The sequence below is a fragment of the Aulostomus chinensis genome, chromosome 1, assembly GCF_037954235.1.
Source record: "Aulostomus chinensis isolate RoL2024-O1b breed Wild chromosome 1, RoL_Achi_v1.0, whole genome shotgun sequence".
Taxonomy (NCBI): domain Eukaryota; kingdom Metazoa; phylum Chordata; class Actinopteri; order Syngnathiformes; family Aulostomidae; genus Aulostomus; species Aulostomus chinensis.
Window position 1 is genome coordinate 38,575,182 of NC_141320.1, and position 72,089 is coordinate 38,647,270.

General features: G+C 41.1%; 9 non-coding genes across 9 annotated transcripts; all 9 read left to right on the forward strand.

Moving 5' to 3' along the window:
* The first annotated feature begins 25,041 nt into the window (after positions 1-25,041).
* LOC147271572 (U1 spliceosomal RNA) lies at positions 25,042-25,205 on the forward strand. Its single transcript, XR_015116606.1, has one exon. It is a non-coding gene; the product is annotated as a U1 spliceosomal RNA (small nuclear RNA).
* Positions 25,206-25,791: 586 nt separating this feature from the next.
* LOC147271573 (U2 spliceosomal RNA) lies at positions 25,792-25,982 on the forward strand. Its single transcript, XR_015117164.1, has one exon. It is a non-coding gene; the product is annotated as a U2 spliceosomal RNA (small nuclear RNA).
* Positions 25,983-26,524: 542 nt separating this feature from the next.
* Positions 26,525-26,688, forward strand: LOC147271574 (U1 spliceosomal RNA). Its single transcript, XR_015116742.1, has one exon. It is a non-coding gene; the product is annotated as a U1 spliceosomal RNA (small nuclear RNA).
* Positions 26,689-27,274: 586 nt separating this feature from the next.
* Positions 27,275-27,465, forward strand: LOC147271575 (U2 spliceosomal RNA). Its single transcript, XR_015117472.1, has one exon. It is a non-coding gene; the product is annotated as a U2 spliceosomal RNA (small nuclear RNA).
* Positions 27,466-28,007: 542 nt separating this feature from the next.
* Positions 28,008-28,171, forward strand: LOC147271576 (U1 spliceosomal RNA). The gene has a single exon (XR_015116607.1). It is a non-coding gene; the product is annotated as a U1 spliceosomal RNA (small nuclear RNA).
* Positions 28,172-28,757: 586 nt separating this feature from the next.
* LOC147271577 (U2 spliceosomal RNA) lies at positions 28,758-28,948 on the forward strand. The gene has a single exon (XR_015117305.1). It is a non-coding gene; the product is annotated as a U2 spliceosomal RNA (small nuclear RNA).
* Positions 28,949-29,490: 542 nt separating this feature from the next.
* LOC147271578 (U1 spliceosomal RNA) lies at positions 29,491-29,654 on the forward strand. The gene has a single exon (XR_015116608.1). It is a non-coding gene; the product is annotated as a U1 spliceosomal RNA (small nuclear RNA).
* A 9,687-nt stretch (positions 29,655-39,341) lies between these two features.
* Positions 39,342-39,505, forward strand: LOC147271579 (U1 spliceosomal RNA). Its single transcript, XR_015116609.1, has one exon. It is a non-coding gene; the product is annotated as a U1 spliceosomal RNA (small nuclear RNA).
* Positions 39,506-51,199: 11,694 nt separating this feature from the next.
* Positions 51,200-51,273, forward strand: trnan-guu (transfer RNA asparagine (anticodon GUU)). Its single transcript has one exon. It is a non-coding gene; the product is annotated as a tRNA-Asn (tRNA).
* The last annotated feature ends 20,816 nt before the right edge of the window (positions 51,274-72,089 follow it).

The window sequence follows — 72,089 nt, forward strand, 5'->3', positions numbered from 1 at the left end:
TTAAGTAAGTAGCAACTCTCATTACATCACTTTGGCATGATTTTGAAATTACTATCAACTCTCACCACATCACTGTAGCATCATTTTGAGGTTCTTAAAAACTCTCACTACATGACTGTCAGCATCATTTTGAGGTTTTAAGCAACTCTTACTGCATCACTGGAGCATCATTTTGAGGTCCGTAGCAACTCTCACGACATCACTGTAGCATCATTTGAGATTTTAAGCAACTCTCACTACATCACTGTAGCATCATTTGGAGGATAGTAGAAACTCTCACCATATCAGTGTCGCATCATTTTAAGATTTTAAGAAACTCTCACCACATCACTGTAGCATCATTTTGAGATATGAAGCAACTCTCACTACATCACTTTAGCATCATTTCTTCAATGAGTAGCAACTCTCACTGTATCACTGTAGCATCATTTTGAGGTTTTTAGCAACTCTCACTACATCACTGTAGCATCATTTTGAGGGTCGTAGCAACTCTCACTACATTACTGACAGCATCATTTTGATTTTTTTTTTCAACTCTCACCACATCACTTTAGCATCATTTTGAGATTTTTAGCAACTCTTTCCACATGACTGTCGCATCATTTTGAGGTTTGGAGCAACTCTCACTACATTACTGGTGCATCATTTTGAGGATCGTGGCAACTCTCACTACATCACTGTAGCATCATTTTGAGGATTTTAGCAACTCTCACCACATCACTTTAGCATCATTTTGAGATTTTTAGCAACACTTACAACATTACTGTAGCATTATTGAGGTTCGTAGCAAGTCTCACTTCATTACTTACAGCATCATTTTGAGATTTTTAGCAACTCTCATCACATCACTTTAGCATCATTTTGAGGATAGTAGCAACTCTCACTACATGACTGTCAGCATCATTTTAAGGTTTTAAGCAACTCTTACTACATCACTGGAGCATCATTTTGACGATCGTAGCAACTCTCACTACATCACTGTAGCATCATTTTGAGGTTTTAGCAACCTAATACATTACTGTAGCATCATTTTGAGGATCGTAGCAACTCTCACTACATCACTGTTGCATCATTTGAGATTTTAAGCATCTCTCACTACATCACTGTAGCATCATTTGGAGGATAGTAGCAACTCTCACCACATCACTGGAGCATCATTTTGAGGTTCGTAGCAACTCTCACTATATCACTTTAGCATCATTTTGAGATTTTTAGCAACTCTCACCACATTACTGTCAGCATCATTTTGAGGTCTTTCGCAACTCTTACCACATCACTGTCGCATCATTTTGAGATTTTAAGAAACTCTCACCACATCACTGTAGCATCATTTTGAGGTTTTAAGCAACTCTTACTGCATCACTGGAGCATCATTTTCAGGTCCGTAGCAACTCTCACTACATCACTGTCGCATCATTTTGAGGTTTTAAGCAACTCTCACCACATTACTGTAGCATCATTTTGAGGTTCCTAGCAACTCTCACTACATGACTGTCACCATCATTTTGAGGTTTGTACCAACTCTCACTTCATCACTTTCAGCATCATTTTGAGGATAGTAGCAACTCTCACGACATCACTGTAAGCATCATTTTTAGGTTAGGAGCAACTCTCACGACATCACTCTTGCATCATTTTGAGGTCGGTAACAATTCTCACCACATCACAGTAGCATCATTTCTTAGGTACATAGCAACTCTCACAACATCACTTTAGCATCATTTTGAGATTAGTAGCAAGTATCACTACATCACAGTGGCATCATTTCTTAGGTTTGTAGCAACTCTCACCACATCACTGTAGCATCATTTTGAGATTAGTAGCAACTCTCACCATATAACTTTAGCATCATTTTGAGGATAGTAGCAACTCTCACGACATTACTGGAGCCTCATTTTTAGGTTTTTAGCAACTATCACTACATCACTGTGGCATCAGTTCTTAGGTTTGTAGCAACTCTCACCACATCACTGTAGCATCATTTCTTAGGTTAGTAGAAACTCTCATTACATCACTTTAGCATCATTTTGAGATTAGTAGCAACTCTCACCCCATCACTGTGGCATCATTTCTTAGGTTAGTAGCAACTCTCATTACATCACTGTCAGCATCATTTTGAGGTTTTTAGCAACTCTCACTACATGACTGTAGCATCATTTTTTAGGTTAATAGCAACTCTCACCACATCACTGTGGCATCATTTTAAGGTTTTAAGCAACTCTTACTGCATCACTGGAGGATCATTTTGAGATTTGAAGCAACTCTCAACACATCACTTTAGCATCATTTCTTAGATTAGTAGCAACTCTCACGACATCACTGCAGCATCATTTTGAGGTTTTTAGCAACTCTTCCTACATCACTGTAGCATCATTTTGAGGATAGTAGCAAATCTCACTTCATGACTGTCAGCATCATTTTGAGGTTCGTAGCAACTCTTACTACATCACTGGAGCATCATTTTGAGTTTTTTGAAACTATTACCACATCACTGTCACATAATTTTGAGATTTTTAGCAACTGTCACGACATCACTGTAGCATCATTTGGAGGATAGTAGCAACTGTCACTACATGACTGTCAGCATCATTTTTAAAGGTTTTAAGCAACTCTTACTGCATCACTGGAGCATCATTTTGAGGTTTTTAGTCAACCGAATACATTACTGTAGCATCATTTTGAGGATCGTAGCAACTCTCACTACATCACTGTAGCATCATTTTGAGGTTTTTAGCAACCTAATACATTACTGGAGCCTCATTTTTAGGTTTTTAGCAACTATCACTACATCACTGTGGCATCAGTTCTTAGGTTTGTAGCAACTCTCACCACATCACTGTAGCATCATTTCTTAGGTTAGTAGCAACTCTCATTACATCACTTTAGCATCATTTTGAGATTAGTAGCAACTCTCACCCCATCACTGTGGCATCATTTCTTAGGTTAGTAGCAACTCTCATTACATCACTGTCAGCATCATTTTGAGGTTTTTAGCAACTCTCACTACATGACTGTAGCATCATTTTTTAGGTTAGTAGCAACTCTCACCACATCACTGTGGCATCATTTTAAGGTTTTAAGCAAATCTTACTGCATCACTGGAGGATCATTTTGAGATTTGAAGCAACTCTCAACACATCACTTTAGCATCATTTCTTAGATTAGTAGCAACTCTCACTACATCACTGCAGCATCATTTTGAGGTTTTTAGCAACTCTTCCTACATCACTGTAGCATCATTTTGAGGATAGTAGCAAATCTCACTTCATGACTGTCAGCATCATTTTGAGGTTCGTAGCAACTCTTACTACATCACTGGAGCATCATTTTGAGTTTTTTGAAACTATTACCACATCACTGTCACATCATTTTGAGATTTTTAGCAACTGTCACGACATCACTGTAGCATCATTTGGAGGATAGTAGCAACTGTCACTACATGACTGTCAGCATCATTTTTAAAGGTTTTAAGTAACTCTTACTGCATCACTGGAGCATCATTTTGAGGTTTTTAGTCAACCGAATACATTACTGTAGCATCATTTTGAGGATCATAGCAACTCTCACTACATCACTGTAGCATCATTTTGAGGTTTTTAGCAACCTAATACATCACTGTAGCATCATTTTGAGGTTTTTAGCAACCTAATACATTACTGTAGCATCATTTTGAGGATCATAGCAACTCTCTCTACATCACTGTAGAATCATTTTGAGGTTCGTAGCAACTCTCACCACATCACTGTAGCATCATTTTGAGGTTCTTAACAACTCTCACTACATTACTATCAGCATCATTTTGAGGTTTTAAGCAACTCTTACTGCATCACTGGAGCATCATTTTGAGGTCCGTAGCAACTCTCACTACATCACTGTAGCATCATTTGAGATTTTAAGCAACTCTCACTACATCACTGTAGCATCATTTGGAGGATAGAAGCAACACTCACCACATCACTGGAGCATCATTTTGAGGTTCGTAGCAACTCTCACAACATCACTGTAGCATCATTTGGAGGATAGTAGCAACTCTCACCATATCACTGTCGCATCATTTTAAGATTTTAAGAAACTCTCACCACATCACTGTAGCATCATTTTGAGATTTGAAGCAACTCTCACTACATCACTTTAGCATCATTTCTTCGATGAGTAGCAACTCTCACTGTATCACTGTAGCATCATTTTGAGGTTTTTAGCAACTCTCACTACATCACTGTAGCATCATTTTGAGGGTCGTAGCAACTCTCACTACATTACTGACAGCATCATTTAGATTTTTTTTTTCAACTCTCACCACATCACTTTAGCATCATTTTGAGATTTTTAGCAACTCTTACCACATTACTGTCAGCATCATTTTTAGTTTCGGAGCAACTCTCACTACATTACTGGTGCATCATTTTGAGGTTCGTGGCAACTCTCACTACATCACTGTAGCATCATTTTGAGGATTTTAGCAACTCTCACCACATCACTTTAGCATCATTTTGAGATTTTTAGCAACTCTTACCACATCACTAGAGCATCATTTTGACGTTCGTAGCAACTCTCACTACATCACTGTAGCATCATTTTGAGGTTTTAGCAACCTAATACATTACTGTAGCATCATTTTGAGGATCGTAGCAACTCTCTCTGCATCACTGTTGCATCATTTGAGATTTTAAGCAACTCTCACTACATCACTGTCGCATCATTTGGAGGATAGTAGCAACTCTCACCACATCACTGGAGCATCATTTTGAGGTTCGTAGCAACTCTCACTATATCACTTTAGCATCATTTTGAGATTTTTAGCAACTCTCACCACATTACTGTCAGCATCATTTTGAGGTCTTTCGCAACTCTTACCACATCACTGTCGCATCATTTTGAGATTTAAAGAAACTCTCACCACATCACTGTAGAATCATTTTGAGGTTTTAAGCAACTCTTACTGCATCACTGGAGCATCATTTTCAGGTCCGTAGCAACTCTCACTACATCACTGTAGCATCATTTTGAGGTTTTAAGCAACTCTCACCACATTACTGTTGCATCATTTTGAGCTTCGTAGCAACTCTCACTACATTACTGTAGCATCATTTTGAGGTTCGTGGCAACTCTCACTACATCCTGTAGCATCATTTTGAGGATTTTAGCAACTCTCCCCCCATCACTTCAGCATCATTTTTAGATTTTTAGTAACTCCTACTACATTACTGTAGCATCATTTTGAGGTTCGTAGCAACTCTCACTACATCACTGGAGCATCATTTTGAGGTTCGTAGCAACTCTCACTACATTACTGACAGCATCATTTGAGGTTTTGAGAAACTCTCATCACATCACTTTCGCATCATTATGAGATTTTTAGCAATTCTCACCACATCACTGTAGCATCATTTTGAGGATAGTAGCAAATCTCACTTCATGACTGTCAGCATCATTTTGAGGTTCGTAGCAACTCTGACTACATCACTGGAGCATCATTTTGAGTTTTTTGAAACTATTACCACATCACTGTCACATCATTTTGAGATTTTAAGCAACTCTCACTACATCAGTGTAGCATCATTTGAAGGATAGTAGCAACTCTCACCACATCACTGTCGCATCATTTTGAGATTTTAAGCAACTCTCACAACATCACTGTAGCATCATTTGGAGGATAGTAGCAACTCTCACCATATCACTGTCGCATCATTTTAAGATTTTAAGAAACTCTCACCACATCACTGTAGCATCATTTTGAGATTTGAAGCAACTCTCACTACATCACTGTAGCATCATTTTGAGGGTCGTAGCAACTCTCACTACATTACTGACAGCATCATTTTGATTTTTTTTTTCAACTCTCGCCACATCACTTTAGCTTCATTTTGAGATTTTTAGCAACTCTTACCACATCACTGTCGCATCATTTTTAGGTTCGGAGCAACTCTCACTACATTACTGGTGCATCATTTTGAGGTTCGTGGCAACTCTCACTACATCACTGTAGCATCATTTTGAGATTTTTAGCAACTCTTACCACATCACTGGAGCATCATTTTGACGTTCGTAGCAACTCTCACTACATCACTGTAGCATCATTTTGAGGTTTTAGCAACCTAATACATTACTGTAGCATCATTTTGAGGATCGTAGCAACTCTCTCTACATCACTGTTGCATCATTTGAGATTTTAAGCAACTCTCACTACATCACTGTAGCATCATTTGGAGGATAGTAGCAACTCTCACCACATCACTGGAGCATCATTTTGAGGTTCGTAGCAACTCTCACTATATCACTTTAGCATCATTTTGAGATTTTTAGCAACTCTCACCACATTACTGTCAGCATCATTTTGAGGTCTTTCGCAACTCTTACCACATCACTGTCGCATCATTTTGAGATTTTAAGAAACTCTCACCACATCACTGTAGAATCATTTTGAGGTTTTAAGCAACTCTTACTGCATCACTGGAGCATCATTTTCAGGTCCGTAGCAACTCTCACTACATCACTGTAGCATCATTTTGAGGTTTTAAGCAACTCTCACCACATTACTGTAGCATCATTTTGAGGTTTTAAGCAACTCTCACCACATTACTGTTGCATCATTTTGAGCTTCGTAGCAACTCTCACTACATCCTGTAGCATCATTTTGAGGATTTTAGCAACTCTCCCCCCATCACTTCAGCATCATCTTTAGATTTTTTGTAACTCCTACTACATTACTGTAGCATCATTTTGAGGTTCGTAGCAACTCTCACTACATCACTGGAGCATCATTTTGAGGTTCGTAGCAACTCTCACTACATTACTGACAGCATCATTTGAGGTTTTGAGCAACTCTCATCACATCACTTTCGCATCATTATGAGATTTTTAGCAATTCTCACCACATCACTGTAGCATCATTTTGAGGATAGTAGAAAATCTCACTTCATGACTGTCAGCATCATTTTGAGGTTCGTAGCAACTCTGACTACATCACTGGAGCATCATTTTGAGTTTTTTGAAACTATTACCACATCACTGTCACATCATTTTGAGATTTTAAGCAACTCTAACTACATCATTGTAGCATCATTTGAAGGATAGTAGCAACTCTCACCACATCACTGTAGAATCATTTTGAGGTTCGTAGCAACTCTCACCACATGACTGTCAGCATCATTTTAAGGTTTTAAGCAACTCTTACTGCATCACTTTAGCATCATTTTGAGATTAGTCGCAACTCTCACCCCATCACTGTGGCATCATTTCTTAGGTTAGTAGCAACTCTCATTACATCACTGTCAGCATCATTTTGAGGTTTTTAGCAACTCTCACTACATGACTGTAGCATCATTTTTTAGGTTCGTAGCAACTCTCACCACATCACTGTAGCATCATTTCTTTAGTAAGTAGCCACTCTCATTACATCACTTTGGCATGATTTTGAAATTACTATCAACTCTCACCACATCACTGTAGCATCATTTTGATGTCATGAGCAACTCTTACTACATCACTGTAGCATCATTTTGAGGTTATTAGCAACTCTCATTACATCACTTTAGCATCATTTTGACATTAGTTGCAACTCTCACTACAACACTGTAGCATCATTTCTTAGGTTCGTAGCATCTCTCATTACATCACTTGATTATCATTTCTTATGTGAGAAGAAACTCTCACTACATCACTGTAGCTTTATTTTCAGTTAAGAAGAAACTCTCACTACATCACTGTAGCTTTATTTTCAGTTAAGAAGAAACTCTCATTACATTACTGTAGCTTTATTTTCAGTTAAGAAGAAACTCTCACTACATTACTGTAAGCATCAATTTGAGGATAGTGTCAACTCTTACTTCATCACTGCATCATTTTGAGGTTCGTAGCAACTCTCACTCCATGACTTTAGCATCAATTTTTAGGTTTTAATCAACTCTCACTACATTACTGTCAGCATCAATTTGAGCTTCCTAGTAACTCTCACTACATCACTGTCGCATCATTTCTTAGGTTCGGAGCAACTCTCATTACATCACTTTAGCATCATTTTTAAATTAGTAGCAACTGTCATTACATCACTTGAGCATCATTTTGAGGTTCGTAGAACTCTCACCACATCAGTGTAACATCATTTTGAGGTTAGTAGCAACTCTCACTACATCACTGAAGAATCATTTTGAGAATAGTTGAAACTCTCACTACATCACTGTAGCCTTATTTTGAGTTTAGCAGAAACTCTCACTACATTACTGTCAGCATCATTTTGAGGTTTTTAGCAACTCTCACCACATCACTGTAGCATCATTTCTTAAGTAAGTAGCAACTCTCATTACATCACTTTGGCATGATTTTGAAATTACTATCAACTCTCACCACATCACTGTAGCATCATTTTGAGGTTCTTAACAACTCTCACTACATGACTGTCAGCATCATTTTGAGGTTTTAAGCAACTCTTACTGCATCACTGGAGCATCATTTTGAGGTCCGTAGCAACTCTAACTACATCACTGTAGCATCATTTGAGATTTTAAGCAACTCTCACTACATCACTGTAGCATCATTTGGAGGATAGTAGAAACTCTCACCATATCAGTGTCGCATCATTTTAAGATTTTAAGAAACTCTCACCACATCACTGTAGCATCATTTTGAGATATGAAGCAACTCTCACTACATCACTTTAGCATCATTTCTTCGATGAGTAGCAACTCTCACTGTATCACTGTAGCATCATTTTGAGGTTTTTAGCAACTCTCACTACATCACTGTAGCATCATTTTGAGGGTCGTAGCAACTCTCACTACATTACTGACAGCATCATTTTGATTTTTTTTTTCAACTCTCACCACATCACTTTAGCATCATTTTGAGATTTTTAGCAACTCTTTCCACATGACTGTCGCATCATTTTGAGGTTTGGAGCAACTCTCACTACATTACTGGTGCATCATTTTGAGGTTCGTGGCAACTCTCACTACATCACTGTAGCATCATTTTGAGGATTTTAGCAACTCTCACCACATCACTTTAGCATCATTTTGAGATTTTTAGCAACACTTACAACATTACTGTAGCATTATTGAGGTTCGTAGCAAGTCTCACTTCATTACTTACAGTATCATTTTGAGATTTTTAGCAACTCTCATCACATCACTTTAGCATCATTTTGAGGATAGTAGCAACTCTCACTACATGACTGTCAACATCATTTTAAGGTTTTAAGCAACTCTTACTACATCACTGGAGCATCATTTTGACGTTCGTAGCAACTCTCACTACATCACTGTAGCATCATTTTGAGGTTTTAGCAACCTAATACATTACTGTAGCATCATTTTGAGGATCGTAGCAACTCTCACTACATCACTGTTGCATCATTTGAGATTTTAAGCAACTCTCACTACATCACTGTAGCATCATTTGGAGGATAGTAGCAACTCTCACCACATCACTGGAGCATCATTTTGAGGTTCGTAGCAACTCTCACTATATCACTTTAGCATCATTTTGAGATTTTTAGCAACTCTCACCACATTACTGTCAGCATCATTTTGAGGTCTTTCGCAACTCTTACCACATCACTGTCGCATCATTTTGAGATTTTAAGAAACTCTCACCACATCACTGTAGCATCATTTTGAGGTTTTAAGCAACTCTTACTGCATCACTGGAGCATCATTTTCAGGTCCGTAGCAACTCTCACTACATCACTGTCGCATCATTTTGAGGTTTTAAGCAACTCTCACCACATTACTGTAGCATCATTTTGAGGTTCTTAACAACTCTCACTACATGACTGTCAGCATCATTTTGAGGTTTTAAGCAACTCTTACTGCATCACTGGAGCATCATTTTGAGGTCCGTAGCAACTCTCACTACATCACTGTAGCATCATTTGAGATTTTAAGCAACTCTCACTACATCACTGTAGCATCATTTGGAGGATAGTAGAAACTCTCACCATATCAGTGTCGCATCATTTTAAGATTTTAAGAAACTCTCACCACATCACTGTAGCATCATTTTGAGATATGAAGCAACTCTCACTACATCACTTTAGCATCATTTCTTCGATGAGTAGCAACTCTCACTGGATCACTGTAGCATCATTTTGAGGTTTTTAGCAACTCTCACTACATCACTGTAGCATCATTTTGAGGGTCGTAGCAACTCTCACTACATTACTGACAGCATCATTTTGATTTTTTTTTTCAACTCTCACCACATCACTTTAGCATCATTTTGAGATTTTTAGCAACTCTTTCCACATGACTGTCGCATCATTTTGAGGTTTGGAGCAACTCTCACTACATTACTGGTGCATCATTTTGAGGTTCGTGGCAACTCTCACTACATCACTGTAGCATCATTTTGAGGATTTTAGCAACTCTCACCACATCACTTTAGCATCATTTTGAGATTTTTAGCAACACTTACAACATTACTGTAGCATTATTGAGGTTCGTAGCAAGTCTCACTTCATTACTTACAGCATCATTTTGAGATTTTTAGCAACTCTCATCACATCACTTTAGCATCATTTTGAGGATAGTAGCAACTCTCACTACATGACTGTCAGCATCATTTTAAGGTTTTAAGCAACTCTTACTACATCACTGGAGCATCATTTTGACGTTCGTAGCAACTCTCACTACATCACTGTAGCATCATTTTGAGGTTTTAGCAACCTAATACATTACTGTAGCATCATTTTGAGGATCGTAGCAACTCTCACTACATCACTGTAGAATCATTTTGAGGTTCGTCGCAACTCTCACCACATTACTTTAGCATCATTTTGAGGTTCGTAGCAACTCTCACCACATCACTGTAGCATCATTTCTTAAGTAAGTAGCAACTCTCATTACATCACTTTGGCATGATTTTGAAATTACTATCAACTCTCACCACATCACTGTAGCATCATTTTGAGGTTCTTAAAAACTCTCACTACATGACTGTCAGCATCATTTTGAGGTTTTAAGCAACTCTTACTGCATCACTGGAGCATCATTTTGAGGTCCGTAGCAACTCTCACTACATCACTGTAGCATCATTTGAGATTTTAAGCAACTCTCACTACATCACTGTAGCATCATTTGGAGGATAGTAGAAACTCTCACCATATCAGTGTCGCATCATTTTAAGATTTTAAGAAACTCTCACCACATCACTGTAGCATCATTTTGAGATATGAAGCAACTCTCACTACATCACTTTCGCATCATTTCTTCGATGAGTAGCAACTCTCACTGTATCACTGTAGCATCATTTTGAGGTTTTTAGCAACTCTCACTACATCACTGTAGCATCATTTTGAGGGTCGTAGCAACTCTCACTACATTACTGACAGCATCATTTTGATTTTTTTTTTCAACTCTCACCACATCACTTTAGCATCATTTTGAGATTTTTAGCAACTCTTTCCACATGACTGTCGCATCATTTTGAGGTTTGGAGCAACTCTCACTACATTACTGGTGCATCATTTTGAGGTTCGTGGCAACTCTCACTACATCACTGTAGCATCATTTTGAGGATTTTAGCAACTCTCACCACATCACTTTAGCATCATTTTGAGATTTTTAGCAACACTTACAACATTACTGTAGCATTATTGAGGTTCGTAGCAAGTCTCACTTCATTACTTACAGCATCATTTTGAGATTTTTAGCAACTCTCATCACATCACTTTAGCATCATTTTGAGGATAGTAGCAACTCTCACTACATGACTGTCAGCATCATTTTAAGGTTTTAAGCAACTCTTACTACATCACTGGAGCATCATTTTGACGTTCGTAGCAACTCTCACTACATCACTGTAGCATCATTTTGAGGTTTTAGCAACCTAATACATTACTGTAGCATCATTTTGAGGATCGTAGCAACTCTCACTACATCACTGTTGCATCATTTGAGATTTTAAGCAACTCTCACTACATCACTGTAGCATCATTTGGAGGATAGTAGCAACTCTCACCACATCACTGGAGCATCATTTTGAGGTTCGTAGCAACTCTCACTATATCACTTTAGCATCATTTTGAGATTTTTAGCAACTCTCACCACATCACTGTCGCATCATTTTGAGATTTTAAGAAACTCTCACCACATCACTGTAGCATCATTTTGAGGTTTTAAGTAACTCTTACTGCATCACTGGAGCATCATTTTCAGGTCCGTAGCAACTCTCACTACATCACTGTCGCATCATTTTGAGGTTTTAAGCAACTCTCACCACATTACTGTAGCATCATTTTGAGGTTCTTAACAACTCTCACTACATGACTGTCAGCATCATTTTGAGGTTTTAAGCAACTCTTACTGCATCACTGGAGCATCATTTTGAGGTCCGTAGCAACTCTCACTACATCACTGTAGCATCATTTGAGATTTTAAGCAACTCTCACTACATCACTGTAGCATCATTTGGAGGATAGTAGAAACTCTCACCATATCAGTGTCGCATCATTTTAAGATTTTAAGAAACTCTCACCACATCACTGTAGCATCATTTTGAGATATGAAGCAACTCTCACTACATCACTTTAGCATCATTTCTTCGATGAGTAGCAACTCTCACTGGATCACTGTAGCATCATTTTGAGGTTTTTAGCAACTCTCACTACATCACTGTAGCATCATTTTGAGGGTCGTAGCAACTCTCACTACATTACTGACAGCATCATTTTGATTTTTTTTTTCAACTCTCACCACATCACTTTAGCATCATTTTGAGATTTTTAGCAACTCTTTCCACATGACTGTCGCATCATTTTGAGGTTTGGAGCAACTCTCACTACATTACTGGTGCATCATTTTGAGGTTCGTGGCAACTCTCACTACATCACTGTAGCATCATTTTGAGGATTTTAGCAACTCTCACCACATCACTTTAGCATCATTTTGAGATTTTTAGCAACACTTACAACATTACTGTAGCATTATTGAGGTTCGTAGCAAGTCTCACTTCATTACTTACAGCATCATTTTGAGGTTTTAGCAACCTAATACATTACTGTAGCATCATTTTGAGGATCGTAGCAACTCTCACTACATCACTGTTGCATCATTTGAGATTTTAAGCAACTCTCACTACATCACTGTAGCATCATTTGGAGGATAGTAGCAACTCTCACCACATCACTGGAGCATCATTTTGAGGTTCGTAGCAACTCTCACTATATCACTTTAGCATCATTTTGAGATTTTTAGCAACTCTCACCACATTACTGTCAGCATCATTTTGAGGTCTTTCGCAACTCTTACCACATCACTGTCGCATCATTTTGAGATTTTAAGAAACTCTCACCACATCACTGTAGCATCATTTTGAGGTTTTAAGCAACTCTTACTGCATCACTGGAGCATCATTTTCAGGTCCGTAGCAACTCTCACTACATCACTGTCGCATCATTTTGAGGTTTTAAGCAACTCTCACCACATTACTGTAGCATCATTTTGAGGTTCCTAGCAACTCTCACTACATGACTGTCACCATCATTTTGAGGTTTGTACCAACTCTCACTTCATCACTTTCAGCATCATTTTGAGGATAGTAGCAACTCTCACGACATCACTGTAAGCATCATTTTTAGGTTAGGAGCAACTCTCACGACATCACTCTTGCATCATTTTGAGGTCGGTAACAATTCTCACCACATCACAGTAGCATCATTTCTTAGGTACATAGCAACTCTCACAACATCACTTTAGCATCATTTTGAGATTAGTAGCAAGTATCACTACATCACAGTGGCATCATTTCTTAGGTTTGTAGCAACTCTCACCACATCACTGTAGCATCATTTTGAGATTAGTAGCAACTCTCACCATATAACTTTAGCATCATTTTGAGGATAGTAGCAACTCTCACGACATTACTGGAGCCTCATTTTTAGGTTTTTAGCAACTATCACTACATCACTGTGGCATCAGTTCTTAGGTTTGTAGCAACTCTCACCACATCACTGTAGCATCATTTCTTAGGTTAGTAGAAACTCTCATTACATCACTTTAGCATCATTTTGAGATTAGTAGCAACTCTCACCCCATCACTGTGGCATCATTTCTTAGGTTAGTAGCAACTCTCATTACATCACTGTCAGCATCATTTTGAGGTTTTTAGCAACTCTCACTACATGACTGTAGCATCATTTTTTAGGTTAGTAGCAACTCTCACCACATCACTGGAGCATCATTTTGAGTTTTGAAGCAACTCTCAACACATCACTTTAGCATCATTTCTTAGATTAGTAGCAACTCTCACTACATCACTGCAGCATCATTTTGAGGTTTTTAGCAACTCTTCCTACATCACTGTAGCATCATTTTGAGGATAGTAGCAAATCTCACTTCATGACTGTCAGCATCATTTTGAGGTTCGTAGCAACTCTTACTACATCACTGGAGCATCATTTTGAGTTTTTTGAAACTCTTCCCACATCACTGTCACATAATTTTGAGATTTTTAGCAACTGTCACGACATCACTGTAGCATCATTTGGAGGATAGTAGCAACTGTCACTACATGACTGTCAGCATCATTTTTAAAGGTTTTAAGCAACTCTTACTGCATCACTGGAGCATCATTTTGAGGTTTTTAGTCAACCGAATACATTACTGTAGCATCATTTTGAGGACCGTAGCAACTCTCACTACATCACTGTAGCATCATTTTGAGGTTTTTAGCAACCTAATACATTACTGGAGCCTCATTTTTAGGTTTTTAGCAACTATCACTACATCACTGTGGCATCAGTTCTTAGGTTTGTAGCAACTCTCACCACATCACTGTAGCATCATTTCTTAGGTTAGTAGCAACTCTCATTACATCACTTTAGCATCATTTTGAGATTAGTAGCAACTCTCACCCCATCACTGTGGCATCATTTCTTAGGTTAGTAGCAACTCTCATTACATCACTGTCAGCATCATTTTGAGGTTTTTAGCAACTCTCACTACATGACTGTAGCATCATTTTTTAGGTTAGTAGCAACTCTCACCACATCACTGTGGCATCATTTTAAGGTTTTAAGCAACTCTTACTGCATCACTGGAGGATCATTTTGAGATTTGAAGCAACTCTCAACACATCACTTTAGCATCATTTCTTAGATTAGTAGCAACTCTCACTACATCACTGCAGCATCATTTTGAGGTTTTTAGCAACTCTTCCTACATCACTGTAGCATCATTTTGAGGATAGTAGCAAATCTCACTTCATGACTGTCAGCATCATTTTGAGGTTCGTAGCAACTCTTACTACATCACTGGAGCATCATTTTGAGTTTTTTGAAACTATTACCACATCACTGTCACATCATTTTGAGATTTTTAGCAACTGTCACGACATCACTGTAGCATCATTTGGAGGATAGTAGCAACTGTCACTACATGACTGTCAGCATCATTTTTAAAGGTTTTAAGTAACTCTTACTGCATCACTGGAGCATCATTTTGAGGTTTTTAGTCAACCGAATACATTACTGTAGCATCATTTTGAGGATCGTAGCAACTCTCACTACATCACTGTAGCATCATTTTGAGGTTTTTAGCAACCTAATACATCACTGTAGCATAATTTTGAGGTTTTTAGCAACCTAATACATTACTGTAGCATCATTTTGAGGATCATAGCAACTCTCTCTACATCACTGTAGAATCATTTTGAGGTTCGTAGCAACTCTCACCACATCACTGTAGCATCATTTTGAGGTTCTTAACAACTCTCACTACATTACTATCAGCATCATTTTGAGGTTTTAAGCAACTCTTACTGCATCACTGGAGCATCATTTTGAGGTCCGTAGCAACTCTCACTACATCACTGTAGCATCATTTGAGATTTTAAGCAACTCTCACTACATCACTGTAGCATCATTTGGAGGATAGAAGCAACACTCACCACATCACTGGAGCATCATTTTGAGGTTCGTAGCAACTCTCACAACATCACTGTAGCATCATTTGGAGGATAGTAGCAACTCTCACCATATCACTGTCGCATCATTTTAAGATTTTAAGAAACTCTCACCACATCACTGTAGCATCATTTTGAGATTTGAAGCAACTCTCACTACATCACTTTAGCATCATTTCTTCGATGAGTAGCAACTCTCACTGTATCACTGTAGCATCATTTTGAGGTTTTTAGCAACTCTCACTACATCACTGTAGCATCATTTTGAGGGTCGTAGCAACTCTCACTACATTACTGACAGCATCATTTAGATTTTTTTTTTCAACTCTCACCACATCACTTTAGCATCATTTTGAGATTTTTAGCAACTCTTACCACATTACTGTCGCATCATTTTTAGTTTCGGAGCAACTCTCACTACATTACTGTAGCATCATTTTGAGGATTTTAGCAACTCTCACCACATCACTTTAGCATCATTTTGAGATTTTTAGCAACTCTTACCACATCACTAGAGCATCATTTTGACGTTCGTGGCAACTCTCACTACATCACTGTAGCATCATTTTGAGGTTTTAGCAACCTAATACATTACTGTAGCATCATTTTGAGGATCGTAGCAACTCTCTCTGCATCACTGTTGCATCATTTGAGATTTTAAGCAACTCTCACTACATCACTGTCGCATCATTTGGAGGATAGTAGCAACTCTCACCACATCACTGGAGCATCATTTTGAGGTTCGTAGCAACTCTCACTACATCACTGTCAGCATCATTTTGAGGTCTTTCGCAACTCTTACCACATCACTGTCGCATCATTTTGAGATTTAAAGAAACTCTCACCACATCACTGTAGAATCATTTTGAGGTTTTAAGCAACTCTTACTGCATCACTGGAGCATCATTTTCAGGTCCGTAGCAACTCTCACTACATCACTGTAGCATCATTTTGAGGTTTTAAGCAACTCTCACCACATTACTGTTGCATCATTTTGAGCTTCGTAGCAACTCTCACTACATTACTGTAGCATCATTTTGAGGTTCGCTGCAACTCTCACTACATCCTGTAGCATCATTTTGAGGATTTTAGCAACTCTCCCCCCATCACTTCAGCATCATTTTTAGATTTTTAGTAACTCCTACTACATTACTGTAGCATCATTTTGAGGTTCGTAGCAACTCTCACTACATCACTGGAGCATCATTTTGAGGTTCGTAGCAACTCTCACTACATTACTGACAGCATCATTTGAGGTTTTGAGAAACTCTCATCACATCACTTTCGCATCATTATGAGATTTTTAGCAATTCTCACCACATCACTGTAGCATCATTTTGAGGATAGTAGCAAATCTCACTTCATGACTGTCAGCATCATTTTGAGGTTCGTAGCAACTCTGACTACATCACTGGAGCATCATTTTGAGTTTTTTGAAATTATTACCACATCACTGTCACATCATTTTGAGATTTTAAGCAACTCTCACTACATCATTGTAGCATCATTTGAAGGATAGTAGCAACTCTCACCACATCACTGTCGCATCATTTTGAGATTTTAAGCAACTCTCACAACATCACTGTAGCATCATTTGGAGGATAGTAGCAACTCTCACCATATCACTGTCGCATCATTTTAAGATTTTAAGAAACTCTCACCACATCACTGTAGCATCATTTTGAGATTTGAAGCAACTCTCACTACATCACTGTAGCATCATTTTGAGGGTCGTAGCAACTCTCACTACATTACTGACAGCATCATTTTGATTTTTTTTTTCAACTCTCGCCACATCACTTTAGCTTCATTTTGAGATTTTTAGCAACTCTTACCACATCACTGTCGCATCATTTTTAGGTTCGGAGCAACTCTCACTACATTACTGGTGCATCATTTTGAGGTTCGTGGCAACTCTCACTACATCACTGTAGCATCATTTTGAGATTTTTAGCAACTCTTACCACATCACTGGAGCATCATTTTGACGTTCGTAGCAACTCTCACTACATCACTGTAGCATCATTTTGAGGTTTTAGCAACCTAATACATTACTGTAGCATCATTTTGAGGATCGTAGCAACTCTCTCTACATCACTGTTGCATCATTTGAGATTTTAAGCAACTCTCACTACATCACTGTAGCATCATTTGGAGGATAGTAGCAACTCTCACCACATCACTGGAGCATCATTTTGAGGTTCGTAGCAACTCTCACTATATCACTTTAGCATCATTTTGAGATTTTTAGCAACTCTCACCACATTACTGTCAGCATCATTTTGAGGTCTTTCGCAACTCTTACCACATCACTGTCGCATCATTTTGAGATTTTAAGAAACTCTCACCACATCACTGTAGAATCATTTTGAGGTTTTAAGCAACTCTTACTGCATCACTGGAGCATCATTTTCAGGTCCGTAGGACTCTCACTACATCACTGTAGCATCATTTTGAGGTTTTAAGCAACTCTCACCACATTACTGTAGCATCATTTTGAGGTTTTAAGCAACTCTCACCACATTACTGTTGCATCATTTTGAGCTTCGTAGCAACTCTCACTACATCCTGTAACATCATTTTGAGGATTTTAGCAACTCTCCCCCCATCACTTCAGCATCATCTTTAGATTTTTTGTAACTCCTACTACATTACTGTAGCATCATTTTGAGGTTCGTAGCAACTCTCACTACATCACTGGAGCATCATTTTGAGGTTCGTAGCAACTCTCACTACATTACTGACAGCATCATTTGAGGTTTTGAGCAACTCTCATCACATCACTTTCGCATCATTATGAGATTTTTAGCAATTCTCACCACATCACTGTAGCATCATTTTGAGGATAGTAGAAAATCTCACTTCATGACTGTCAGCATCATTTTGAGGTTCGTAGCAACTCTGACTACATCACTGGAGCATCATTTTGAGTTTTTTGAAACTATTACCACATCACTGTCACATCATTTTGAGATTTTAAGCAACTCTAACTACATCATTGTAGCATCATTTGAAGGATAGTAGCAACTCTCACCACATCACTGTAGAATCATTTTGAGGTTCGTAGCAACTCTCACCACATGACTGTCAGCATCATTTTAAGGTTTTAAGCAACTCTTACTGCATCACTTTAGCATCATTTTGAGATTAGTCGCAACTCTCACCCCATCACTGTGGCATCATTTCTTAGGTTAGTAGCAACTCTCATTACATCACTGTCAGCATCATTTTGAGGTTTTTAGCAACTCTCACTACATGACTGTAGCATCATTTTTTAGGTTCGTAGCAACTCTCACCACATCACTGTAGCATCATTTCTTTAGTAAGTAGCCACTCTCATTACATCACTTTGGCATGATTTTGAAATTACTATCAACTCTCACCACATCACTGTAGCATCATTTTGATGTCATGAGCAACTCTTACTACATCACTGTAGCATCATTTTGAGGTTATTAGCAACTCTCATTACATCACTTTAGCATCATTTTGACATTAGTTGCAACTCTCACTACAACACTGTAGCATCATTTCTTAGGTTCGTAGCATCTCTCATTACATCACTTGATTATCATTTCTTATGTGAGAAGAAACTCTCACTACATCACTGTAGCTTTATTTTCAGTTAAGAAGAAACTCTCACTACATCACTGTAGCTTTATTTTCAGTTAAGAAGAAACTCTCACTACATTACTGTAGCTTTATTTTCAGTTAAGAAGAAACTCTCACTACATTACTGTAAGCATCAATTTGAGGATAGTGTCAACTCTTACTTCATCACTGCATCATTTTGAGGTTCGTAGCAACTCTCACTCCATGACTTTAGCATCAATTTTTAGGTTTTAATCAACTCTCACTACATTACTGTCAGCATCAATTTGAGCTTCCTAGTAACTCTCACTACATCACTGTCGCATCATTTCTTAGGTTCGGAGCAACTCTCATTACATCACTTTAGCATCATTTTTAAATTAGTAGCAACTGTCATTACATCACTTGAGCATCATTTTGAGGTTCGTAGAACTCTCACCACATCAGTGTAACATCATTTTGAGGTTAGTAGCAACTCTCACTACATCACTGAAGAATCATTTTGAGAATAGTTGAAACTCTCACTACATCACTGTAGCCTTATTTTGAGTTTAGCAGAAACTCTCACTACATTACTGTCAGCATCATTTTGAGGTTTTTAGCAACTCTCACCACATCACTGGAGCATCATTTCTTAGGGTAGTAGCAACTCTTACTACATCACTGAAGCATCATTTTGAGGATAGTAGTAACTCTTACTACACCACTGTCGAATCATTTAAAGGTTCGTAGCAATTCTCACTACATTACTGTCAGCATCATTTTGAGGTTCGTAGAACTCTCACCACATCACTGTAGCATCCTTTCTTAGGTTAGTAGCAAGTCTCATTACATCACTTCAGCATCATTTTGAGGTTCGTAGCAACTCTCATGACATCACTATCAGCATCATTTTGAGGTTAGTCGCAACTCTCACTACATTATTGTGGCATCATTTTGAGGTTTTTCGCAACTCTCACTACATCACTGTAGCATCATTTGTTTGGTTAGTGGCAATTCTTATTACATCACTGTAGCATCATTTGAGCATCGTAGCAACTCTCACTACATCACTGTAGCATCATTTTGAGGATTTTTGAAACTCCCACTTCATGAGTGTCAGCATCATTTTGAGATTAGTAGCAACTCTCACTACATCACTGTAGCATCAGTTTGAGGTTTTTAGCAACTGTCACAACATTACTGATAGCATCATTTTGAGATTTTTAGCAACTCTCACTACATCACTATCAGCATCATTTTGAGGTTGGTAGCAACTCTCACTACATCACTGTAGCATTATTTTGAGTTAACAGAAACTCACACTACATTACTGTCAGTATCATTTTTAGGTTTTTAGCAACTCTCACTAAATGACTTTAGCATCATTTTGAGGTTCGTAGCAGCTCTCATGACATCACTTTGGCATCATTTTGAGGTTTGTAGCAACTCTCACTACATTACTGTAGCTTTATTTTGAGTTAAGCAGAAACTGTCACTACACTACTGTCAGTATCATTTTTAGGGTTTTAGCAACTCTCACTACATCACTGTAGCATTATTTTGAGATAAGTAGCAACTCTCACTACATCACTGAAGCATCATTTTGAGATTTTTAGCAACTCTCACTACATAACTGTAGCATCATTTTGAGGATAGTAGCAACTCTCACTACATCACTGTAGCATCATTTGGAGGATAGTAGCAACTCTCACTAAATGACTGTCAGCATCATTTTAAGGTTTCAAGCAACTCTCACCACATCACTGTAGCATCATTCATTGATTTTAAGCAACTCTCACTACATAACTGTAGCATCATTTTGAGGTTAGTAGCAACTCTCACCACATCACTGTAGCATCATTTTGAGGTTCGTAGCAACTCTCACTACATTACTGTTAGCATCATTTTGAGGTTCGTAGCAACTCTCACTACATTACTGTAGCATCATTTTGAGGTTTTTCGCAACTCTCACCACATCACTGTAGCATCATTTTGAGGTTCGTTGCAACTCTCACTACATTACTGACAGCATCATTTTGAGGTTTTAAGCAACTCTCACTACATTACTGTAGCATCATTTTGAGGTTTTTCGCAACTCTCACCACATCACTGAAGAATCATTTTGAGATTTTTAGCAACTCTTACTACATCACTGTAGCATCATTTTGAGGAAAGTAGCAACTCTCACTTCATGACTGTCAGCATCATTTTAAGGTTTGAAGCAACTCTCACTACATCACTGGAGCATCATTTTGAGGTTTTTAGCAACTCTCACAACATCACTGAAGCATCATTTTGAGATTTTTAGCAACTCTTACGACATCACTGTAGCATCATTTTGAGCTTCGTAGCAACTCTCACTACATCACTGTAGCATCATTTTGAGGTTTTAAGCAACTCTCACTAAATCACTGTTGCATCATTTCTTAGGTTTGTAGCAATTCTTTTTACATCACTGGAGCATCATTTCTTAGATTAGTAGCAACTCTCACTACATTACTGGAGCATCATATTGAGGTTCGTAGTGTCACGTCCCCATGGTCACGGGCATGGGGGCGTTGCATTATTTTTGACTTCCTTCCCTTCTCAGGTTCGAGCTTCATGGGGCGGAGCTGCTGACTAATTGGGAGCACCTGGGCCCGGCATCTCCCAGCTATAAAGCAGGCGATCAACCTGGCCGGTTGTCTCTCGCTCACTCCTCCTGGCCCACGTCGGAGCGATGGTTGTGTTTCTTGAGTTATGTCTTGTTTAGTTCTCTGCATCCATCACACCGCACACATACACCCCCTGTACACTCATGCACACACTCGCACTCACCACTGACACTACTGATAACCACACGCCACTGTACGTTATGGTTTGCCTTGTGTTGATTTTGCGTTACTAATAATAAATTATTAGTTGTGTTTCACGTTTAGTCTGCGTCTCCCTCCTTCGATGTCACGATTTCTGAGCCGGGTCGTGACAGAAGCAACTCTCACCACATCACTGTCGCATTATTTTGAGATTTTAAGCAACTCTCAGTACATCACTGGAGCATCATTTTGAGGTTCATCGAAACTCTCACTACATCACTGTAGCATCATTTGGAGGATAGTAGCAACTCTCACTACATGACTGTCAGCATCATTTTAAGGTTTTCAGCAACTCTCAGTACATCACTGGAGCATCATTTTGAGGATAGTAGCAACTCTCACCACATCACTTTCGCATCATTTATTAGGTTAGAAGCAACTCTCATGACATCACTTTCGCATCTTTTTGAAATTAGTAGATACCCTCATTACATCACTGTCAGCATCATTTTGAGTTCATTATTATCATTGAGGTTATTCGAATCTTTCACTGCATTACTGTTAGCATTATTTTGATTTCATTAGCAATTCTTACGACATCTCTGTCGCATTATTTTGAGGTTATTAGCAACTCTTCCTACATCCCTGTAGCATTGTTTTTGAGGTCGTTAGCAACTCTTCCTACATCACTGTAGCATTTTTTGAGGTTATTCGCAAATCTTACGACATCACTCTCAGCATCATTTTGAGATCATTAGTAACTTTAATTACATCACTGTAGCATCGTTTTGAGGTTCGTAGCAAATATTACTACAAGACTGTCAGCATCACTTTGAGGTTATTCGAAACTTTCACTACATTACTGTCAGCATCACTTTCAGTTTGTTAGCAATCCTTAGAACATCACGGTAGCATCATTTTGAGGTTCGTAGCAACTATTACTACAGTAATGTCAGTATTATTTTGAGTTTATTAGCAATTCTTACGACATCACTTTCGCATTATTTTGAGTTTTTTAGCAACTCTTACTAGATTACCGTCAGCATCATTTTGAGTTCATTAGCAATTCTTACAACATCACTGTCGCATCATTTTGAGTTCATTAGCAATTCTTACGACATCACTGTCGCATCATTTTGAGGTTATTAGCAACTATTACTACATTACTGTCAGCATCACTGAGTTTATTAGCATCCATCACCACGTGACTGTTAGCATCGTTTTGAGTTCAATAGCAATTCTTACGACATCACTGTCATCATCATTTTTAGGTTACTCGCAGCTCTAACCACATGACTGTCAGCATCACTTTGAGGTTATTCGAAACTTTCACTACATTACTGTTAGTATCATTTTGAGTTTATTAGCAATTCTTACGACATCACAGTAGCATTATTTTGAGTTTCGTAGCAACTCTTACTACATGACTGTCAGCATCACTTTGAGGTTATTCGAAACACTTACTACATTGCTGGAAGCATCACTGAGTTGATTAGCAACTATCACTACATTACAGTTAGCATCATTTTAAGTTCATTAGCAATTCTTCCGACATCACTTTCAGCATCATTTTGAGGTTATTACCAATTCTTCTGACATCACTGTCGCATTATTTTGAGGTTGTTAGCAACTCTTACTACATTACTGTTGCATTATTTTAAGCAACTCTTTCTAACTGACTTTCAGCATCACTTTGAGGTTGTTCAAAACACTGACTAATTACTTTAAGCATCACTGAGTTAATTAGCAACTATCACTACATTACTGTTAACATCATTTTGAGTTCATTAGCAATTCTTCCGACATCACTGTCGCAATATTTTGAGGTTCGTAGCAACTTTTACTACATTACTGTCAGCATCACTTTTAGGTTATTCAAAACTTTCACTCCATTACTGTTAGCATCATTTTGAGTTCATTAGCAATTCTTACTACATCACTGTCGCATCATTTTGAGATCATTAGCAATTCTTCCGACATCACTATCGCATTATTTTGAGGTTCGTAGCAACTCTTTCTACTTTACTGTTGCATTATTTTGACGTTATTAGCAGCTCTCACTACATTACTGTCAGAATCATTTTGAGGTTATTAGCAATTCTTACTACATTACTGTTGCATTATTTTGAGGTTAGTAGCAACTCTTACTACATGACTGTCAGCATCACTTTGAGGTTGTTTGAAACACTTACTACATTACTGTAAGCATCACTGAGTTTATTAGCAACTATCACTACATTACTGTTAGCATCATTTTGAGTTTATTAGCAATTCTTACGACATCACTGTATTATCAATTTGAGGTTAGTTTCAACTTTTCCAAAATTACCGTCAGCATCATTTTGAAATCATTAGCATTTCTTCCGACATCACTGTCGCATTATTTTGAGATTATTAGCAATTCTTCCGACATCATTGTCGCATTATTTTGAAGTTCATAGAAACTCTTACTACATGACTGTCAGCATTACTTTGAGGTTATTCGAAACTTTCACAACATTACTTTTAGCATCATTTTGAGTTCATTAGCAATTCTAATGCGGCTCGAGGCCACGCTGGTTCACCGAGCGACAAGGTGAGCCTTGAAAACGGCATCGGTCGAGCTTCCCGGGCTTGGGATATCCGACATCCGGCATCGTTGTGAGAAACAAAGGGGGCTGCGCACGCGGCAGATTGGCACAAGGTAGGAAAGATCAGGCGCTGTGTCGGCCTCCCTGCCTGTCAGTCAGAAGGCTGTGTCCCTGGAGCTCATGTCTGTACCTAAGCTCAGCGAGTCATACTTACCTGGCAGGGGAGATACCATGATCAGCAAGGTGGTTCTCCCCGGGTGAGGCTCAGCCATTGCACTGGGGCTGTGCTGACCCTGGTGAATTCCCCAAATGTGGGAATCTCAACTGCATAATTTCTGACAGTGGGGGACTGCGTCCGCGCTCTCCCCTGTGATCGTGTGAAAAAAGGAAAGAAAGAAAGAAAGGCCGACCACGGCGGCAACAACAACAACAGTGACCGCCTGTCCCGGCCAGTTGGCGGTCTCCTCTTGTGCTGGCAAGCCTGAGGAGACCGCGGAGGACGTAGCCTCGATGAGCTCCCAGTATCTCTCACACCTTCCAGCCCTAAATGAAGAGGGCAGGGTTTCTGCCACATTTAGTTGAGGGTCATGGTATCTGACAAGCCCTGGGCTCAGGACAATACATCCACGGCTCGTCTTCGCAGTAAGTGGAATGATACCAGAGAATTCATGCGTGGGAGGAGATCAACTTGGAAAACCCCGACTCCAGGATGAGTCGCTGGCTTGTGGCTTTGAACACCGCTTTGTTTTACTTTGAGTCGCCCCACTAGCATAGCAGGGTGAAGGCACCGATTGCCTTTGCTTTGGATAGCAGTGGGGACAACCAGTGTGCCAGATGTAGTGTTTATGGCACTGCATTTTGTGTCGCCACCCAAAATGTTGCAGTTCCTGCCCACAGTCGCGGCCGGGATTGGCTGTACCGGGGGTGCTGGCTCTCACGTCGGGTGGCTGACAGGCATCGCTTCTCGGCCTTTTGGCTAAGATCAAGTGTAGTATCTGTTCTTATCAGTTTAATATCTGGTACGTTCCCTATCCGGGAACCATATATTAAATTGCTTTTTGGAACAGGGAGATGGAACGGGAGCTTGCTCCGTCCTTTCCACGCATCAACCTGGTATTGCAGTGTTTCCAGGAGTGGTGCAATGCCCCGCATTTCTCGTCGGAAATAAAACAAGCCTCCGCCAGGCACTCGCTCACCTGCTCCACCCAAAGCCGGACCAGGGTTCTCCTCCTGCACTGCAGCTTTTCCTCAGCCTGCCGCCGCAATGGCCTTCCAGGAACAGTGCGGGCCCCTCCCCTTTTGTCAGGAGCAAATCCCGTGCTCTTCAGGCCAACTCTCGAGTGCTGCACATGAGGCCGGGGCTGGATTTCCGCCCGCGCTGCCGCTGGGCGTCAAGTTGTGGCTCCGTTTGCACTCCAGATAAGGATGGAGGTCCGCTGACGGCACTGCTCTCGGAGCCTTTCCCAAAAGGCTTTGGAATGCACTCTGAAAGACCTGAACCTTCAATGTGCCTGAGCTTCCCGGGCTTGGGATATCCGACATCCGGCATCGTTGTGAGAAACAAAGGGGGCTGCGCACGCGGCAGATTGGCACAAGGTAGGAAAGATCAGGCGCTGTGTCGGCCTCCCTGCCTGTCAGTCAGAAGGCTGTGTCCCTGGAGCTCATGTCTGTTCCTAAGCTCAGCGAGTCATACTTACCTGGCAGGGGAGATACCATGATCAGCAAGGTGGTTCTCCCCGGGTGAGGCTCAGCCATTGCACTGGGGCTGTGCTGACCCTGATGAATTCCCCAAATGTGGGAATCTCAACTGCATAATTTCTGACAGTGGGGGACTGCGTCCGCGCTCTCCCCTGTGATCGTGTGAAAAAAGGAAAGAAAGAAAGAAAGGCCGACCACGGCGGCAACAACAACAACGGTGACCGCCTGTCCCGGCCAGTTGGCGTTCTCCTCTTGTGCTGGCAAGCCTGAGGAGACCGCGGAGGACGTAGCCTCGATGAGCTCCCAGTATCTCTCACACCTTCCAGCCCTAAATGAAGAGGGCAGGGTTTCTGCCACATTTAGTTGAGGGTCATGGTATCTGACAAGCCCTGGGCTCAGGACAATACATCCACGGCTCGTCTTCGCAGTAAGTGGAATGATACCAGAGAATTCATGCGTGGGAGGAGATCAACTTGGAAAACCCCGACTCCAGGATGAGTCGCTGGCTTGTGGCTTTGAACACCGCTTTGTTTTACTTTGAGTCGCCCCACTAGCATAGCAGGGTGAAGGCACCGATTGCCTTTGCTTTGGATAGCAGTGGGGACAACCAGTGTGCCAGATGTAGTGTTTATGGCACTGCATTTTGTGTCGCCACCCAAAATGTTGCAGTTCCTGCCCACAGTCGCGGCCGGGATTGGCTGTACCGGGGGTGCTGGCTCTCACGTCGGGTGGCTGACAGGCATCGCTCCTCGGCCTTTTGGCTAAGATCAAGTGTAGTATCTGTTCTTATCAGTTTAATATCTGGTACGTTCCCTATCCGGGAACCATATATTAAATTGCTTTTTGGAACAGGGAGATGGAACGGGAGCTTGCTCCGTCCTTTCCACGCATCAACCTGGTATTGCAGTGTTTCCAGGAGTGGTGCAATGCCCCGCATTTCTCGTCGGAAATAAAACAAGCCTCCGCCAGGCACTCGCTCACCTGCTCCACCCAAAGCCGGACCAGGGTTCTCCTCCTGCACTGCAGCTTTTCCTCAGCCTGCCGCCGCAATGGCCTTCCAGGAACAGTGCGGGCCCCTCCCCTTTTGTCAGGAGCAAATCCCGTGCTCTTCAGGCCAACTCTCGAGTGCTGCACATGAGGCCGGGGCTGGATTTCCGCCCGCGCTGCCGCTGGGCGTCAAGTTGTGGCTCCGTTTGCACTCCAGATAAGGATGGAGGTCCGCTGACGGCACTGCTCTCGGAGCCTTTCCCAAAAGGCTTTGGAATGCACTCTGAAAGACCTGAACCTTCAATGTGCCTGAGCTTCCCGGGCTTGGGATATCCGACATCCGGCATCGTTGTGAGAAACAAAGGGGGCTGCGCACGCGGCAGATTGGCACAAGGTAGGAAAGATCAGGCGCTGTGTCGGCCTCCCTGCCTGTCAGTCAGAAGGCTGTGTCCCTGGAGCTCATGTCTGTTCCTAAGCTCAGCGAGTCATACTTACCTGGCAGGGGAGATACCATGATCAGCAAGGTGGTTCTCCCCGGGTGAGGCTCAGCCATTGCACTGGGGCTGTGCTGACCCTGGTGAATTCCCCAAATGTGGGAATCTCAACTGCATAATTTCTGACAGTGGGGGACTGCGTCCGCGCTCTCCCCTGTGATCGTGTGAAAAAAGGAAAGAAAGAAAGAAAGGCCGACCACGGCGGCAACAACAACAACGGTGACCGCCTGTCCCGGCCAGTTGGCGGTCTCCTCTTGTGCTGGCCAGCCTGAGGAGACCGCGGAGGACGTAGCCTCGATGAGCTCCCAGTGTCTCTCACACCTTCCAGCCCTAAATGAAGAGGGCAGGGTTTCTGCCACATTTAGTTGAGGGTCATGGTATCTGACAAGCCCTGGGCTCAGGACAATACATCCACGGCTCGTCTTCGCAGTAAGTGGAATGATACCAGAGAATTCATGCGTGGGAGGAGATCAACTTGGAAAACCCCGACTCCAGGATGAGTCGCTGGCTTGTGGCTTTGAACACCGCTTTGTTTTACTTTGAGTCGCCCCACTAGCATAGCAGGGTGAAGGCACCGATTGCCTTTGCTTTGGATAGCAGTGGGGACAACCAGTGTGCCAGATGTAGTGTTTATGGCACTGCATTTTGTGTCGCCACCCAAAATGTTGCAGTTCCTGCCCACAGCCGCGGCCGGGATTGGCTGTACCGGGGGTGCTGGCTCTCACGTCGGGTGGCTGACAGGCATCGCTTCTCGGCCTTTTGGCTAAGATCAAGTGTAGTATCTGTTCTTATCAGTTTAATATCTGGTACGTTCCCTATCCGGGAACCATATGTTAAGTTGCTTTTTGGAACAGGGAGATGGAACGGGAGCTTGCTCCGTCCTTTCCACGCATCAACCTGGTATTGCAGTGTTTCCAGGAGTGGTGCAATGCCCCGCATTTCTCGTCGGAAATAAAACAAGCCTCCGCCAGGCACTCGCTCACCTGCTCCACCCAAAGCCGGACCAGGGTTCTCCTCCTGCACTGCAGCTTTTCCTCAGCCTGCGGCCGCAATGGCCTTCCAGGAACAGTGCGGGCCCCTCCCCTTTTGTCAGGAGCAAATCCCGTGCTCTTCAGGCCAACTCTCGAGTGCTGCACATGAGGCCGGGGCTGGATTTCCGCCCGCGCTGCCGCTGGGCGTCAAGTTGTGGCTCCGTTTGCACTCCAGATAAGGATGGAGGTCCGCTGACGGCACTGCTCTCGGAGCCTTTCCCAAAAGGCTTTGGAATGCACTCTGAAAGACCTGAACCTTCAATGTGCCTGAGCTTCCCGGGCTTGGGATATCCGACATCCGGCATCGTTGTGAGAAACAAAGGGGGCTGCGCACGCGGCAGATTGGCACAAGGTAGGAAAGATCAGGCGCTGTGTCGGCCTCCCTGCCTGTCAGTCAGAAGGCTGTGTCCCTGGAGCTCATGTCTGTTCCTAAGCTCAGCGAGTCATACTTACCTGGCAGGGGAGATACCATGATCAGCAAGGTGGTTCTCCCCGGGTGAGGCTCAGCCATTGCACTGGGGCTGTGCTGACCCTGGTGAATTCCCCAAATGTGGGAATCTCAACTGCATAATTTCTGACAGTGGGGGACTGCGTCCGCGCTCTCCCCTGTGATCGTGTGAAAAAAGGAAAGAAAGAAAGAAAGGCCGACCACGGCGGCAACAACAACAACGGTGACCGCCTGTCCCGGCCAGTTGGCGGTCTCCTCTTGTGCTGGCCAGCCTGAGGAGACCGCGGAGGACGTAGCCTCGATGAGCTCCCAGTATCTCTCACACCTTCCAGCCCTAAATGAAGAGGGCAGGGTTTCTGCCACATTTAGTTGAGGGTCATGGTATCTGACAAGCCCTGGGCTCAGGACAATACATCCACGGCTCGTCTTCGCAGTAAGTGGAATGATACCAGAGAATTCATGCGTGGGAGGAGATCAACTTGGAAAACCCCGACTCCAGGATGAGTCGCTGGCTTGTGGCTTTGAACACCGCTTTGTTTTACTTTGAGTCGCCCCACTAGCATAGCAGGGTGAAGGCACCGAATGCCTTTGCTTTGGATAGCAGTGGGGACAACCAGTGTGCCAGATGTAGTGTTTATGGCACTGCATTTTGTGTCGCCACCCAAAATGTTGCAGTTCCTGCCCACAGCCACTGTCGCATCATTTGGAGGATAGTAGCAACTCTCACCACATCACTGGAGCATCATTTTGAGGTTCGTAGCAACTCTCACTATATCACTTTAGCATCATTTTGAGATTTTTAGCAACTCTCACCACATTACTGTCAGCATCATTTTGAGGTCTTTCGCAACTCTTACCACATCACTGTCGCATCATTTTTAGATTTAAAGAAACTCTCACCACATCACTGTAGAATCATTTTGAGGTTTTAAGCAACTCTTACTGCATCACTGGAGCATCATTTTCAGGTCCGTAGCAACTCTCACTACATCACTGTAGCATCATTTTGAGGTTTTAAGCAACTCTCACCACATTACTGTTGCATCATTTTGAGCTTCGTAGCAACTCTCACTACATTACTGTAGCATCATTTTGAGGTTCGTGGCAACTCTCACTACATCCTGTAGCATCATTTTGAGGATTTTAGCAACTCTCCCCCCATCACTTCAGCATCATTTTTAGATTTTTAGTAACTCCTACTACATTACTGTAGCATCATTTTGAGGTTCGTAGCAACTCTCACTACATCACTGGAGCATCATTTTGAGGTTCGTAGCAACTCTCACTACATTACTGACAGCATCATTTGAGGTTTTGAGAAACTCTCATCACATCACTTTCGCATCATTATGAGATTTTTAGCAATTCTCACCACATCACTGTAGCATCATTTTGAGGATAGTAGCAAATCTCACTTCATGACTGTCAGCATCATTTTGAGGTTCGTAGCAACTCTGACTACATCACTGGAGCATCATTTTGAGTTTTTTGAAACTATTACCACATCACTGTCACATCATTTTGAGATTTTAAGCAACTCTCACTACATCATTGTAGCATCATTTGAAGGATAGTAGCAACTCTCACCACATCACTGTCGCATCATTTTGAGATTTTAAGCAACTCTCACAACATCACTGTAGCATCATTTGGAGGATAGTAGCAACTCTCACCATATCACTGTCGCATCATTTTAAGATTTTAAGAAACTCTCACCACATCACTGTAGCATCATTTTGAGATTTGAAGCAACTCTCACTACATCACTGTAGCATCATTTTGAGGGTCGTAGCAACTCTCACTACATTACTGACAGCATCATTTTGATTTTTTTTTTCAACTCTCGCCACATCACTTTAGCTTCATTTTGAGATTTTTAGCAACTCTTACCACATCACTGTCGCATCATTTTTAGGTTCGGAGCAACTCTCACTACATTACTGGTGCATCATTTTGAGGTTCGTGGCAACTCTCACTACATCACTGTAGCATCATTTTGAGATTTTTAGCAACTCTTACCACATCACTGGAGCATCATTTTGACGTTCGTAGCAACTCTCACTACATCACTGTAGCATCATTTTGAGGTTTTAGCAACCTAATACATTACTGTAGCATCATTTTGAGGATCGTAGCAACTCTCTCTACATCACTGTTGCATCATTTGAGATTTTAAGCAACTCTCACTACATCACTGTAGCATCATTTGGAGGATAGTAGCAACTCTCACCACATCACTGGAGCATCATTTTGAGGTTCGTAGCAACTCTCACTATATCACTTTAGCATCATTTTGAGATTTTTAGCAACTCTCACCACATTACTGTCAGCATCATTTTGAGGTCTTTCGCAACTCTTACCACATCACTGTCGCATCATTTTGAGATTTTAAGAAACTCTCACCACATCACTGTAGAATCATTTTGAGGTTTTAAGCAACTCTTACTGCATCACTGGAGCATCATTTTCAGGTCCGTAGCAACTCTCACTACATCACTGTAGCATCATTTTGAGGTTTTAAGCAACTCTCACCACATTACTGTAGCATCATTTTGAGGTTTTAAGCAACTCTCACCACATTACTGTTGCATCATTTTGAGCTTCGTAGCAACTCTCACTACATCCTGTAGCATCATTTTGAGGATTTTAGCAACTCTCCCCCCATCACTTCAGCATCATCTTTAGATTTTTTGTAACTCCTACTACATTACTGTAGCATCATTTTGAGGTTCGTAGCAACTCTCACTACATCACTGGAGCATCATTTTGAGGTTCGTAGCAACTCTCACTACATTACTGACAGCATCATTTGAGGTTTTGAGCAACTCTCATCACATCACTTTCGCATCATTATGAGATTTTTAGCAATTCTCACCACATCACTGTAGCATCATTTTGAGGATAGTAGAAAATCTCACTTCATGACTGTCAGCATCATTTTGAGGTTCGTAGCAACTCTGACTACATCACTGGAGCATCATTTTGAGTTTTTTGAAACTATTACCACATCACTGTCACATCATTTTGAGATTTTAAGCAACTCTAACTACATCATTGTAGCATCATTTGAAGGATAGTAGCAACTCTCACCACATCACTGTAGAATCATTTTGAGGTTCGTAGCAACTCTCACCACATGACTGTCAGCATCATTTTAAGGTTTTAAGCAACTCTTACTGCATCACTTTAGCATCATTTTGAGATTAGTCGCAACTCTCACCCCATCACTGTGGCATCATTTCTTAGGTTAGTAGCAACTCTCATTACATCACTGTCAGCATCATTTTGAGGTTTTTAGCAACTCTCACTACATGACTGTAGCATCATTTTTTAGGTTCGTAGCAACTCTCACCACATCACTGTAGCATCATTTCTTTAGTAAGTAGCCACTCTCATTACATCACTTTGGCATGATTTTGAAATTACTATCAACTCTCACCACATCACTGTCTCATCATTTCTTTAGTAAGTAGCCACTCTCATTACATCACTTTGGCATGATTTTGAAATTACTATCAACTCTCACCACATCACTGTAGCATCATTTTGATGTCATGAGCAACTCTTACTACATCACTGTAGCATCATTTTGAGGTTATTAGCAACTCTCATTACATCACTTTAGCATCATTTTGACATTAGTTGCAACTCTCACTACAACACTGTAGCATCATTTCTTAGGTTCGTAGCATCTCTCATTACATCACTTGATTATCATTTCTTATGTGAGAAGAAACTCTCACTACATCACTGTAGCTTTATTTTCAGTTAAGAAGAAACTCTCACTACATCACTGTAGCTTTATTTTCAGTTAAGAAGAAACTCTCACTACATTACTGTAGCTTTATTTTCAGTTAAGAAGAAACTCTCACTACATTACTGTAAGCATCAATTTGAGGATAGTGTCAACTCTTACTTCATCACTGCATCATTTTGAGGTTCGTAGCAACTCTCACTCCATGACTTTAGCATCAATTTTTAGGTTTTAATCAACTCTCACTACATTACTGTCAGCATCAATTTGAGCTTCCTAGTAACTCTCACTACATCACTGTCGCATCATTTCTTAGGTTCGGAGCAACTCTCATTACATCACTTTAGCATCATTTTTAAATTAGTAGCAACTGTCATTACATCACTTGAGCATCATTTTGAGGTTCGTAGAACTCTCACCACATCAGTGTAACATCATTTTGAGGTTAGTAGCAACTCTCACTACATCACTGAAGAATCATTTTGAGAATAGTTGAAACTCTCACTACATCACTGTAGCCTTATTTTGAGTTTAGCAGAAACTCTCACTACATTACTGTCAGCATCATTTTGAGGTTTTTAGCAACTCTCACCACATCACTGGAGCATCATTTCTTAGGGTAGTAGCAACTCTTACTACATCACTGAAGCATCATTTTGAGGATAGTAGTAACTCTTACTACACCACTGTCGAATCATTTAAAGGTTCGTAGCAATTCTCACTACATTACTGTCAGCATCATTTTGAGGTTCGTAGAACTCTCACCACATCACTGTAGCATCCTTTCTTAGGTTAGTAGCAAGTCTCATTACATCACTTCAGCATCATTTTGAGGTTCGTAGCAACTCTCATGACATCACTTTAGCATCATTTTTAAATTAGTAGCAACTGTCATTACATCACTTGAGCATCATTTTGAGGTTCGTAGAACTCTCACCACATCAGTGTAACATCATTTTGAGGTTAGTAGCAACTCTCACTACATCACTGAAGAATCATTTTGAGAATAATTGAAACTCTCACTACATCACTGTAGCCTTATTTTGAGTTTAGCAGAAACTCTCACTACATTACTGTCAGCATCATTTTGAGGTTTTTAGCAACTCTCACCACATCACTGGAGCATCATTTCTTAGGGTAGTAGCAACTCTTACTACATCACTGAAGCATCATTTTGAGGATAGTAGTAACTCTTACTACACCACTGTCGAATCATTTAAAGGTTCGTAGCAATTCTCACTACATTACTGTCAGCATCATTTTGAGGTTCGTAGAACTCTCACCACATCACTGTAGCATCCTTTCTTAGGTTAGTAGCAAGTCTCATTACATCACTTCAGCATCATTTTGAGGTTCGTAGCAACTCTCATGACATCACTATCAGCATCATTTTGAGGTTAGTCGCAACTCTCACTACATTATTGTGGCATCATTTTGAGGTTTTTCGCAACTCTCACTACATCACTGTAGCATCATTTGTTTGGTTAGTGGCAATTCTTATTACATCACTGTAGCATCATTTGAGCATCGTAGCAACTCTCACTACATCACTGTAGCATCATTTTGAGGATTTTTGAAACTCCCACTTCATGAGTGTCAGCATCATTTTGAGATTAGTAGCAACTCTCACTACATCACTGTAGCATCAGTTTGAGGTTTTTAGCAACTGTCACAACATTACTGATAGCATCATTTTGAGATTTTTAGCAACTCTCACTACATCACTATCAGCATCATTTTGAGGTTGGTAGCAACTCTCACTACATCACTGTAGCATTATTTTGAGTTAACAGAAACTCACACTACATTACTGTCAGTATCATTTTTAGGTTTTTAGCAACTCTCACTAAATGACTTTAGCATCATTTTGAGGTTCGTAGCAGCTCTCATGACATCACTTTGGCATCATTTTGAGGTTTGTAGCAACTCTCACTACATTACTGTAGCTTTATTTTGAGTTAAGCAGAAACTGTCACTACACTACTGTCAGTATCATTTTTAGGGTTTTAGCAACTCTCACTACATCACTGTAGCATTATTTTGAGATAAGTAGCAACTCTCACTACATCACTGAAGCATCATTTTGAGATTTTTAGCAACTCTCACTACATAACTGTAGCATCATTTTGAGGATAGTAGCAACTCTCACTACATCACTGTAGCATCATTTGGAGGATAGTAGCAACTCTCACTAAATGACTGTCAGCATCATTTTAAGGTTTCAAGCAACTCTCACCACATCACTGTAGCATCATTCATAGATTTTAAGCAACTCTCACTACATAACTGTAGCATCATTTTGAGGTTAGTAGCAACTCTCACTACATCACTGTAGCATCATTTTGAGGTTTTTCGCAACTCTCACCACATCACTGTAGCATCATTTTGAGGTTCGTAGCAACTCTCACTACATTACTGTTAGCATCATTTTGAGGTTCGTAGCAACTCTCACTACATTACTGTAGCATCATTTTGAGGTTTTTCGCAACTCTCACCACATCACTGTAGCATCATTTTGAGGTTCGTTGCAACTCTCACTACATTACTGACAGCATCATTTTGAGGTTTTAAGCAACTCTCACTACATTACTGTAGCATCATTTTGAGGTTTTTCGCAACTCTCACCACATCACTGAAGAATCATTTTGAGATTTTTAGCAACTCTTACTACATCACTGTAGCATCATTTTGAGGAAAGTAGCAACTCTCACTTCATGACTGTCAGCATCATTTTAAGGTTTGAAGCAACTCTCACTACATCACTGGAGCATCATTTTGAGGTTTTTAGCAACTCTCACAACATCACTGAAGCATCATTTTGAGATTTTTAGCAACTCTTACGACATCACTGTAGCATCATTTTGAGCTTCGTAGCAACTCTCACTACATCACTGTAGCATCATTTTGAGGTTTTAAGCAACTCTCACTAAATCACTGTTGCATCATTTCTTAGGTTTGTAGCAATTCTTTTTACATCACTGGAGCATCATTTCTTAGATTAGTAGCAACTCTCACTACATTACTGGAGCATCATATTGAGGTTCGTAGTGTCACGTCCCCATGGTCACGGGCATGGGGGCGTTGCATTATTTTTGACTTCCTTCCCTTCTCAGGTTCGAGCTTCATGGGGCGGAGCTGCTGACTAATTGGGAGCACCTGGGCCCGGCATCTCCCAGCTATAAAGCAGGCGATCAACCTGGCCGGTTGTCTCTCGCTCACTCCTCCTGGCCCACGTCGGAGCGATGGTTGTGTTTCTTGAGTTATGTCTTGTTTAGTTCTCTGCATCCATCACACCGCACACATACACCCCCTGTACACTCATGCACACACTCGCACTCACCACTGACACTACTGATAACCACACGCCACTGTACGTTATGGTTTGCCTTGTGTTGATTTTGCGTTACTAATAATAAATTATTAGTTGTGTTTCACGTTTAGTCTGCGTCTCCCTCCTTCGATGTCACGATTTCTGAGCCGGGTCGTGACAGAAGCAACTCTCACCACATCACTGTCGCATTATTTTGAGATTTTAAGCAACTCTCAGTACATCACTGGAGCATCATTTTGAGGTTCATCGAAACTCTCACTACATCACTGTAGCATCATTTGGAGGATAGTAGCAACTCTCACTACATGACTGTCAGCATCATTTTAAGGTTTTCAGCAACTCTCAGTACATCACTGGAGCATCATTTTGAGGATAGTAGCAACTCTCACCACATCACTTTCGCATCATTTATTAGGTTAGAAGCAACTCTCATGACATCACTTTCGCATCTTTTTGAAATTAGTAGATACCCTCATTACATCACTGTCAGCATCATTTTGAGTTCATTATTATCATTGAGGTTATTCGAATCTTTCACTGCATTACTGTTAGCATTATTTTGATTTCATTAGCAATTCTTACGACATCTCTGTCGCATTATTTTGAGGTTATTAGCAACTCTTCCTACATCCCTGTAGCATTGTTTTTGAGGTCGTTAGCAACTCTTCCTACATCACTGTAGCATTTTTTGAGGTTATTCGCAAATCTTACGACATCACTCTCAGCATCATTTTGAGATCATTAGTAACTTTAATTACATCACTGTAGCATCGTTTTGAGGTTCGTAGCAAATATTACTACAAGACTGTCAGCATCACTTTGAGGTTATTCGAAACTTTCACTACATTACTGTCAGCATCACTTTCAGTTTGTTAGCAATCCTTAGAACATCACGGTAGCATCATTTTGAGGTTCGTAGCAACTATTACTACAGTAATGTCAGTATTATTTTGAGTTTATTAGCAATTCTTACGACATCACTTTCGCATTATTTTGAGTTTTTTAGCAACTCTTACTAGATTACCGTCAGCATCATTTTGAGTTCATTAGCAATTCTTACAACATCACTGTCGCATCATTTTGAGTTCATTAGCAATTCTTACGACATCACTGTCGCATCATTTTGAGGTTATTAGCAACTATTACTACATTACTGTCAGCATCACTGAGTTTATTAGCATCCATCACCACGTGACTGTTAGCATCGTTTTGAGTTCAATAGCAATTCTTACGACATCACTGTCATCATCATTTTTAGGTTACTCGCAGCTCTAACCACATGACTGTCAGCATCACTTTGAGGTTATTCGAAACTTTCACTACATTACTGTTAGTATCATTTTGAGTTTATTAGCAATTCTTACGACATCACAGTAGCATTATTTTGAGTTTCGTAGCAACTCTTACTACATGACTGTCAGCATCACTTTGAGGTTATTCGAAACACTTACTACATTGCTGGAAGCATCACTGAGTTGATTAGCAACTATCACTACATTACAGTTAGCATCATTTTAAGTTCATTAGCAATTCTTCCGACATCACTTTCAGCATCATTTTGAGGTTATTACCAATTCTTCTGACATCACTGTCGCATTATTTTGAGGTTGTTAGCAACTCTTACTACATTACTGTTGCATTATTTTAAGCAACTCTTTCTAACTGACTTTCAGCATCACTTTGAGGTTGTTCAAAACACTGACTAATTACTTTAAGCATCACTGAGTTAATTAGCAACTATCACTACATTACTGTTAACATCATTTTGAGTTCATTAGCAATTCTTCCGACATCACTGTCGCAATATTTTGAGGTTCGTAGCAACTTTTACTACATTACTGTCAGCATCACTTTTAGGTTATTCAAAACTTTCACTCCATTACTGTTAGCATCATTTTGAGTTCATTAGCAATTCTTACTACATCACTGTCGCATCATTTTGAGATCATTAGCAATTCTTCCGACATCACTATCGCATTATTTTGAGGTTCGTAGCAACTCTTTCTACTTTACTGTTGCATTATTTTGACGTTATTAGCAGCTCTCACTACATTACTGTCAGAATCATTTTGAGGTTATTAGCAATTCTTACTACATTACTGTTGCATTATTTTGAGGTTAGTAGCAACTCTTACTACATGACTGTCAGCATCACTTTGAGGTTGTTTGAAACACTTACTACATTACTGTAAGCATCACTGAGTTTATTAGCAACTATCACTACATTACTGTTAGCATCATTTTGAGTTTATTAGCAATTCTTACGACATCACTGTATTATCAATTTGAGGTTAGTTTCAACTTTTCCAAAATTACCGTCAGCATCATTTTGAAATCATTAGCATTTCTTCCGACATCACTGTCGCATTATTTTGAGATTATTAGCAATTCTTCCGACATCATTGTCGCATTATTTTGAAGTTCATAGAAACTCTTACTACATGACTGTCAGCATTACTTTGAGGTTATTCGAAACTTTCACAACATTACTTTTAGCATCATTTTGAGTTCATTAGCAATTCTAATGCGGCTCGAGGCCACGCTGGTTCACCGAGCGACAAGGTGAGCCTTGAAAACGGCATCGGTCGAGCTTCCCGGGCTTGGGATATCCGACATCCGGCATCGTTGTGAGAAACAAAGGGGGCTGCGCACGCGGCAGATTGGCACAAGGTAGGAAAGATCAGGCGCTGTGTCGGCCTCCCTGCCTGTCAGTCAGAAGGCTGTGTCCCTGGAGCTCATGTCTGTTCCTAAGCTCAGCGAGTCATACTTACCTGGCAGGGGAGATACCATGATCAGCAAGGTGGTTCTCCCCGGGTGAGGCTCAGCCATTGCACTGGGGCTGTGCTGACCCTGGTGAATTCCCCAAATGTGGGAATCTCAACTGCATAATTTCTGACAGTGGGGGACTGCGTCCGCGCTCTCCCCTGTGATCGTGTGAAAAAAGGAAAGAAAGAAAGAAAGGCCGACCACGGCGGCAACAACAACAACGGTGACCGCCTGTCCCGGCCAGTTGGCGGTCTCCTCTTGTGCTGGCCAGCCTGAGGAGACCGCGGAGGACGTAGCCTCGATGAGCTCCCAGTATCTCTCACACCTTCCAGCCCTAAATGAAGAGGGCAGGGTTTCTGCCACATTTAGTTGAGGGTCATGGTATCTGACAAGCCCTGGGCTCAGGACAATACATCCACGGCTCGTCTTCGCAGTAAGTGGAATGATACCAGAGAATTCATGCGTGGGAGGAGATCAACTTGGAAAACCCCGACTCTCAATTCTGACGACATCACTGTCGCATCATTTTGAGATCATTAGCAATTCTTGTTACATCACTGTCGCATTATTTTTAGTTTCATAGCAACTCTTACTACATTACTGTGTCATTATTTTAAGTTTTTTAGCAACTCTTCATAAATTACTGTCAGCATCACTTTGAGTTTATTAGCAACTATCACTACATTACTATCAGCATCATTCTTGAATTCATTAGCAATTCTTCCGGCATCACTGTAGCATCTTTTTGAGATCATTAGCAATTCTTACTACATCACTGTCACATCATGTTGATATCATTAGCAATTCTTACGACATCACCGTAGTATTATTTTGAGGTTAGTAGCAACTCTTACTACATGACTGTCAGCTTCACTTTGAGGTTGTTCAAAACACTTACTACGTTACTGTAAGCATAACTGAGTTTATTAGCAACTATCACTACATGACTGTCAGCATCACTTTGAGTTCATTAACAATTCTTCCGACATCACTGTAGCATTATTTTGAGGTTATTAGCAACTCTTACTACATTACTCTCAGCATCATTTTTAGGTTACTCGCAACTCTAACCAGGTGACTGTCAGCATCACTTTGAGGTTATTCGAAACTTTCACTACATCACTGTCGCATCATTTTGAGATCATTAGCAATTCTTCTGACATCACTGTCGCATTATTTTGAGGTTCGTAGCAACTCTTACTGCATGACTGTCAGCATCACTTTGAGGTTATTCGAAACTTTCACTACAATACAGTTAGCATCATTTTGAGTTCCTTAGCAGTTCTTCCGACATCACTGTCGCATTATTTTGAGGTTCGTAGCAACTCTTACTACATGACTGTCAGCATCACTTTGAGGTAGTTCGAAACACTTACGACATTACTGTAAGCATCACTGAGTTTATTAGCAACTATCGCTACATTACTGTTGGCATTATTTTGAGTTCATTAGCAATTCTCACTACATGACCGTCACATCATTTTGATATCATTAGCAATTCTTACAACATCACTGTAGCATCATTTTGAGATCATTAGCAGCTCTTACTAGATTTCCGTCAGCATCATTTTGAGTTTATTAGCAATTCTTCCGACATCGCTGTCGCATTATTTTGAGTTTTGTAGCAACTCTTACTATATGACTGTCAGCATCACTTTGAGGCCATTCGAAACTTTCATTCCATTACAGTTAGCATCATTTTGAGTTCATTAGCAATTCTTGCTACATCACTGTCGCATCATTTTGAGACCATTAGCAATTCTTCCAACATCACTGTCGCATTATTTTGAGGTTCGTAGCAACTCTTGCTACATTATTGTCAGCATCACTTTGAGGTAGTTCGAAACACTTACTACATTACTGTTAGCATCATTTTGAGTTTATTAGCAATTCTTATGACAACAGTGTAGCATCATTTTAACGTTAGTTTCAACTCTTCCTACATTACCGTCAGCATCATTTTTAGTTTTTTAGCATCTCTTACTTCATCACTGTAGCATCATTTTGAGTTCATTAGCAACTCTTCCGACATCAATGTCGCATTATTTTGAGTTTAGTAGCAACTCTTACTACATGACTGTCAGCATCATTTTGAGGGAGTTTGAAACTCTTCCTACATTATTGTAAGTATCACTGAGTTCATTAGCAACTATCACTACGTTACTGTTAGCATCATTTTGAGTTCATTAGAAATTCTTCTGAAATCACTGTCGCATTATTTTGAGGTTATTAGCAACTCTTAATACATTACTGTCCGCATCATTTTTAGGTTACTCGAAACTCTTACCACATGACTGTCAGCATTACTTTGAGGTTATTCGAAACTTTCACTACATTACTGTTAGCATCATTTTGAATTTATTAGCAGCTCTTACTAGATTACCGTCGCATCATTTTGAGATCATGAGCAATTCTTCCGACATGACAGTCGCATTATTTTGTGGTTTTTAGCAACTCTTACTACATGACTGTAAGCATCACTGAGTTTATGAGCAACTATCACTACATTACTGTTTGCATCGTTTTGAGTTTATTAGCAATTCTTACGACATCACTGTCGCATCATTTTGAGATCATTAGCAATTCTTCTGAAATCACTGTCCCATTACTTTGAGGTTCGAAGCAACTCTTACTACATTACTGTCAGCATCACTTTGAGGTTAATCGAAACTCTAACCACATGTCTGTCAGCATCACTTAGTTTATTAGCAACTATCACTACATTACTGTTAGCATCAATTTGAGTTCATTAGCAATGTGGGGCTTTGATTGGGAATTGTAAGAAAAATCACTGAATGAACAACACAAACACAGACTGTGTCTGAAATTCCACACCTGCACTTGAAACCAGTGTGGAATCAATTGTATCCACTGTCAATCCTGATTCTGGAGAAATTTCTTTGTGTGTTTTGATGGACGCGAGCCAAGCAGAAATTTCCCACAATGAAATAGGGCGGCGTTTGGTCAGTGTTGAGCAGGCGTCAGTCTGACAATGATGTCATATTATTGTGTCATCACTTGACCAGACCCAAAAGTAGGCTCAGGTATCAGTTTCTTCTCAATGCTAATGTCTGCTAGCTTAGTCTGCTACTTTGATGGCTCTGCCTGCTCAAAGGTCCAGACCCCTGGATGTGGTGGTTCCTACCTGAACGTAGATTCTGTCAGCTCATGTTGTTAAATCAACTCACCAGGAACACCAGTAGATTTCAATGGACTGACAATGAGTCTCATTGAATGGGTGTCTCGTCCAATGAGAAACAATCAGTCTCAGGTTGAAGCTCATCAATGAGGTCTTGTGGATCAGTGGCTTGCATGAATGAATGAGTTGGGAGACTTCTTGGAAATTAAAGAGGATTTAATACAATTAAGAAAACACTTAAGACAGAGTGACAATTCCAGCAGAGTAATTAAGGCCCATATTGAGTAGCAGGTATGAATTAGCCTGGATTTATCTGAGCTTCAAGTAGACGGCTAAGAGGCAGGTGGAAAGGTGTGTAGGATGAACGATGGTGACCTCCAACCAAATGAAGAGGACTGAGTGGAGGCTGACCAGCTCTACGGAGTCAGGCGGAGTTTGGCAGCGAGACAGGAGTCCAGGCCTGAATCGGTGAAAACCAACGTAACCGGCTTACGTTCTCAGCTGGATTCTCCCATCGATGTACGACGCCTCTCCAACGAACTGGTGGGAGGACGGCCTCCAAAGCCTCCACCTCGTCGACCGTGGCTCCCGCTGAGATTCGCTCGATGAAGAAGGGAAGCGCGTTGATTGGCTACCCTCTGGTCTCAGGCTGCTGGCTGCCTGGACTAAGCTGCTCTTCTCCGACACAAAGGTGGCTTCTCTCTCTTCAAGGCTCACAGGAGGTCAAGAGTGTAGCGACCGTGAGCCGAGATCGATGATGAATTACAAAAATAGAAAATCAAAAAATAAATTAGAGGAATAGAAAAGAAAAGGGGGGGGGCGGACCAGCTGCTCTAGGAGCTCACACACAAAGGGCAGAAACAAGAAGCACTGAAGAGAGCGCCAGCAGTGGATGGTGCCACCACTGTTACAGTAAACTGGTCCGCCTCAGAGCAGTGACCTTTGACCTGTGAGGGGTTGTTGGCCAATCAGCACACTTTGCTGTCTTCAGTCCTTCTCAGATATCAACAAATGAAGCTGGTTGAACAGACAGCAATCATCATCACTCAGAGACATCACCTGGAGAGGAAGACTGCTCCGAGTTCTGACAATGACAGTGAAGAGGCAAGGAGAGCTGGACAACCACAGACAGTGAAACATTCGGAACATCATGTTGATACACGTGTGTGTGTGTGTGTGTGTGTGTGTCAGAATCGGAATCAGAATCTTTTATTTTCGTTGTAGGGGGGGGGGGGTACAGTGACAATAGTTAGAGCGCTCTTCCAGAGCCACCGTGCACCACAGAATGCAGATACAAAGAAAAGATAGAAAAGATAAAAGCAAGATAAAAGACACTGTTAGAACAGAGAGATCCATCAACCCACCAACCAGAGGTGTGTCTGGTACAGATGTGGAATTATTGGCTCACACAATGTTGAGGCAACTGGAAGAAGACAAACAAAAAAGGCTGGTGTGATCCAGACCTTCATCAAAGATGGTCCTGGAGAACTGTTCAATGTGTCAGGACTTCTGTCCATTGTCTTCTGCTTATCCTGTTCAGGGTCATGAGGGGGTGGAGCCTATCCCAGCAGCTTTTGGGCGACAGGCCGTGTTCACCCTGGACAGGTCACCAGTCCATCACAGGGCCAACACATCCACAGACAAACATTCCAAGCCAGACTCAGGAGGATCTCTCCACCCTACAGACTGTAAAGGAACCATCAAAGATGGCAGTTGGAGTTCTGTGGATCTGTGCTGGATTCCTCATCCTCACGGACCAGAAGTCTGTCTGAAATACTGCACTGATTGATGATCTTTTCATGAATCTGGAAAAGCTTCTAAAACGAAAGGAAAACAATCCTATCTTCTTCATGCCTCAAGCCAAATCAAACCAAGAGTTCTTTTATCATATTTTTTTAACCGGACGTCTGCTTTGACTGGTTGGTTGTTGAAAGAGAGCAGGACAGGACAGACAGCAGAAGACAAATATAGAGAAGGAAAGACAAAAGACAGAGAGAAAGGAGGGAGAGAATGACAAAAAGATGGGAACAAGATGAGGGTGAAAGACAAGCAGAGAGAAAGACAGAGGGACAGGGGGATGGAAGACAGACACACAACCAACAACAGCAGCAGCAATAATAGTAAACTAGCTGCCAATGATAACATCTCCTGGTCGCTGAAGCAATCAACTTCATAATAGGAGGATTGAAGAGCCAGGAAATAAAATATTAGCACAATACTGATGTGAATGTTCGTGCAATACTGAGAACACTGATATGTAGACGACTAGTAGGGGCGGCACGGTGGTGCAAGAAGACAAACAAAAAAGGCTGGTGTGATTCAGACATCCATCAAAAATGGTCCTGGAGAACTGTTCAATGTGTCAGGACTTCAGAAGCTCCAATCCTCTCTAAGGTCCAGTGAGAGTGGAAGAGATTATAAATGAGAGAAGCAGGGCCCTCACTCAGAACTGAACCAGCTCAGTTGGGAGAGCCTTAGACTGAAAATCTAAAGGTCCCTGGTCCGATCCCAGGTTTCAGCAGAGGAGCAGCATTGACTTTACTTTCCAGTGGAGGAACTGCAGACATGAAGGAAACTAACATCTTGTCCTGTGCATTCTTGTGACATTCAGGACATTTTTGGAGCCTTTTGTTGGATTTTGCCACAGAGAATCAGAGCCAATCAAAAGCATGGTGGACTTCAACATGGAGGACTGAACAAGTCAAGAAAGCATCAGTTTGACCTTCACAGGTGTTTCTGTTCCTGTCTCAATGCTGTAGAAAGAGCCTGAGGAGCTCAGACGGTAGAGCATCAGACTTTTAATCTGAGGGTCCAGGGTTCAAGTCCCTGTTCGGGTGCTGTGGAGGTTCCAGTGTTTGACAACATGGTACTGGATGAAGTTCAGTGTTGAACAAACTGTCAACATTAAAAGTAGAAGTGTTCTTGTCTTGCCACTGTGAGACAGTCGCTAGAAAACTGACCAACAATAATTTCATGTGGCATGCAATTAACAAAAGACCTACACTGATGGTCGAGGGGGGGGCTGGAGCCTATCCCAGCATCTACAGGCCAGAGGCGGGGTTCACCCTGGACAGGTCACCAGTCCATCACAGGGTCAGCATACAGAGACGAACAACCATTCACACTCACATTCATACCTACGGTCAATTTAGAGTGTCCAATCAGCCTCGTCCCCAATTACATGTCTTTGGACAGTGGGAAGGAGCTGGAGTACCAGAGAGAACCCACGCATTCATGGGGAGAACATACAGGCTCTACACAGAAAGATTCCCCACCCGAGCCTGGACTCAAACCAGAACCTTCTTGCTGTGAGGCCACAGTGCTCACCACTGCACCATCATGCTGCCATGCTCTCTTCTACTTTCCTCAATTGTGTTTCTTTCATGTCCTCCTGAGATCAAAGACAGAATTCTAGCTATTGTCAAAGCCCTGATGACATCATCAGGAATTCTGACTTTGATCTGGAGACTCTTGCTTTAATCTGAATTTGACCTGACTAATGTTTTAGTTTAGGTTGCATGATACCGACCACCTCATTTCTCCTGATGGACTGGTGACCTGTCCAGGGTGAACCCTGCCTCTTGAACAATGTCACCTGGGATCGCCCCCCCCCCCCCCCATGACCCCATACCCCCTTCCCTCATGTGACTCTTTCATGCGGGCCTCTCAAAACAAAAACATGGCCGCCGCTCCTGTCATTTTCGGAGGAAAGTGCCTTCTTCCAAGATAGTTTTGATTTAATAAAGCATTCTGATGACATTTCTAGAGAGAAATATGCATTTTGTTTTCATAATCTTTGCTCAGTTCTTGTGTTTAATCTTTGGTTTGTTCGTTATTACGGTGAATCTTTCACCTCTCGGAAGAGAGTCGTTACAGTGTCACATTTCTACTGTTGCTATGTTGGTTGCTAAGGAAGCCATTACGGACGAGTGTCATTTCAAGATAGGTTTGATTTTTAAAAAGCATTTTAAGGACATTTCTGGCGAGAAATATAAATTTTATTTCCATAATATTCGCTGTTCAAGAAAGAATAATATGAAATGGATTTTAGTGCCCCAGGAATTACAAACATCTGCTTCCGTGGAAGTCGCCCCCCGTTCTTCTGTGAGAAAATCCGGTAGTTGTCGCTCACTCCGAGGAAAAAAAACAAATATTTTTAATACTTCATCTTTTGATTAATAAGACAATCTACAAATTCATTTAATTTCTGGATGTTTATTCTACCTACGAAGTCCATTTGTCACCATTATAGATCAACCAATCAGCATTAAGAATATAAACAATGACTCAAACTAATGGCGGTCTGCTGACGTCACATCCGTCACAGAGGCTCACTCCTGCACTCAGAGGTGGCCTTTTAGTTCCATCACTTCACGCTGTATTTACAGATTTATGATTGAGGGGAACAAACCACTCTGATGTCTGGGTTCATCAAGGATATCATTAAAGAAATCCTAACTATCTGACCAGTTAAATTGATCCTAACTGTTCTTCAGATGTTGTGCTGGTAATGTCATGTAGTTTCTTTTCCAATGTAACTTTGTCGTTCTGATGTGTGTATTTTTACTGCTCCAACAAAGCTGTTCCTCTTCTGGGGAAATCAATCATTCAGGCAATCAATAACTGAGTGTCTCTGATGCTGTACTGTAGTATTGCAGTACAACAACACTCTGATCCTTCCTTTTCAAATGTTTTTATTGTGTTTCTCTCATCAGGTGTTCAAAATGATGACAATAAAAATCAATAATTGATATTCAGCTTTGTTTCAACAATAATAATTGATCAGAAATGAGGCCTGATGGCTGCAATAGCAGCTTTGTGCTGTTCAGTGACTCCTGCTATAAAAAGGAGTCAAGGCGGTCTTAAAGATGTGAAAATGTTCCAAAGATCCTTCTTCATGTTGGTCCTGAACAAGATTGGTGTCAGGCCTTTTTTCAAAGGAGCTCCAAAAGGCTCACTTAACCCTTTGAGGCCTGGCTGAGACACGAGGCCTGTTGACCTTTGACCCTGTTGCTCTTTTGCTCTCATTGGCCTCTCCAGTGGATACAGACCTGAAACTTTATGAAATCCTAATCTGGTGGAATAATTCTAGAACCCCCTCCCAAACAGGAAGTAGCTTCAGGAAGGAGGTGGGGCTTCAAAGTTTTAAATATTGGTTTCTGGCAGAGGTGTGAACTCCTCCCAGAAAGCTCATCTCATTTGGAGCAACTTTGACCAGTTATGATGCTTAAGTTAAAGACTTTACTGGACTTTGCCACACCCTTTATGGACAGCAGAAAGGACTTAGGGGGGTCAAACCAGCACAGATGCGATCCTTCGAGAACAGAACAACACACTCAAATTTCAACTTCCTCGGTTCAAAGAGAAAAAACTATCCCCTTGTGAAACTGGGCAAAATCAGGGTCTGGGACTTCTGCACTCCGAGAGCCTTTTGGAGCAGAATTGAGGATCAAATCTGGGTTCTGGTGTTTCTACTTGGGCTACATCCACCAAACTTTACACACATAGTGTGATGCCCCAGAGTAGCATGTGCTGGGAATTTCAGCCATCTAGGTGCTAAGGGGCCCAAGCACAGTCCCGGGGCATCCACTAACCCTAACGGGCTGCTCAAAGTCTGGCCCCTCTTCCCTGGTTTCATTTGAGCTGAAGCCACCAAAAGTCACACCAATGGTTGATGTCAGTGAGAGGACTGATTCTGACATTTTCAGCCATCCAGAAGTTACAGAGCTGAAACACAAGACCCCAAAGCCCCTTCCATGTTTGTTGCCAGAGATATCGTAGTCATGACAGTGCACCTCCTTTATGAAGAAAAACAAAACAACTACTGCTTTGGGGCTTGTGTTTAGGGTTATTATATTATATTATTATATTATATTATGTGTGTAAAGTTTGGTGGATGTAGCCGGATGGGCCGGTGTGAGCAGGCATTTCAAAATATATATTTCTGGTAAAAACGCAGAAACAGCGGTGTTTTTGTGTTAAAATGAGAAACAGACCCATCCAGTTGTAGTGCCACCACTCAGCGGCCGCCTTGCAGTCAGAAGCCATGAAGAATGTTGCCCAGTAAGAGGAAGGAGAAAGGAGGAGCCGAAAAAGAGACACTCACGAGAAGAAAAGCAGACGAATTTCCAAAACTCGACGCGTTCTTCCAGGGCTGGACTGGGAAGAAGAGACGTCAGGTGTTGGAACGTGTAGTGGAAGAAGAAGGTCTCTGTGAGTAGTGAAAGAGTATCATTCTTTTAACATGGTTACTGTCTTCCATGTAGAATACTGCACTTTATTTTAATTTTTGAAACTTCAAAATGTGCGCATACATCCTCTGGTATGGCGTGTGCTTACACATATCGTGTAAATAACCATGGAGGGCTGCCAGGGATGAAAAATGCCAGGGCCATTTTTTGGTCCCAGTCCAGCCCTGCTTCTTAACCTGCTCACGGTGTCCTGTCAGCTGTCTTCCCTCAAGGAGGTGGCCAGTCTTGCTCTGGAGCAGTTTCAAAAATAGGCCTCAGCACACTGCCTCTGTGCCATGCCTCTCTCATGCTCCTCTACTCTTTGGTGCACATGCCTCCAGTCTGTCAGGCCTCTAATGAAGACACTTGGATCACTGGGCTTGCTAAAAGCAGGGCAAACAAAACAAAACAAAGCATGACGTTGACCACAATAAGTCAGCCATTTCCACGTCGTGCCGTCCGTTCTAACGAAGAGCCTCTGGACGACAGGGTTTATGGAATCTTGTTGAGGATGAAACTTTAAAAAATCAGTCCTCTGTGTGGAAGAAGGGCGACTAAAATAGTCTCCAACTGTCTGATCTGACTCCTCCACTTCCATTGCAACAGCATGGCTTGACTAAGAGAAAGAGAGAGAGCTGAGAGATTTCATTGGACGAGCCCAATGTCCTTCAAGAAAATCAACCAATGGGCCGCGTTTCGCGTCTCCGATACCGTTACGGTCGATTAAAATCTATACACTTTTGAAAAAAAAATTATGACAGTTATGGGCCGGCCCAAAGATGTGCATCGGCCAGGTGGCCAGTCCAGCCCTGGGTTCACCCTTGATGGGTCACCAGTCCATCCCAGGACCAACACACACACACAGACAGACAACCATTCACACTCACAGTCATTTAGAGTGTCCAGGTAACCACTACCCTCTTGATGTCTGGACCGTGGGAGGAAGCTGGAGTACCAGAGAGAACCCACACAGGAACAGGGAGAACCTGCAGGAGGGGTGGAGGTCGATGAGTCCTGGAGACGTTCAATAATGTCCACAACTTTGGCACCAAGAAGACAGCAGGTGATGGCACCTGGGAGTTCAACAGACCTGATGATTGAACCACCAATCACAAGGATTTCAGCCTCCATTGTAAACAGAGAGTTTAGATGAGAGAGAACCTGCTGTCAGCCTCACCAGTCAGGGCAGTGGCAGAGGCAGCAGAACGAATGAAGCAGGACCACCTGGCAGGTCTCAGCTGGAGGTGATGACATCACTGGCCTCAGTCCTCACCAGTGCTCTGCCTAGCAACAGGGACGATGGAGAGAAACCAGTAGAAGCGCTCTGAGAGTTGGAGACAGCAGGAGAGAGACCACGACAGAGTCACCCATGGGAAACTGTTGGATCCACTCAGGACAAACTGGACAGACACAGATCAAAGTCAGAATTGATGATGATGTCATCAGGAGGCTTTGATGGTGTCTTTATTTGTACCTAGAATTCTGTCTTTGATGTCAGGAGGACATGAAAGAAACACAATTGAGGAAAGTAGAGGCGAACATTCAGCTTCATTAGAAACACTTGAACTGTTCAACAGTAGAATTTGTTAGAAACAGTTTACAACACTGAGTGACAGGATTGAAGAGGGAAGGTTTTTGTGTTTTCAGTTTAATTCTAACTTAAAACTGGGCATGAACATTTTTAGTCGTTCATATTCTAACATACAGAGGAAGTCATGGCATTCCCTTTTTTTTAACCTGTCCTGTTCAGGAAATGGAAATGGAAATTTAGCTGCTATGTTGAGTCAGAAAAACCTTTTGAAGTCTACTTTTGCTTCAGTCAGAAAGTGGACTGTTGTTAACTCTCACAATGGTTGGTGATTGTGGAGGAAGACAAAATCCTTGTGAACCTCTTTTTAACAGACACACATTTCTAAAGATGCAGGTTCATTTTATTTTGTTCTTTTAGCAGAGGATAGTTTCGATCCATCGACCTCTGGGTTCTGGGCCCAGCACGCTTCCTCTGCACCACTCTGAGCTCCAGTCTGCTCTGAGGAGGCAGCAGACATCTGCACCACTCAGAGGTTTGGTTGGTGGTTTTGAAAAAATCCCAACAAACTAAAATCCTGTTGAATCAGGAAGTTCTAGTTGAACTCTCATCCACGTCATATGACCAAGAAAACCTCCTCTTTCATTCAGACCAGAACAGACAAACATAGAAACATTGTTTCAGCTTCTGATCAAACAATAACAAGATCTTGATTGTTTGTCATGTTCTATGAATCAGACTGATGTTCTCTGGATGTTCTAGGAGGTGTGTCTGTTTCTGATGAAGCCTGTTTGGTCTGGGGGGGTTAAGATGGTGGGGCTGTTTCAGTTCTAGTGCTGAAGGCTTTCATTATGACAGTCAGACTCTCCTCTGTCCTTCATGGTCCCTCAAATGTGCAGTGTGGACCTCACACACTGAATTTAGCCTGAAAACTCTTCATGAAAAGCAGTGACTCAGAGTCTCTGTGGCGCAATCGGTCAGCGCGCTCGGCTGTTAATCGAGAGGCTGGTGGTTCGAGCCCACCCAGGGACGATGAAGAGGCTCTACTGGTGCTTAGGAGTCGCTGCGTTAATGATCTGAATGTGGACGGACAGACTGACCCTCCGCAGCAGACTCATGTGACAGATCTCTGGATGAGACGCTTCAGTCTTCAATTTAGTCATCGTGTGTCATGCAGTGTTGAGGAGGCCTGCTGGCTGTGGGTAAAGTGGGGGCTCAGAGTTTGTGGAGTCGGCTCTGGAGTGAAGGGGGTCACTGTTTGGTTCTCAGATGCTCCAGCTCAGGTTAGCGAGGTGGTGGAGAAACCAGTGAGAGCTCTGCCAGCTGGAGCCTCTTGGGTCCCGGGAGGCTTCACTCCTGGAGGTGGAAATGTTGAGGAGTTTTAAAATCTGCTCCTCTTTCACGCTGACTTGTTTTCTAGGGTTCCCTCTTTTAAACTCCTGGAGATCAAGAGGATCCTGCCATGTTTGTCCAGGAGACCCACAGTACAACCGTCAGTGAATGGGGATGCAGGCAAACTTTTAATGGGGGTCATTTGAAGTCCCAAGTCCAGTTGGAGCAGAGGGTGGAGTTTGATTCTCTAGGAGGTTTTTGTTGTTGTTTTTTCACCAGTTTCTTTTGATTTGGAGGAAATCATTCCAGGTGTTTGAAAGAAGGTGAGAGCAACTTTGGAAAATGTTCAACTGGTGTTTTTAAATGTCTTTGCACCAACAAATGGTGGACAGGACAGCTTTTGAGACATTTTAATGCCACCGTTCAACAGTGAATCTGCTGGTTTCCTGTTTTTAGGAGCTGATGGGAGCTGCACAGAGAAGCTCTTTGAGACAGGAACCATTCAGAGCTCCACCCTGCTTCTTCCAGCAGGATCCACAGATCCACCAACACACCAGCTGTCTGATGTGTGGAGGCTTTTGACCAGGATTCCTAGACAGCACAGCTGGACTCACTCAACAGCTAACTTGTTAGCACCGACTAGACAGGAGCGCTTCTATGGTTTTACTCAGTGGTTCAATGTTTTTAAGAGATGTCCCATTCAGCCTGTGGGTTTGAGTGATCACTCTTCAGTCTCCTGTTCTGTTTTATTAAAATATTCATTTAAAAGCTCCTGAGAGAGAGAGAGAGGGGGGGGGAGACAGAGAGAGAGAGGGAGAGGGGGGGTAGACAGAGAGAGGGGGAGAGAGGGGGGAGACAGAGGGAGAGAGAGGGGGAGAGAGGGGGGGAGACAGAGGGAGAGAGGGGGGAGGGAGAGAGAGGATCAAACTGATCTCAAACTTGACTTCAAAATTCTCAGATTCTAATCATTTGTACTCCTTGATAGATTCATCACTGCAGTGTCATAGAGGGTCCATTACTATTGCAGTATATTAAAGAATATAAGAACGAGGTTACCATTCATGTAAATATAATATTTCATGTATTGCAGTATATTTTCAAAGATATAACACTTTAATTTTTTTAATAAGAGACTTTAATGTGAGACTTTAATGTCTGTCTTTGATCTCGAACTCTGACTCTGATGTCATTGGTGGTGACTGAACTCTACCCCCTGACAGACTGGGAAGGCTCCTATTGGTGATGTCATCATAAATACATGAAGGTCTTTTTTCAATGGTATAACATAAAAGCTCATCTTAGTAAAACAATCAAGTTACTAAATTCTTGAAAAAATGACTGTCACTGACTTAAATAAATCAAATCTACTTCAAAGTTCCTTCTGTTGTCATAAGTCAGCCATTTTAAGTGTACTTGTAGTTCCAGAACATTCCAAGAGGAGATGATATGAATCATTTTGTTATTTGAACTCAGTTCCTCTGCTTTGATGTTGGTGGACCGAGGGGAGTTTGCCTGAACCTGCTTGGACCTGCTGGCTCCTGCTCAGTCCCTCACTCAGCCTCACTCAGCCTCAGCAGCACCGCTCCACTGAGGCCTGATTCAGGTTCCTAGCAACCACATAGGAGGAGAGCTGAACCTTCTTGCTGGGAGGCCACAGTGCTGACCACTGCACCATTGTGTCCCCTGAAAATGCCACCACCTTGTTGGGATTTTCTGTAACAGCAAGGACACATGAACATAGCAGCTTCTTCACAGGGCTGGTGGCGCAATGGATAACGCGTCTGACTACGGATCAGAAGATTCTAGTTTCAACTCCTGGCCAGCTCGCTTTGAACTTTATACTGAGAAGATGAAGTGAGAACCACTGATCAAAGTCACTGAAGTCCTCCCAGGTTTCCTCCTTGTCTGCTGGAAACATGAACACATGAATGATCCTGCTACCTCTCATGTTCAGCTGCACTTGACAGTGACAGCAGGAGAACAAAAATCCCAGTGTGTCATCAACATTTCCTGTCAATCAATGATAGAAGCTGTTGAGTTTCTGGATCAGAACAAGGAGAAAGGAGCCCCAATGAAAGAGAGATGGTTCTTGATTCTGATTTTGTTCTTCACTCCTACACCAGAGAGTGAAAGTGTGGGCTGGCTGGGACCAACTGCCTGCTTCAGAGTGGGAGGAGCCTCAGGACTTTCCAGTGAGAGCTGCAAACTTCCACCAGCGCCCAGTGCCAGCAGGTCTTCATGATGGAGCTGAGAAGAACACAACAACACCAGAGCACTGGAGAGGAGCACAACACTTCTTTGCTTCCTGGCCACTCTCATGTCTGTCTGTCCATCTGGAGCTGGGGGGAGGAGCTTCACATGTTTTTTCTTTTTTTAAAAAGGGAATGACATGACTTCCTCTGTATGTTAGAATATGAACTACTAAAAATGTTCATCCCCACTTTAAAGTTAGAATTAAATTTTAAGTAGAAAAACCTTCCCTCTTCAATCCTGTCCCTCAGTGTTGTAAACTGTTTCAAACAAATTCTACTGTTCAACAGTTCAAGTGTTTCTAATGAAGCTGAATGTTCTCCTCTACTTTCCTCAATTGGGTTTCTTTCATGTCCTCCTGAGATCAAAGACAGAATTCTAGCTACTGTCAAAGCCCTGATGACATCATCAGGAATTCTGACCTGTCCAGGGTGAACCCTGCCTCTTGCCCAATGTCACCTGGGATCGCCCCCCCCCCCCCCATGACCCTTCAAGGATAAGAACAGAAAGTGGATGGAGGGATGGACTCAGCACTGAAATCAGCTGATCTAATCCACATTCTAATGTTTCCTGTCCCTCTTTAGGAGTCAGTGAGAATAGTAGTGTATATAATAATGTATATCCAACCTTGTAGTATCTTTCCAAAGCTTTTAGTATTTCTTCTTGTTTCTACTTGTAGTTTTAGTGTCTGGATCTTTTCTTTTGATGTCCTGCTGTCTGCTCTTTGCTTTTGGAGCTTCCTTCAACAACTACCAGGCCTCCTGGGTACTGTAGGAAACATGGTCAAGTTCTTCTGACTTCTCCAGGAATGTCCTGCTCACATTGGTCTGTCTTCATTTTGACTCCTCCCACTGCCACAATGACCAGCCTTTATACTCTTGGTGACTGGGGCCCTGGTTGCTGCAGGCCTCAACACCAGCCTGTGGTTGTGAGCAGTGCAGAACAGAACTGACAGTATCTCCCATGCAGGACCTGGGTCAGCGCCTGGTGCCAGCTGGGGCACTGCTTTAACCTGGTCCCCTAGAAGATCTCCTCCAGGAACTCGCCTTTTTTAGTCGAAACAGCGTGAAACTTCAAGTAAAGAATTAAAATGATTTCATTCACAATGGAGCCTCTGTCAAAAAACAAAGGAACAACTGACTACCTCACCATGACTTCACCCTGATCACCAGGAGGTAACCTGGTAGTCAGAGCAGCGATGCTCAGGTCTGTGGACTCAGAGGAGGGTTCTTCTTTTGGTCACAGGTTTGAAGATACCACTGGAAGTCAGAGGAGAGGCTGTGAGAGACCTGCCACACCTCTCCAGTGACATGGGACATGATGGCAGTGGTGGGATTTGAACCCACGCCTCCTCAGAGACGAGAGCCTTAATCCAGCACCTTAGACCGCTCGGCCACACTACCTCACTGAGCTGCTCTCTGAGTTGGTCTGCTAAAGGCATGTTGAAGAGGAAGTAACAATGATATCAAACGTATTCTGAAGGGGGACCCCTTTCCTCCCACGGTCACAGGAAGTGACGACAGCGCTGCTAGAGGCAGGAAAGAAATGGTAAAAGGACTCAGTTTGTACAGAGCCTTTCTACCTCAGCAGCACTCAAGGAGCTGAACAATGTCCTCTCATTCACACACACTCACACACTGATGCTGAAGGCTGCCATGCAAGGAGCCAACCTACTCATCAGAAGTATTTAGGGGTTCAGTATCTCACTCAAGGACACTTTGACATGGTCACTGGAGAAAGTGAGGATCAAACCAGCCACCCTTTGGTTGCCAGACGGCCACACTACTCCTGAGTCATGTGACCTGGATAAGATGGTGAACTACAGCTGATCGCCATGCTAGCAAACCCCTTTTGTTTGGTTTGGTTGTTGTTTAGTGACTGTGGATGAATACACAGGAGAAGTTGAGCATAAATTCGTGTTCCCTGTTCACTTGAATATCTGCAGGAGTAGCAGGTGGAAATAATACTTGGAGGAGAATGAGAGTTCAGTCTCAGCGCTATGACCTGTGCTGACACTAAAACATGTCAGCCCACAGAACAAAGATGGCAGTCCTCTGGGAAAGCAGGTACACCACACATACATGAAGAAACCCTACAGGAAACAAATATGTTGCCAGAGACTTTTACTCTGTTTTTGTTGTTTACCCAAGTACAGGATTGGAGGGAGACTGATGGTCGCTGTTTGGGTTTTTGGAAAACAAGGAGGCTGTTGGTTCAAGCTGGATTCTCAGAGACTATTTCCCCAACCTCTACATTGGCATCTACACTGTCATCTAGTCATGTGACTGAAGTCATCCAGTCACGTGACTGAAGTCATCCAGTCACGTGACTGAAGTCATCCAGTCACGTGACTGAAGTCATCCAGTCACGTGACTGAAGTCATCCAGTCACGTGACTGAAGTCATCCAGTCACGTGACTGAAGTCATCCAGTCACGTGACTGAAGTCATCCAGTCACGTGACTGAAGTCATCCAGTCACGTGACTGAAGTCATCCATTCATGTCAGTGATGTCACTTGGCAGGACTGTCATTGCCGTCTCATTCTAGAAAAGAATCCAGACTCCACCTGTGGCTCCATGATAACTGATGGACCTCTGGTTGGAGGCTGGACGATGATGTTTGGACTGGAAGGAAAACTCCTTGTCCAAATTCCATTGTGTTCAAGTTTAAAGTCCCACAATAAGAAGTAGCTGAATCTGACAGGTGGAGGTTTGGAACTACAAGATGGTTGATGTTTTCTTGACTTGATGCTCTGACTGTCAGGGTGGATGACAGCTTCTTCTGCTGCTGCATCTGAGTGGCTAGGATTGGAGCTTTTACCCTCCAAGGTTGTTTGGTTCCAGGGGAAATTTTAAAATTCCAGTCCCCAACCTTGGCTGTTCTGAAACTCTTCTCCTGAATCACTCCTGAGCTGCAGCAAGAACAAATACCAGTGCCAACCAGATCAACTTCATGGCTGCTAACAGCCTCAGACACTTGATTTCCATCAATCTGGAGCCAAGAAGGCCCTCACCTGTGGTTCTCCTCCAGGAGGGTCCAGGTTCTGCCATTGTGGCTCCTGGTGCCACTGCCAGAGAGCCTCAGCTGCACACTGCAACATTTCAACAGGAGATTGACATTCCTTCAAATGTCCTGACATCTGATTCCAATGGTTCTGTTCCATATTTATATTTTAAATCAATCACACAATGAAAGCTGCCTCAGCAGGTTTAAGAGAGAGAACAAGCTAAGAGATCTGAAACCAGTAAAATATGCTTTTCTGTGTGCAAACTAGTGAGGGGCATGGAAGGATGTTTACCACCAATACAGAACCCAGACTTTAGTCATGTGATGAGATGGTGACTCTGATTATGAAGTTAATGGACAAAATGTGACTTGAAAGAAAACACATTCCTTCAGTAGACTTTGATCCAACATTGAAGTTAGAGTTTGGTGGCTGCTCCATGTTGGAGGAAACCAGGCGATGTTGGACCATCACAGGGAAGCTCCTTTGCCTCCTCTGCTGCCAGTTCAACCACTCACTCCCATCAGTGGAGAGCAGCTTCAACTGGGTTTGGAATGTACCATTGTGGATGCATAGGAATCTGGAGAAAATGTCCTTTGTCAGAAGTGGGATTCGAACCCACGCCTCCAGGAGAGACTGCGACCTGAACGCAGCGCCTTAGACCGCTCGGCCATCCTGAAAGAAACTGACAGTTGCAGACTGAATTAATTCACTGACAAAGTAGAATTTTTTCCACAGGAGCTACTGGCTCCTTAGTTGTTGCATTTATTGTTAACATTAAACACACAGTCTGAGTTCATGGCAGTAAGAAATGATTTTCATTTTTCTAAAGGACAAGAAATGAACCAGAACATTAGAACCACATCGCATCTCTTGATCAGTTTGTTACATGGGACACATTCCAGACAGGAAGGTCCCACCAAGACTTGAACTGGGATCACTGGATCCAGAGTTCTCACCCTTCCACCATGGAACCAAACACAAGGAGGTGGTTCCTCAAAATACCACTTGACATCACCTGCAATCAACCTGTTGATATTTGGAGGTTCATCTTGCTCTTGTTCCAGACTACATTGGCAAAAGGAACAAGAACCACAAGGAAATCATGGAACTCCAGATTTATTCAGGACTTTCTAACTCCATTGTATGACCTGGGAGCAAAGACTGGCCAGGCCTTCCTTAATTTATCAGTTAATTACTGCTTCAACAAACATGCCACTTAATTAAGTTACCAGAATTTCTCTCATTGAAAAACCCACCAGCCTGATTTCTTGACATGACATGAAAAATTCTCCAAGAACCCACAGTTGGGTGGAAAGATACCAGGTTAACCAGGAGGAGTCCTGTTCCTGAACCATGGATGGAACAAAGTCCACTGGAAAACTCAGCAGTTCCTGAGTGCCAGATCCATCCGGGAGCTTGGGTCTCCCCTTGACTGTGGTGATCCATGAGATCAAGGAGGACAGAGGGAAGAAGGATCCTGTTGGAGATCTCCTACCTTCTTCCTCCACTTCACTACTACTTGGATGTCAGGAATATGAGGTACTTTACTCAAATGAGGTATTAGGAGTTTCCTGTTTGACAAGAAGGAAGTCAGAGGTTCATCCCTCACTTGTTGGTGGTGCCCTCAACCTGCTGAGAGCATCACTTAGTTCTCTACAGAGAAACATGGCAGCTCTGCTGAAGGCTGCAGGAAACCTGCTGGAACGGAGACTTGGACTCAGGTCACTGGATTCAAAGTCCAGGGTGCCAACAGGTCCACCAGGGCATCTGTGCTTTACTTACCGTGTAAAAAGGACCACAGTGGTCGTCTGGTTTTAATTTAACAAACAAATACGGTTGAAAACTTTGAGACAGAGACACAGGGCTCTTATTTGAAGGGCCATGGGATGGGAAATATCCCAGACCTCTGAGATCAGAGCGCTCACTTTGATCTCAGGGTCCTGACTTTGGGGGTTCTTCCTTTGGTCTTCAAATACTCGTGGTTTTTATTGGCAGAACTTTCAACTTGCATGCAAAAAGAGAATCACAGTCAATGGAAACCCAGCAGACAGTGTTTATTTCTAATAAATCAGACAATCGCACAAATGAGAATGAAAGGAAAAAAAAATAAAATGTTTTAAAATCCTTCTCCACTCTAAAGCTTTTTAAAGTTCATTTGAAGGTTCAAAGGTGGAGGTGAGGAGGTCACCCTGATCCTCCCTGTCGTCACTGCCAGGATTCTTTCTTCTGGTGCTGTGGTTCTTCTGATGAAGGGGGCGTGATGTTTGCTGTCTCAGGCTCCACCAAATGTCCTCTTTAGGACGCCACAATGTGGCCTCTTCACTGCTCCATCTTCCCTGCATCGGAGACACCAGGGTTCCTCCTGGTGCCGACCCCCTCGTCCTTCTACCCAATGGTGCGGCCATGGATCCTCAGAGGAGGCTGGGATCCTTCTTCTCATCAGAGCCACAGTTTTTCCTGGAGGGAACAACAGGAGCTTTGTTGTAATGTTTTGCTCGGTGTTTCCTGCTCAGAGCGTCAGGATCTGTGACGCCATCTTGTGGTAGGGGGTCATCATCTTGTTGTGTGGTAGTGGATTCACTGATCTGCTGTTTCAACACATTCAAGTTCATTATCCTACAAGTCAAAGTACATTTGGTGTGGAGTTTTAGTTTCTGGCCTCAATCATAACGTGTGCCTTTCTTCTTCATGAACATTTCTCAGCTTTGTAAGTTTATTCTAGTTTTTCTTCCTCTCTTTTCTATTCCATTGTTGTTGAAGATTCTACTGCAGGTTGGAGTTCCCTGTTGACTGAAGCAGAAACAGGAACAACAAGCTGGAGGCTGTCAGAGCTCCAAGTTGGGGGCTGATATTAAAGTAGGAGATGAACACATCCAGGTTAGCATCCCTCTCAGAAGCTGCTACTTTAGCTCTTCAGGATACAGCAGCCTAGCATAGCTTCATCTGGCCAGTTAGTGGCCCACTTTGATGTCTGGGATATCAGGTTCAAGGTTCTTCACAGCTCTGAATGAAGGCTTTCTAAAGTGTTAACCAGTACTCCAGTTGTAAAAAACAATCAGGGGGGATGGTAGATTTTGATGTTTAGGAACAGATCATTTGTGCTGATGACAGCGCATCAGGTGAGAGACCAACAGTGTACCCTTACTCCTCTCAAACAACATGCATGCTATGGATATTACCTGTCTGCTACTCCTGTCATTGATCTTGACCAAGCCCCCAGGCTGACACTGCTACCACTGCTCCTACATAGTTACAGTCAAATGCAGAGGACATTTTCCCACCGGGTGCAAGTGCAACTTCATACTCATGCTACCTATAAATCTGGGAATTCATCTATATTTTGAAACAAAACATTCTCAAGTCAAGTCCATTTTAATTAAAGTGCAACAGTAATACTTACAGTAATGTAGTAAGAGTTGCTACGAACCTTTAAATAATGCAACAGTCATGTAGTAAAAGTTTCTACGAACCTCAAAATATTGCGACAGTGATGTTGGTAGCATTGCTAATGATCTCAAAATGATGCGACAGTGATGGAGTAAGAATTGCTAATGAACTCAGTGATGCTGACAGTAATGTCGTAAGAGTTGCTAATAAACTCAAAATGATGCTAACAGTAATGTAGTGAAAGTTTCGAATAACCTCAAAGTGATGCTGACAGTCATGTCGTAAGAGTTGCTACTAACCTCAAAATAATGCGACAGTGATGTTGGAAGCATTGCTAATGATCTCAAAATGATGCGACAGTGATGGAGTAAGAATTGCTAATGAACTCAAAATGATGCTTACAGTAATGTAGTGATAGTTGCTAATCAACTCAGTGATGCTTACAGTAATGTAGTAAGAGTTTCGAACAACCTCAAAGTGATGCTGACAGTCAAGTAGGAAGTGTTGCTATGAACTTAGAAATAATGCGACAGTAATGTAGTAAAAGTTGCTACGAACCTCAAAATAATGCGACAGTGATGTCAGAAGAATTGCTAAAGATCTCAAAATGATGCGACAGTGATTTAGTAAGAATTGCTAATGAACTCGAAATGGTGCGGACAGAAATGGAGTGAAACTTTCGAATAACCTCAAAGCGATGCTGACAGTCATGTAGTAACAGTTGCTTCTAAACTCAAAATGATGCGACAGTAATGTAGTGATAGTTGCTAAAAAAACTCAGTGATGCTGACAGTAATGTGGTTTGAGTTGTGAGTAAATTAAAAATGATGCTGACAGTCATGTAGTAAGTGTTGCTACGAACCTCAAAATAATGCGACAGTAATGTAGTAAAAGTTGCTACGAACCTCAAAATATTGCGACAGTGATGTCGGAAGAATTTCTAATGAACTCAAAATGATGCTAAATGTAATGTAGTGATAGTTGCTAATCAACTCAGTGATGCTTACAGTAATGTAGTAAGTGTTTCGAACAACCTCAAAGTGATGCTAACAGTAATGTAGTGATAGTTGCTAAAAAAACTCAGTGATGCTGACAGTAATGTGGTTTGAGTTGTGAGTAAATTAAAAATGATGCTGGCAGTAATGTAGTAAGTGTTTCGAACAACCTCAAAGTGATGGTGACAGTCATGTAGTAAGAGTTGCTACGAACCTCAAAACAATGCGACAGTGATGTCAGAAGAATTGCTAAAGATCTCAAAATGATGCGACAGTGATTTAGTAAGAATTGCTAATGAACACAAAATGATGCTAACAGTAATGGAGTGAACGTTTCGAATAACCTCAAAGTGATGCTGACAATCATGTAGTAAGAGTATCTTCGAACCTCAAAATAATGCGACAGTGATGTCAGAAGAATTGCTAATGATCTCAAACTGATGGGACAGTGATGTCCTAAGAATTGCTAATGAACTCAAAATGATGCTAACAGTAATGTAGTGAGAGTTGCTATTAAACTCAGTGATGCTTACAGTAATGTAGTAAGAGTTGCTACGAACCTTTAAATAATGCAACAGTAATGTAGTAAGAGTTGCTACGAACCTCTAAATAATGCGACCGTGATGTCGGAAGAATTGCTAATGATCTCAAAATGATGCGACAGTGATGTAGTAAGAATTGCGATTGAAGTCAAAATGACGCTAACAGTGATGTACTTAAAGTTGCTAATCAACTCAGTGATGCTTACAGTAATGCAGTACGTGGTTCGAACAACCTCAAAGTGATGCTGAGAGTCATGTAGTAAGAGTTGCTACGAACCTCAAATAATGCGACAGTGATGTCAGAAGAATTTCTAAAGATCTCAAAATGATGCGTAAGTGATTTAGTAAGAATTGCTAATGAACTCAAAATGATGCTAACAGTAATGGAGTGAACGTTTCGAATAACCTCAAAGTGATGCTGACAGTCATGTACTAAGAGTTGCTACGAACCTCAAAATAATTCGACAGTGATGTCGGAAGAATTGCTAATGAACTCAAAATGATGCTAAAAGTAATGTAGTGACAGTTGCTAATTAACTCAGTGATGCTGACAGTAATGTAGTAAGTGTTTCGAACAACTTCAAAGTGATCCTGACAGTCATGTACTAAGAGTTGCTACGAACCTCAAAATATTGCGACAGTGATGTCGGAAGAATTGCTAAAGATCTCAAAATGATGCGACAGTGAGTTCAGAAGAATTGGTAATGATCTCAAAATGATGCTAACAGTAATGTAGTGATACTTGCTAATCAATTCAGTGATGCTTACAGTAATGTAGTAAGAGTTGCTACCAACCTCAATATAATGCGACAATAATGTCGTAAGAGTTGCTACGAACCTCAAAATAATGTGACAGTGATGTCAGAAGAATTGCTAATGATCTCAAAATGATGCGACAGTGATTTAGTAAGAATTGCTAATGAACTCAAAATGATGCTAACAGTAATGGAGTGAACATTTCGAATAACCTCAAAGTGATGCTGACAGTCATGTACTAAGAAATGCTACGAACCTCAAAATATTGCGACAGTGATGTCGGAAGAATTGCTAATGAACTCAAGATGATGCTAACAGTAATGTAGTGATAGTTGCTAAGAAACTCAGTGATGCTTACAGTAATGTAGTAAGAGTTTCGAACAACCTCAAAGTGATGCTGACAGTCATTTAGTAAGAGTTGCCAATGAACTCAATTCAATGCTACAGTGATGTCGTGAGAATTGCTCATAAACTCAAAATGATGCTAACAGTAATGTAGTGATAGTTGCTAATAAACTCAAAGTGATGCTGACAGTAATGTAGTAAGAGTTGCTACGAACCTTAAAATAATGCAACAATAATGTAGTAAGAGTTGCTACGAACCTTAAAATAATGCAACAATAATGTAGTAAGAGTTGCTACGAACCTTAAAATAATGCAACAATAATGTAGTAAGAGTTGCTTCGAACCTCAAAATAATGTGACAGTGATGTCAGAAGAATTGCCCATGATCTCAAAATGATGCGACAGTGAATTAGTAAGAATTGTCATGAACTAAAAATGATGCTTACAGTAATGGAGTGAACGTTTCGAATAACCTCAAAGTGATGCTGACAGTCATGTACTAAGAGTTGCTACGAACTTCAAAATATTGCGATAGTGATGTCGGAAGAATTGCTAATGAACTCAAGATGATGCTAACAGTAATGTAGTGATAGTTGCTAAGAAACTCAGTGATGCTTACAGTAATGTAGTAAGAGTTTCGAACAACCTCAAAGTGATGCTGGCTGTCATTTAGTAAGAGATGCTAATGAACTCAATTCAATGCTACAGTGATGTCGTGAGAATTGCTGATAAACTCAAAATGATGCTAACAGTAATGTAGTAAGAGTTTCGAACAACCTCAAAGTGATGCTGACTGTCATTTAGTAAGAGATGCTAATGAACTCAATTCAATGCTACAGTGATGTCGTGAGAATTGCTAATAAACTCAAAGTGATGCTGACAGTAATGTAGTAAGAGTTTCGAACAACCTCAAAGTGATGCTGACAGTCATGTACTAAGAGTTGCTACGAACCTCAAAATAATGTGACAGTGATGTCAGAAGAATTGCTAATGATCTCAAAATGATGCGACAGTGATGTAGTAAGAATTGCTAATGAACTCAAAATGATGCTAACAGTAATGGAGTGAAAGGTTCGAATAACCTCAAAGTGATGCCGACAGTCATGTAGTAAGAGTTGCTACGAACCTCAAAATATTGCGACAGTGATGTCGGAAGAATTGCTAATGAACTCAAAATGATGCTAACAGTAATGGAGTGAACATTTCGAATAACCTCAAAGTGATGCTGACAGTCATGTAGTTAGTGTTGCTACGAACCTCAAAATAATGCGACAGTAATGTAGGAAAAGTTGCTACGAACCTCAAAATATTGCGACAGTGATGTCAGAAGAATTGCTAATGAACTCAAAATGATGCTAACAGTAATGTAGTGATACTTGCTAATAAATTCAGTGATGCTTACAGTAATGTAGTTAGTGTTTCGAAGAACCTCAAAGTGATGCTGACAGTCATGTAGTAAGAGTTGCTACGAACCTTAAAATAATGCGACAATAATGTCGTCAGAGTTGCTACGAACCTCAAAATAATGTGACAGTGATGTCAGAAGAATTGCTAATGATCTCAAAATGATGCGACAGTGATGTAGTAAGAATTGCTAATGAACTCAAAATGATGCTAACAGTAATGGAGTGAACGTTTCGAATAACCTCAAAGTGATGCTGACAGTCATGTACGAAGAGTTGCTACGAACCTCAAAATAATGAGACAGTAATGTAGTAAAAGTTGCTACGAACCTAAACTATTGCGACAGTGATGTCGGAAGAATTGCTAATGAACTCAAGATGATGCTAACAGTAATGTAGTGATAGTTGCTAAGAAACTCAGTGATGCTTACAGTAATGTAGTAAGAGTTTCGAACAACCTCAAAGTGATGCTGACAGTCATTTAGTAAGAGTTGCTAATGAACTCAATTCAATGCTACAGTGATGTCGTGAGAATTGCTGATAAACTCAAAATGATGCTAACAGTAATGTAGTGATAGTTGCTAATAAACTCAAAGTGATGCTGACAGTAATGTAGTAAGAGTTGCTACGAACCTCAAAATAATGTGACAGTGATGTCAGAAGAATTGCTCATGATCTCAAAATGATGTGACAGTGATTTAGTAAGAATTTCTAATGAACTCAAAATAATGCTAACAGTAATGGAGTGAACGTTTCGAATAACCTCAAAGTGATGCTGACAGTCATGTACTAAGAGTTGCTACAAACCTCAAAATATTGCGACAGTGATGTCGGAAGAATTGCTAATGAACTCAAAATGATGCTAACAGTAATGGAGTGAACGTTTCGAATAACCTCAAAGTGATGCTGACAGTCATGTAGTTAGTGTTGCTACGAACCTCAAAATAATGCGACAGTAATGTAGTAAAAGTTGCTACGAACCTCAAAATATTGCGACAGTGATGTCAGAAGAATTGCTAATGAACTCAAAATGATGCTAACAGTAATGTAGTGATAGTTGCTAATCAACTCAGTGATGCTTGCAGTAATGTAGTAAGTGTTTCGAAGAACCTCAAAGTGATGCTGACAGTCATGTAGTAAGAGTTGCTACAAACCTCAAAATAATGCGACAGTGATGACGGAAGAATTGCTAAAGATCTCAAAATGATGCTAACAGTAATGTAGTGATACTTGCAAATCAATTCAGTGATGCTTACAGTAATGTAGTAAGAGTTTCGAAGAACCTCAAAGTGATGCTGACAGTCATGTAGTAAGAGTTGCTACGAACCTTAAAATAATGCGACAATAATGTCGTAAGAGTTGCTACGAACCTCAAAATAATGTGACAGTGATGTCAGAAGAATTGGTAATGATCTCAAAATGATGTGACAGTGATTTAGTAAGAATTTCTAATGAACTCAAAATGATGCTAACAGTAATGGAGTGAACGTTTCGAATAACCTCAAAGTGATGCTGACAGTCATGTACTAAGAGTTGCTACGAACCTCAAAATAATGCGACAGTAATGTCGTGAAAATTGCTACGAACCTCAAAATATTTCGACAGTTATGTCGGAAGAATTGCTAATGAACTCAAAATGATGCTAAGAGTAATGTAGTGATAGTTGCTAATCAACTCAGTGATGCTTACAGTAATGTAGTAAGTGTTTCGAATAACCTCAAAGTGATGCTGACAGTCATGTACTAAGAGTTGCTACGAACCTCAAAATAATGTGACAGTGATGTCAGAAGAATTGCGAATGATCTCAAAATGTTGCGACAGTGATGTAGTAAGAATTGCTCATGAACTCAAAATGATGCTAAAAGTAATGCAGTGAAACTTTCAAATAACCTCAAAGTGATGCTGACAGTCATGTAGCAAGAGTTGCTACGAACCTCAAAATAATGAGACAGTGATGTCGGAAGAATTGCTAATGAACTCAAAATGATGCTAACAGTAATGGAGTGAAAGTTTCGAATAACCTCAAAGTGATGCTGACAGTCATGTAGTAAGAGTTGCAACGAACCTCAAAATATTGCGACAGTGACGTCGGAAAAATCGTAATGAACTCAAAATGATGCTAACAGTAATGGAGTGAACATTTTGAATAACCTCAAAGTGATGCTGACAGTCATGTAGTAAAAGTTGCTACGAACCTCAAAATATTGCGAGAGTGATGACGGAAGAATTGCTAAATATCTCAAAATGATGCTAACAGTAATGTAGTGATACTTGCTAATCAATTCAGTGATTCTTACAGTAATGTAGTTAGTGTTTCGAATAACCTCAAAGTGATGCTGACAGTCATGTAGTAAGAGTTGCTACGAACCTTAAAATAATGCGACAATAATGTCGTAAGAGTTGCTACGAACCTCAAAATAATGTGACAGTGATGTCAGAAGAATTGCTAATGATCTCAAAATGATGTGACAGTGATGTAGTAAGAATTGTCATGAACTCAAAATGATGCTAACAGTAATGGAGTGAACGTTTCGAATAACCTCAAAGTGATGCTGACAGTCATGTACGAAGAGTTGCTACGAACCTCAAAATAATGCGACAGTAATGTAGTAAAAGTTGCTACGAACCTCAAAATATTGCGACAGTGATGTCGGAAGAAATGGTAATGAACTCAAGATGATGCTAACAGTAATGTAGTGATAGTTGCTAAGAAACTCAGTGATGCTTACAGGAATGTAGTAAGAGTTTCGAACAACCTCAAAGTGATGCTGACAGTCATTTAGTAAGAGTTGCTAATGAACTCAATTCAATGCTACAGTGATGTCGTGAGAATTGCTGATAAACTCAAAATGATGCTAACAGTAATGTAGTGATAGTTGCTAATAAACTCAAAGTGATGCTGACAGTAATGTAGTAAGAGTTGCTACGAACCTTAAAATAATGCAACAATAATGTAGTAAGAGTTGCTACAAACCTCAAAATAATGTGACAGTGATGTCAGAAGAATTGCTAATGATCTCAAAATGATGTGACAGTGATTTAGTAAGAATTTCTAATGAACTCAAAATGATGCTAACAGTAATGGAGTGAACGTTTCGAATAACCTCAAAGTGATGCTGACAGTCATGTACTAAGAGTTGCTACGAACCTCAAAATAATTTGACAGTGATGTCAGAAGAATTGCTAATGATCTTAAAATGATGCGACAGTGATGTAGTAAGAATTGCTAATTACCTCAAAATGATGCTGACAGTAATGGAGTGAAACTTTCGAATAACCTCAAAGAGATGCTGACAGTCATGTAGTAACAGTTACTACGAACCTCAAAATAATGCGACAGTAATGTAGTAAAAATTGCTACGAACCTCAAAATATTGCGACAGTGATGACGGAAGAATTGCTAAAGATCTCAAAATGATGCTAACAGTAATGTAGTGATAGTTGCTAATCAACTCATTGATACTTACAGTATTGTAGTAAGTGTTTCGAATAACCTCAAAGTGATGCTGACAGTCATGTAGTAAGAGTTGCTACGAACCTCAAAATAATGCGAAAGTGATGTCAGAAGAATTGCTCAAGATCTCAAAATGATGTGACAGTAATGTCAGAAGAATTGGTAATGATCTCAAAATGATGATAACAGTAATGGAGTGAACGTTTCGAATAACCTCAAAGTGATGCTGACAGTCATGTACTAAGAGTGGCTACGAACCTCAAAATAATGCGACAGTAATGTAGTAAGAGTTGCTACGAACCTCAAAATAAAGTGACAGTAATGTAGTAAAACTTGCTACGAACCTCTAAATATTGTGACAGTGATGTCGGAAGAATTGCTCATGAACTCAAAATGATGCTAACAGTAATGTAGTGATAGTTGCTAATAAACTCAAAGTGATGCTGACAGTAATGTAGTAAGAGTTGCTACGAACCTTAAAATAATGCAACAATAATGTAGTAAGAGTTGCTATGAACCTCAAAATAATGTGACAGTGATGTCAGAAGAATTGCTAATGATCTCAAAATGATGCTAACAGTAATGTAGTGATAGTTGCTAATCAACTCAGTGATGCTTGCAGTAATGTAGTAAGTGTTTCGAAGAACCTCAAAGTGATGCTGACAGTCATGTAGTAAGAGTTGCTACGAACCTCAAAATAATGCGACAGTGATGACGGAAGAATTGCTAAAGATCTCAAAATGATGCTAACAGTAATGTAGTGATACTTGCAAATCAATTCAGTGATGCTTACAGTAATGTAGTAAGAGTTTCGAAGAACCTCAAAGTGATGCTGACAGTCATGTAGTAAGAGTTGCTACGAACCTTAAAATAATGCGACAATAATGTCGTAAGAGTTGCTACGAACCTCAAAATAATGTGACAGTGATGTCAGAAGAATTGGTAATGATCTCAAAATGATGTGACAGTGATTTAGTAAGAATTTCTAATGAACTCAAAATGATGCTAACAGTAATGGAGTGAACGTTTCGAATAACCTCAAAGTGATGCTGACAGTCATGTACTAAGAGTTGCTACGAACCTCAAAATAATTTGACAGTGATGTCAGAAGAATTGCTAATGATCTTAAAATGATGCGACAGTGATGTAGTAAGAATTGCTAATTACCTCAAAATGATGCTGACAGTAATGGAGTGAAACTTTCGAATAACCTCAAAGAGATGCTGACAGTCATGTAGTAACAGTTACTACGAACCTCAAAATAATGCGACAGTAATGTAGTAAAAATTGCTACGAACCTCAAAATATTGCGACAGTGATGTCAGAAGAATTGCTCAAGATCTCAAAATGATGTGACAGTAATGTCAGAAGAATTGGTAATGATCTCAAAATGATGATAACAGTAATGGAGTGAACGTTTCGAATAACCTCAAAGTGATGCTGACAGTCATGTACTAAGAGTGGCTACGAACCTCAAAATAATGCGACAGTAATGTAGTAAGAGTTGCTACGAACCTCAAAATAATGTGACAGTAATGTAGTAAAACTTGCTACGAACCTCTAAATATTGTGACAGTGATGTCGGAAGAAATGCTCATGAACTCAAAATGATGCTAACAGTAATGTAGTGATAGTTGCTAATAAACTCAAAGTGATGCTGACAGTAATGTAGGAAGAGTTGCTACGAACCTTAAAATAATGCAACAATAATGTAGTAAGAGTTGCTATGAACCTCAAAATAATGTAACAGTGATGTCAGAAGAATTGCTAATGATCTCAAAATGATGTGACAGTGATTTAGTAAGAATTTCTAATGAACTCAAAATGATGCTAACAGTAATGGAGTGAACGTTTCGAATAACCTCAAAGTGATGCTGACAGTCATGTACTAAGAGTTGCTACGAACCTCAAAATATTGCGACAGTGATGTCGGAAGAATTGCAAATGAACTCAAAATGATGCTAACAGTAATGGAGTGAACGTTTCGAATAACCTCAAAGTGATGCTGACAGTCATGTAGTTAGTGTTGCTACGAACCTCAAAATAATGCGACAGTAATGTAGTAAAAGTTGCTACGAACCTCAAAATATTGCGACAGTGATGTCAGAAGAATCGCTAATGAACTCAAAATGATGCTAACAGTAATGGAGTGATAGTTGCTAATCAACTCAGTGATGCTTGCAGTAATGTAGTAAGTGTTTCGAAGAACCTCAAAGTGATGCTGACAGTCATGTAGTAAGAGTTGGTACGAACCTCAAAATAATGCGACAGTGATGACGGAAGAATTGCTAAAGATCTCAAAATGATGCTAACAGTAATGTAGTGATACTTGCTAATCAATTCAGTGATGCTTACAGTAATGTAGTTAGTGTTTCGAAGAACCTCAAAGTGATGTTGACAGTCATATAGTAAGAGTTGCTACGAACGTTAAAATAATGCGACAATAATGTCTTAAGAGTTGCTACGAACCACAAAATAATGTGACAGTGATGTCAGAAGAATTGCTAATGATCTCAAAATGATGCGACAGTGATGTAGTAAGAATTGTCATGAACTCAAAATGATGCTAACAGTAATGGAGTGAACGTTTCGAATAACCTCAAAGTGATGCTGACAGTCATGTACGAAGAGTTGCTGCGAACCTCAAAATAATGAGACAGTAATGTAGTAAAAGTTGCTACGAACCTCAAAATATTGCGACAGTGATGTCGGAAGAATTGGTAATGAACTCAAGATGATGCTAACAGTAATGTAGTGATAGTTGCTAAGAAACTCAGTGATGCTTACAGTAATGTAGTAAGAGTTTCGAACAACCTCAAAGTGATGCTGACAGTCATTTAGTAAGAGTTGCTAATGAACTCAATTTAATGCTACAGTGATGTCGTGAGAATTGCTGATAAACTCAAAATGATGCTAACAGTAATGTAGTGATAGTGGCTAATAAACTCAAAGTGATGCTGACAGTAATGTAGTAAGAGTTGCTACGAACCTTAAAATAATGCAACAATAATGTAGTAAGAGTTGCTACAAACCTCAAAATAATGTGACAGTGATGTCAGAAGAATTGCTAATGATCTCAAAATGATGTGACAGTGATTTAGTAAGAATTTCTAATGAACTCAAAATGATGCTAACAGTAATGGAGTGAACGTTTCGAATAACCTCAAAGTGATGCTGACAGTCATGTACTAAGAGTTGCTACGAACCTCAAAATAATGTGACAGTGATGTCAGAAGAATTGCTAATGATCTTAAAATGATGCGACAGTGATGTAGTAAGAATTGCTAATGACCTCAAAATGATGCTGACAGTAATAGAGTGAAACTTTCGAATAACCTCAAAGTGATGCTTACAGTCATGTAATAAGTGTTGCTACGAACCTCAAAATAATGCGACAGTAATGTAGTAAAAATTGCTACGAACCTCAAAATATTGCGACAGTGATGTCGGAAGAATTGCTAATGAACTCAAAATGATGCTAAGAGTAATGTAGTGATAGTTGCTAATCAACTCAGTGATGCTTACAGTAATGTAGTAAGTGTTTCGAATAACCTCAAAGTGATGCTGACAGTCATGTACTAAGAGTTGCTACGAACCTCAAAATAATGTGACAGTGATGTCAGAAGAATTGCTAATGATCTCAAAATGTTGCGACAGTGATGTAGTAAGAATTGCTAATGGACTCAAAATGATGCTAAAAGTAATGCAGTGAAACTTTCAAATAACCTCAAAGTGATGCTGACAGTCATGTAGCAAGAGTTGCTACGAACCTTAAAATAATGCAACAATAATGTAGTAAGAGTTGCTACGAACCTCAAAATAATGTGACAGTGATGTCAGAAGAATTGCTAATGATCTCAAAATGATGCGACAGTGATGTAGTAAGAATTGCTAATGAACTCAAAATGATGCTAACAGTAATGGAGTGAAAGGTTCGAATAACCTCAAAGTGATGCCGACAGTCATGTAGTAAGAGTTGCTACGAACCTCAAAATATTGCGACAGTGATGTCGGAAGAATTGCTAATGAACTCAAAATGATGCTAACAGTAATGGAGTGAACATTTCGAATAACCTCAAAGTGATGCTGACAGTCATGTAGTTAGTGTTGCTACGAACCTCAAAATAATGCGACAGTAATGTAGGAAAAGTTGCTACGAACCTCAAAATATTGCGACAGTGATGTCAGAAGAATTGCTAATGAACTCAAAATGATGCTAACAGTAATGTAGTGATACTTGCTAATAAATTCAGTGATGCTTACAGTAATGTAGTTAGTGTTTCGAAGAACCTCAAAGTGATGCTGACAGTCATGTAGTAAGAGTTGCTACGAACCTTAAAATAATGCGACAATAATGTCGTCAGAGTTGCTACGAAC